We start from the raw sequence: 72,089 nt of genomic DNA on the forward strand, positions 1-72,089 counted from the left end.
GATTTGTTGGAATTTGCTATTTTTATTAGATCATATATAGAATAAATAAGAGTTGGATGAATACAATGAAATAGTCTAAGAAATACAGTTAATTAATTCAAAAGTTCTATATTTTCTCTTAAAAAGAATTCACACAATCTAATTTTACCACTCTAAGATCAAATTTCATTTAATTATTTGTGAAAGTATTATGATTTCAAAGGTATAAAATTGATTAGATTATATGAATTGAAAATTCGATTCTCAATTTATAAATTATTTAGATTTAAATTGTTTCAAGTCAAATAAATTTAAGTATGAAATTGCCATTTCTATAAATTGAGTATGTATTTGGTAGAAGGTAAAAAATATCAGGTGTTAAATGTTACATTTGTAAATGATTAACCTAGTTCCTAAAGTTAACATTTAATTCAAAGAAAATATAAATATTAATAAGGTGAAAATTTAACTTAATTTTTTTAAATACCCATTATTAACGTCATACTTGGAGTGCTAATACAACCAAGTCATAACTCACAAGTGCTTAAGAGTAATTACGACATTCCATTGTCCATATATCAGCAGCTATAATAAATTCACCCATTCTGCCTCATCTAGCTAGCCTCTCGTCAGTGCTCAATTTGAACTAATAATAATAACAAAAGTAAAGGAAGAAAGGAAGAAATATGTGGATGCTAATAAAGTATGATAACTTTAACTTTGATTTGAATTAAAATTATAATAATTTTACTGCATCCGTGAGACAAGTTTTTTTGGCAATACATATACTTTAGCAAAGTAAAATTATGCAACCACACATGAATATTGATAAATTGATAAATAATTATTTAATTACTTAAAAATAGAGATGCATTTGATAGTACTACAAAAAATAATCGTTTTTGTAATTATTGTAATTGATTGAAATTGATTGCTATGAGCAATTAATTTTACAATCGATTTGTATTTTCATTTTTTTAATAAAATAGTTAATTTTAAAAAAATTTAGTGACCGATTCACGAATCGGTTGTTAAATCTATTGTTAGCTAATAGCAACCAATTTATATTTGGTTGCTAAATCGGTTACTAATTGATATTAGAAAAATCTTAAATATACGATTAGTAACTGATTTCTTAATTAGTTGCTATTAGCAACTGATTTTAAAATCGGTTGCTAAAATCTGTTGCTAACAGCAACTGATTTTAAAGTTAGTTGCTAACAGCAACCCATTTAAAGAATCGATTGCTAAATTAAAGAATTATTTTAATTAGCTCTAAGTTAGTAACTGATTTGCAATTGATTGCAAAAATTAGTAACCAATTTGCAATTGATCACTAAAATCGGTTGTTATTTACAACCGATTTCTTGTCGATTGCTAATGGCAATCGATTTTTTGCAATAAATTGTAAATCGGTTATTAAATTTTTTTCTCCAAAAATTTTCGCCTAATTTTTTTTCTTTCTTTGATTTGCAATCGATTCCTCCCCCCTCTAAAAAAAAATTTCCACTCAATTTTTTATTTTCTTTTTTTGATTTGCAACCGATTTACGAATCGGTTATTAATACTAATCAATTTTTGCAACCACTTAAAATCGGTTCCTAATAAAAATCAATTTTGCAACTAATTTTTTCCTCCTAAAATTTTCTGCCAATTTTTTGTTTTCATTTTTTTTTATTTGTAACTGATTTGTGAACTAGTTGCTAATAGCAACCAATTTTTGAAACCGATTCAAATCTGTTACTATTTGTAATCGATTTTGTAATTGATTTTTCCCCCAAAAAATTTTTGCCCTTTTTTTTTATTTTGATTTACAACCGATTTGAAATTAGTTGCTGTTAGTAACTGATTTTACAACTAATTGCGAATTGGTTGCAAAATTTTTCGCTTAAAATTTCTTGCTTAATTTTTAAAAGAAATTAGCAATTTACAATCAATTGCTAAAATCGGTTGCTAGTTTATTTATATAAACTACTATTCATTTTCTTTTCTCACTACTCATTTTCTTTCCCGACTGCTCATTTCTTCTCTCTTTCTTCTTTTTTCTCTTATTTTCTTCATCATCTTTTTTATTTTCATCTATTTTATTCATCATCTTTTTTTTTTCTAATATATTCTTTTATTATTTTTTTCATTCTCATCTAATTTCTACACCATTTTTTCTCATCTACTTTCTTTTTCATCTTTTTCTTCATTATATATTTTCTTCTTCTTCATGTTTTTCTTTCTCATCCATTTTATTTTCATCATCTTTTTCTCTATCATCTATTTTCTTCATCATCTTCTTCTTTCTCATCTATTTTCTTAATAATCTTTTTCTTTCTCATCTATTTTCTTCTTCATCTTCTTTTTCTTTCTCACTTTTTTTATTTAATTTATTTTTCTTTGGCGTAAAATAAAAATTTTTGAGCAAACATATTTTTTTGTTAGTAAATTATTTGTAATATAAATTTTTAGTAATTTTTTTGTGATAATATATATACACATGCATGGTAATTTTTTTAGTAATTTGCCTTCTAAATATGTTTTTATATTTAATTTTTCATAATATTTATATATTAATTTTTTATACTAATTTTCATTAATAATTTATTATTTTAGTAATTTTTGAAAAATTATTTATTTGAATTTTTTATTTCTTATTTCGAAATTTATTTTTTTATAATTTTTTTTAAATTAACAACCAACTTTTCGGTTGTTAAATTAGTTGCAAACAACCGATTTTTGTTGCTAAATTGGTTGCTACTAGCAACTGATAGTTTTTTACCAAAAGTTTTATTTTTTAAGTTTAATTAATTTAGCAACCTATTTGGTTGTCAGTTGCTACTTGCAATCAGACTCATTGCAACTGTTATACTCATTTCATATAGGCATTTTAGGGTAATTTTACATTCATTTTGCCCTTATTATTTAGTGTTGTGCTTTTAGTCTTTATTTTAGCTAAATTATTGATTTTAGTTACGTGATATTTGATTTTTGTAATTTTGATATTTTTAATAGGTTTTTGTAGTACATTGAAGGTCAATAATGCATTAGGAGATGATTTGGAGGAATTTGAAAGCTTGAAGAATGGAAAAAGCTGAAGAAATTAAATTTTAAAAATCCAATCATGCCAAGATTTACTTGAGAAATTGCTTGAGAAGTTGCTTAGGGCATGTCATATTACTCAACCTATGACATAGGACAAATCACAAATTTTAAAAAATTATCAAATTTCACAACTTCACGAGAATTGTAAACAAAAATAAATAAATAAATAAAAAAGAAACCATATGCGAGTTATTTGGACATTGGTAAAAAAGAGAATGCTTCAAACTAAATTGAATTGGTAGTTCAATTTCAAGATTTCTTCGATATTTAATAAAAGATTCTCTTTTTAAGAAGAGAGATGCTTTGTCAGCAGAGAATTTGTCTGAATTGCATTTGCAGGTATGGTTTGCACTTTGCCCGTGGAATAATATATCTGTACAAGTAATTAATTATGAGTTAACTGTAGATTTTCTAGATAGTCTCGCCAATTTCATGGTGAAAGAGCACATTTTATTCACTCTTCTCTATACATTTTCATTAATTTTAATTTTAGGCATTAATTTTACGAGTTAACCATAAATATTTTTTTAAAAAAAATCCTCGCACGATTCACAATAACGTGTAAATTATTTATCTCAAGCAACCATTTTTTGACTAGCTTATGTAAATCCATTATCTATTTATCTATGTTTTGATCCACGTGATTAATGTCTGTTCACCATGCTTTTGTTTCATCTTATTTGGTAGAATATTAACTATTATAGATTACAATATTATACCATTTAGAAAACTTTAAACTTGATTGATTCTTTAATTATTAATTGATTTGTTGGAATTTGCTATTTTTATTAGATCATATATAGAATAAATAAGAGTTGGATGAATACAATGAAATAGTCTAAGAAATACAGTTAATTAATTCAAAAGTTCTATATTTTCTCTTAAAAAATATTCACACAATCTAATTTTACCACTCTAAGATCAAATTTTATTTGATTATTTGTGAAAGTATTATGATTTCATTTAATTACCACTCTAAAATCCAACATGAAGCATCAATTTAGCTATCACTACAAGAATTTGTCAAAATAGCAATAAAAATTAAAAATAAAAATTTATTTTATAATTAGAGCTAATTAAAAATGAATTTTTTTTTACAATAACTTATAGCATTAATGTACTATACCCATTTTTTTTTTTTTTCATTTGCTCAATTTTCATTCTCACTAAATGCATTGAACATTACCGCCAACGTGCAATTTGCATCATCTCATGGTTCTTTTTAAATGCGCATAAATTATAAGTGGACATTTCACAACTATTAAAAAATTATCAAATTTCACAACTTCACGAGAATTGTAAACAAAAATAAAAAAAATAAAAAAGAAAGAGGTACCTGCGTCTAACCCCAACTCTATAAATAGCAGTGCTTTGATGCGCCCAGTGTTATCACCCCAACTATTACTTGCCTTTTCAAAGATGGCCATGCAAGCTAAAAAGGAGGGAGACGTCTTCCGTCCATTGGCAAACTATCCCCCTACCATCTGGGGGTGTAGTTTTGCTAAATTTTCAGTTTTAGATACTGTAAGTCTCTTTAGTATTTTTCTTTACGTATTTATTTCCATTAGGAATTCTTTATGCACTATTTCATTAAAATATATTTGTTAAATTTGTAAATATTGCTTAATATATATTTATAATGGGATTTTATTTTCACCTAACAGGAACTTGAATCATACGCCAAAGAAGTGGAAGTACTCAAACAAGAAGTGAAACATATGTTAATGCAATCCAATCGACGGAAAAATTAATTGACAAGATTGAATTTATTAACCTATTATGTCGTCTTGGTATATCAGATCATTTTGAAACTGAAATTGAAGAACAATTAAATAATATTTTCATTGTCCTTCCTGATCTTCTTACTAAAAATGACTATGACCTCCACGCTATGGCAATTCTATTTCAAGTTCTCAGGCAATACGGATACAAAATGCCTTGTGGTAAGTTGCTAGCCATTTGATTAGAAATTTATAGTCATGTTGTGATTTTATATAATGCATATTACGCAGATATTTTTTTCTTATTTACCATAATTCTTCAATATTTGCTTGTGTGATATGGATCAATTATTATGAATCAGATGTTTTTAAAAAGTTCAAGGACAGCGATTGTTCAAGAAAACCATCAGTGGTGATGTGAAAGGCCTTCTTAGTTTATACGAGGCTACCTTTCTGAGTGTGCATGGAGAAGACATTTTAGATGAAGCCCTTGCTTTTACCAGGCAACACTTGGAAACCTTAGTTGAGCAATCAAGCCCTCGTCTAGCAAGACATATAAGGAATGCTCTTTTGCGACCATTCCACCAAGGCATACAGAGACTAGAGGCTAGAAAATACATTTGCTTCTATGAAGGAGATGAGTCTCGAAATGAAACTCTCCTCAAATTTGCAAAGTTGGATTACAGTCGACTGCAATGCTTGTACAAACAAGAGCTAGCCTTGCTCTCAAGGTAAATTTTAGTTTTTTCTATTTTCTTTTTCATTGTGTTTTAACAAAAATTTGAACCTTTAATTCAAACACTGTCACTGTCCAAAGTTAATCATCAAGAATAAACTATTGAATGTCATTTTATATTTCAGCTGGTGGAAAGACTTAAATCTTGTGGAAAAACTTCCTTATATAAGAGATAGAATTGTGGAAGTATATTTGTGGGCAGTTGCAGCCCATTTTGAGCCTGAATATACTCTTGCTCGACTGATGATCACCAAGTATACAAAAATGATATCGGTGGTAGATGATACATACGATGCTTATGGTACCATTGATGAACTCCAACGTTTTACAGATGCATTTCAAAGGTTTGATACATACCTGTTATTGGCATACTTAAATCACAAAGAAAAATGATAGCTAAGAACGATTAATTATCTAACCATTTTTATTTTCCTTGAAAAAATTCAGATGCGATGCTGATGCTATTGATGAGGTGCCAGAATATATGAAAGTTATTTACAAGAGTCTCTTGAATCTTTTTGATGAAACAGAGAGTTCTGGAAATGAAGAAATGTCCTATAGAACCTCTTATGCAAAGGAAAAGGTAAGATTTGCCAAAAAGGCTTTTCATAGCTTTATTTCCCTGATAACGAAAATAATATATATATATATATATATATATATATATATATATATATATATATATATATATATATATATATATATAATTTTAAATTTGAAAATTTGGTTCTGAAAAGCAGTTATATTTAATTGGTCAAAATTATAATAAAATTATATTTAATTGTTAATTTAAGAAAACAAATAATATAATTATAGCATGAGGAAGATATATTTACAAATAACTTGATTAAGTTTTTATTCAAATAAATGATAAAACATTATTATTGGTATTATTACATAATTAAACTTTAAAAAAAAATTAAACAGCCGAAAAAAGTTGGTGTAAAAGAAATGAAAAAATTAATATTTTTAATCCCTACATTTTAATAAAACTAATTACTTAATCTCTCTATTTTATAAAATACACTATCTAGTTCTCTTTTTCTTTTTTTTTTAGAACTGTTTAGTCTCCGCAATTATTGTAAAATAACTTTTTTGTTAGTCAAATTAAGTAAGAGAAAATAATAGTTATATTATTTAAATTACGAAACTAAATAGTTAGATTGGAAAAAATTTAGTTTAAAATAATTTGAGAGATTAAATAGTATATGAATTAAAAATAGATAAATAAAATAATATATTTTTTAAAATAGAAGAATTAAGTAGTAAGCTTCTTTAAAATGCATGATTAAATACTAATTTTTCTTAAAAAAAAATAATGTCAGCAATAAAACAAAGAAAAAAAAAAGAAATATAGTTGCTTTTTTACTCACCATAGCAATAACTTCTAAATAAAAAAAATATCATTTAATCAATAAAATAGTAGGCATTTATAATTAAAAATATTAATATTAAAATTATAATTTAATGTTATAAAATAAAATGAATTTTTTAAAACATTATATATATATATATATATACACACGTTTTTAGATTATTTTAATATTTTAACATTTTTTTAATAATGCTCTCCACTTTTTACCTGCTATGGCAACAATATTCTTATGTAACTGGTAGGCCAGTTTACAATAGTATTAGTGATAAGGTTTTTTTTTTTTTGTACTTTTTATTATTTTTATTAATCATCATCACCATTATTATTATTATTATTATTATTGATGATTTACTATTTCTGATGTTATTATTAATTAGTTCAAAGAACTTACAAGAGCATACTTGATTGAGGCAAAGTGGTTTAATGAAGGGTATGTGCCATCAATGGAAGAGTATATAGAGAATGGATTAATCACAAGCGCTTACAGTGTAATTCCAGCAGCATCCTTCACTGGAATGGAAAATGTTATGGGAACCAAGGAATATGAGTGGGTGAAAAGTAATCCAAAAACTGTTATCGCTACCAAGTTAATTTCTCGTCTGATGGATGACATAACCACTCGTGAGGTACGATATATTATATATAATAAATTCTTTTACATTTATATTTTCTTTAAAATTTTAAACGTTTAATGGAAGACAGTTTTTAGAGATAAGATATAAATATTTAAAGTAATTTTTTGTTTGGAAGGAAAATTTTTTAAAAGAAGGCAAGTTAAAATTAGTTACTGTAAATGTTTCGATACCTCAACTTATATTACCTTATTTTATTTTAAAAAAACCTTCTTGCACTCTATCAAACCTACTGTTATTTTCTCGTTGTATTTGATAAGGGTTGAAGTGAAATATTTTATAATAAATTTTTAGTTTGAAATAAATTTTAGTGATATAATTCGTTTGAACTGTGTATATAGTTCAAGATAATTAAAAATAAAATGGTTGTATTTACTTAATATTTTCCTGTTTTACCTTATTTATAACGATACAAATTTATAATTTTATGTAGAATTGAATTTTAGTGATTTGAAAAAAAAAAAATTGAATTTATAATTTAATTTGAAAAAAAAAATTGAATTTTAGTGATTTGCTTTCCAAACATAAAAATTGAGAAAATTGAATTAAATTAAATTAATTTTTTATTTTGATTTTTAGATTTCCAAAGAACACATTGACTTTGTTGAATGAGAGATTTGTTAACATTTTAAAATTCTCCCTTCATGTCTATAATATTAACTCTTTTAAACCTCACATATAAAATCAATAAATTAAGAAAGAATTTTTTTTTTTTTCAATTTTGGCATTCCAATTAATTATAATTAAGCATCCTATCAGATAATGACTAAAACATATTATAAATTAATATTTGAAGCATGAGCGAAAGAGAGGAATGAATTCAAGTGTGGAGAGCTACATGAAAGAACATGGTGTCTCAGAAATGAAGGCAATTGTAGAAATCCAGAAAATGTGTGCAAATGCATGGAAGGACATTAACGAAGAATGTATGAAGCCAACGGCTGTCCCAAGGGCACTTCTTAAATATTATGTCGATCTTTCACGAGTAGTAGACTTTGTTTACAGGTACATGGATTCCTACACGTATGCCTCAAGTCTCAAAGAGGACGTCTACTCATTGTTCCTTGGGCCACTGCCCATGTAAACATCGATTGCTTTTCTTCAGCTGGGTCCCTAGTGGGATTAATTAAATAAGCTAAGATTTTATGGAATTCTTGTTTGGTGTTTCAAGTTAGGAGTCATGTTCTTTTTGGTATGTTTCAAAGTTGGTGTTGAATAACTTATTGTCAAGTAACGTTGCAGGTTTTAAAATGGTGGAATAGATTGAACTCGCTTGTTAAATTTTTCCTTATTCTTTACTAGTAATAAATTTAGTTTATATATTAAACTTGCTTGTTTTATGGCCTAATAAATAAATATGTATATCTGAGTTTTATTGAAGTCATCCATCGATATTTCATATCTTAGTTTTTTAGTCTTATCATATCATATTTATATTTTTCATAGCATTCAAACGTTTCTTGTGTAATTTATTTATCTCATTATTTTTTTATTTCTACATTCTCTCTTTTTAATTTTTTATACTTTTTTAATTAAAAGATAAACAAAATTAAGTTAAAATTCTTGAAAAGTATATTTAAATATTATGAAAAATATAAATTTAGCTATATGGAAAGGAAAGAAAAAACCAATAGAAGTTTTTGTGGAATAAATTAGCGATTTGAAGTCTTGAGATATGTTAACAGCCCAATAGTGCATGTTTAAGTACAAAATTATTATATTTTCACTATATTTTAGTCCTTCATATTTTAAATAAGGTTACACTTTATTCTTTAAATTTTAAATATTTAATTGCATTTTAATTTTGAATTAATTATTACAATATATAAAACTCTTCAACCCCACAATATTCTATATTTTTCAAAAATATAGGATTAAAAAAATATTAAATACAGTTCCTATATATATATATATATATTGATATTATCATATAATTAAAAATGGAAAATTTTTCTTTTTTTTTTTCATGTATTTTGAGCAGTGGGAAATTGGGTCCTAAAAAATCTCTATTATTCATCATTTCTAACATTAAAATTATTTTAATTTTAAATTTTAATTAAATAATGATTATTTTTTAAATTAAAAAAAAAAGAGAAAATAAAATTCTTATAATATTATGTTAGCGGTGAGCTCACTTTTGATAATGGGAAGGATCAAAAACTGAAAAGTGATGCATACATTTTGCATAGTCATTTAGGTCTAATTTTATAGCCATTTTATTCTATTATTAGTTATTTTTAGCTAATTTCATTAGTAGATTAGTTAGTTTTTCATAATTGTCGATTTTGGATTAATTTGTAATTTTTACTTTGTTTTGTAGGAAAAATGGTGTTTTTAAAGGACTGAAGAGAATTTTGCCATTGAGGAGTGTCTTCTACAGCCAAAGATGTCAAAAACAAGTTTTCAAGCTGAAATATGCATTGATCAAATTGTGCATAACTTGCCGCATAAGCTATGCAGATCTGCATAAGGAGAAAAATTACTGTTCCAGAACCAGCCGAAGTGTGCATAAGGAGACAGCATAGCTTATGCACATTCCCGCCTCCCTTATGCACCTTCACGGAATTGTGCATAACCTATGCACCAAGTCATGCAGTTTTGCATAAGTGGCCCAGAACTGAAATCGCATAAGGGATCATAACTTATGCGATCCACTTATGCATCCCATAAAGAGTTCATTAATGAGTGCGTAAGATTCCCTTAATGTATTCCTCCTAGAACATACTATTTTAGGGCTCCATGTCAGAAAAATGCTATATATAGTCTCATTTTCCCATTTTAGGGGGGGACAAGGAGCAAAGAAGAAAAGGAGAGGGGCTGAGCAGAATTTGAAGAGCCATCTTCACCTTCCACACCATTTTCAACCAAGATTTGCAGATTTCTTTCTTTCTTTACACTTTTCTACATTTCTAGTGTTTAATTCCTTACTTCTTAGCTTAGATTAAAGCTTTATTTCCATTTAAACTCATCATATCTTGTAAGCATTATGGATAGTGAGTAGTTTACTTTTGATTCTGGAGTAAGGGTTGTAATATTTGAGATATTTTGTGGATTTTGATTGGGTAATCCATATTTTGTGGTCTTAATGAGTTTTATTCATTTCTTGTATGCTTAATGACATGCTTAGTGTAGGATCCCATTAAGTAATGTTCTTAATCCATGGTTGAAGCACCGAAAGGAGAAGGCCTTGTGATAGATAATCAAGAAATTGGACTTAATTAACTTAGACCTAGAAATAGGCTAAGGATTAAGAGGATTCACAGATTAATTAAAGAACTTAATGGGTCTTAATTAATTCTAACTCCACGAAAGTAGGATTAGTTTGATTAAGGCACTCTTTGTCTCACTCGAAAGGGAATTCAAAGGATTTAAGAATTAATCTCCTTAAAACCCATTAGTTTCATAAGATTGGACAACCAATTTAAAATTCCAAAATAGCTCGAATATGAAATCCCGAACTCCGGAATCACCTTTTTACCATTGTTAATTTTCAATTGAATTTAATTGCTTGCCATTTTCAATATTGCCATATTTGAACTTGCTTATTTCAATTTGATGCAATTTTAGTTTAACACAATACATTGTTAAATAGAATATTGATTTTGCACATATAGATTTTACGCTCAATTACTCATCAATTCACTTCTTTAATTTCATAGATACTTCGATTTAGTCAACTTTTATATCAAAAATTCAATCATTAACACGACTCCTCGTGGGATCGATATTTTTCTATACTACTTGTACGACCCGTGCACTTGCGGTTGGGACGCATTAAGTTTTTGGCGCCGTTGCCGGGGAGTTGTTTGTTTAAGATTGAATTCTTGATTATTTTAGTTGATTATAGTTTTATTTTTGTTATCTTTTCATTTTTGTGTTTGTTTGTTCTTTTTCAGGTACTTTTAATCTTTTATGAGAAGAGCTAGAAGCTCAAGTGATACATCCTTATTGTTCAATCCTGAAATAGAGAAATTTTGTAAGGCCAACAAGAAAGAAACCAGAAAAAGGAAGGAAGCTTTGAGAGAAACCGAAATTGAAGCAGATATGGCTGATGAAAGAATTAGAATTGGTGTTGGTAATGCTGGAAATGGTCAAAACAATGAAAATGAAGCCCAAGGAGAAGAAGTTGTTAATGCAAACGTGCCTAGGGGAAGTATGATGGATCATGCTTTTCCTCGTTTTGATGACTTGAGGGAGAGCATAGCAAGACCAAGGATTGATGCAAATAGTTACAAGATGGATTTTGGAGTTCTTCAAATGATTCAAAATTCTCAATTTGGAGGACATCCTTCTGAAAATCCACACACACACCTGAAGAAGTTTGCTATGATTTGTGACATGCAAAAACAACCTGGAGTGTCTGATGATGCAGCAAGATTGAAGCTATTCCCATTCTCTTTGAAAGATAGAGCACTGGATTGGCTTGATTCTTTACCTCACAACTCCATCACAAATTGGGAGCAACTCACTGATGCATTTCTTGCACAATATTTTCCACCTGGAAAAACTCAAGAGCTGAGGAATCAAATGACAGCTTTCAGACCAAGAGAAGATGAAACTCTCTATGAGTCATGGATGAGATGGAAGGAATTAGAGAGATTATGCCCACATCATGCCATTCCAAAATGGATGATAAATCAGAATTTTTACACAAATGTCACTCCTGCAATCAGAGGGATTATTGATGCTCAAACAGGAGGAGAATTTATTATTAAGCATGAAGATGAAGCTTATGAGCTGTTGGAGAAAATTGCAAAGAACACTCATCTTTGGAGTAGTCCAAGAGGACCAGCTCCAACTCAGAAAAGGCAAGCTGCTGGAATGTATGATCTTGATCCATTCAACATGATTAATGCAAAGTTTGATGCACTTACAAATGTCCTTGCTAAGAAGATGGAAGATTTGAGTATGTTGGTTAGTTCATCATCATCAGCTGGAAGTTCACAACAAGTGGCTTATGCAGAGGAAACTACCAGCTGTGGAGTAGATTATGGAGAACAAGCAGCATATGTTGGTAATTATGGAAACAAGCAAATGGGGAATCCTTACTCTCAAACTTACAATCCAAATTGGAGGAATCATCCCAACTTTTCATGGGGAAATCAGCAAAATCAAATTCAAAATCGAATTTTCAACCACAACAACAGAGTCAAGTTCCATATCAGAAAAATAGACAACCACCGCCCAATTTTCAGCAGAAAATATGAACCCTCCACCAAAACAAAGAAGAACGAAATTCCACCACCAAGCTTTATTGCAATGGATACTTGCTAACCAAAATAAGCATGATGAGGAGATGAGAGAGGTGAAAGCAAGGCCGAAATGATGCAAACACACAAATGTATCTTTGGAAAACCAGTTGCACAACAAGCATCCTCCTCAAGTGCTAAGTCTTTTGGAAAGCTTCCAAGTCAACCGTAAAATCCAAGAGAGCAGTTTCAAGCTATTACTTTAAGAAGTGGAAAAGTTATAAATGATGAGAAGAGTGAAAACAGTGAGAAGAGAGAAAATGAAAAAGGAACTGATGGGAGTGAAAAACAAGAGAGTGCAGAAAAATGTAAGGAGAAATTTGAAGAAAAAGAAGAGAAATATATACCTCCTGAACCCTACAAGCCACAGCTTCCCTTTCCACAAAGATTTCACAAAGCCAAGCTTGATAGGCAATTTGGGAAGTTCTTAGAGGTTTTGAAGAAACTTTACATAAATGTGCCTTTTGTTGATGCTCTTTCACAAATGCCCTCTTATGCAAAATTCTTGAAAGAAATTCTCTCAAACAAGAGGAAACTTGAAGATGATGAAACTGTAGCTTTGACAGAAGAATGTAGTGCTATCCTCCAAAGGAAACTTCCTCCAAAGCTTAAGGATCCAGGGAGTTTTTCAATTCCATGCCACATTGGAGAGTCTTGTTCTACAAAAGCTCTATGTGATTTAGGGGCTAGTGTTAGCCTTATGCCCCTTTCCATCTATGAGAAGCTCAACATGGGAGATCTAAAGCCAACCCACATTTCTCTTCAGTTAGCTGACAGAACAATCAAGTATCCAGAAGGGATTTTGGAGAATGTGCCTCTGAAGGTTGAAAAGTTCTATATACCTGTTGACTTTGTCATCTTGGACATGGAGGAAGATTCTAATATTCCAATTATCTTGGGGAGACCCTTTCTAGCTACAGCAGGAGCATTGATTGATGTTAAGGGAGAAAAGCTTACTCTTAGAGTTGGTGAAGAGCAATTGGTTTTCAATATTAATAACACTATGAAAAAGCATCATTCTGAAGCTGATACTTGCTTGAGAGTTGATATTATTGATGAGCTGGTTGAAGAACACTTCAGAAAGAAATATCCAGAAGATCCACTTGAAAATTGTTTGGTTTATGGAGGAGGCATAGACTATGACAACCCTCATGTAGCTGCATATGCTCAACACTTAGAGGGAAGTCCACCATTCATTTCTGCTCCAGTTTTTCAACTCACACAAAAGGGAAATGCTGAATTTAAGCAACCATCATTCAAGGAAGAAGATGCACCTAAGGTAGAACTTAAGCAACTTCCTTCTCAGCTTAGGTATGAATATCTTGGCACTAATAACACTTATCCAGTAATTGTAAATGCAAATTTGAGTACTTTAGAGGCTGATAAGTTGTTAAGAGTGTTGAGACAATTTAGGAAAGTCTTAGGATACACCATAGATGACATTAAGGGAATAAGCCCACACTTTTGCATACATAGAATCAGTTTGGAAGAAAATTGTAAACCATCTATTGAACATCAAAGGAGGTTGAACCCAAATATGAAAGAAGTTGTTAAAAAGGAAATTTTGAAGTTGCTTGATGCAGGGATCATTTACCCTATCTCAGATAGTACTTGGGTGAGCCCAGTACATGTTGTTCCAAAAAAGGGTGGAATGGCAGTTGTCAAAAATGAAAATAATGAATTAATTCCCACTAGAACAGTGACTAGTTGGCGAATGTGCATAGATTACAGAAAATTAAATGTTGCCACTAGAAAAGATCACTTTCCACTTCCCTTCATTGATCAGATGTTGGAAAGACTAGCTAGGCATTCTTACTTTTGCTATTTAGATGGATATTCAGGTTTTTTTCAAATCCCTATCCATCCAAATGATCAAGAGAAAACCACTTTTACTTGTCCATATGGAACCTTCGCTTATAGAAGGATGCCATTTGGGTTATGTAATGCACCAGCCACTTTTCAAAGGTGCATGATGGCAATCTTCTCAGATTTCATTGAAGACATAATGGAGGTTTTTATGGACGATTTTTCTATTTATGGATCTTCATTTGATATATGCTTGGCTAACCTTTCTAAAATTTTGCAAATATGTGCGAATCGACCTTGTGTTAAACTGGGAAAAGTGTCATTTCATGGTTCAGGAAGGGATAGTGCTTGGACATTTGGTGTCTAATAGAGGAATAGAGGTTGATAAAGCCAAAGTTGAAATGATAGAGAAGATGGCTCCTCCTACCAATGTCAAGGGAATTCGAAGTTTCCTAGGACACGCCGGGTTCTACAGACGCTTTATCAAGGATTTTTCTAAAATAGCCAAACCTTTGTCTAATTTGTTAAGTAATGACACACCATTTGTATTTGACCAAGAGTGTTTGGATGCCTTTTGCAGGTTGAAGCAAGCTCTTATCACTGCACCAATCATGCAACCACCTGATTGGAGCCTACCTTTTGAAATTATGTGTGATGCTAGCAACTATGCAATTGGGGCTGTTCTTGGTCAAAGAAAGGACAAAAAGGCTTATGCTATTTATTATGCTAGTAGAACACTGGATGAGGCTCAAACAAATTATGCAACAACTGAAAAGGAATTTTTGGCAATTGTCTTTGCATTGGAAAAGTTCAGACCTTACATTATTGACTCAAAGGTGGTTATATTTTCAGATCATGCAGCCATCAGGTATTTGCTCCGTAAAAAGGAGGCTAAGCCTAGGCTCATTAGGTGGATTCTGATGCTACAAGAGTTTGATTTGGAGATTAGAGATAAGAAGGGAGCTGAAAATGTAGTTGCTGATAATCTTAGTAGGTTGAAATTGGATGGTGAAGAATTGGATGAAATCCCTATTGATGAGTTTTTCTTGGATGAACAACTTTTCTCTCTTGTTGCTAAACTACCTTGGTATGCAGACTTTGTGAATTATCTATCTTGTGGAGTTTTACCTCTAGGTATGACATGGCAACAAAAGAAAAAGTTTTTGCATGAGGTGAAGTTTTATAGATGGGATGATCCTTTACTCTTTAGGAGATGTTGTGATGGTCTAATTAGAAGATGTATTCCTGAAGAGGAGGTACAGAGTATTTTGCATCATTGCCATGCTTCTGATTATGGAGGTCATTTTGGCATCTCTAAGACAGCTAGTAAAATTTTGCAAGCTGGTTTCTTTTGGCCAAATCTTTTTAAGGATGTGAGGAAATTTGCATTGAATTGTGATAAATGTCAAAGGAGTGGAAATTTGTCAAAAAGAGATCAAATGCCCCTAAATAATATTCTTGAAGTGGAATTATTTGATGTTTGTGGAATAGATTTTATGGGGCCATTCCCTCCTTCATATGGTAATAGATACATCTTAGTTGGGGTTGACTATGTGTCAAAGTGGGTGGAAGCTATTGCAACTCCAACTAATGATGCTAGAGTGGTAGTGAAATTTTTGAAGAAATTTGTCTTGAGCAGATTTGGAGCTCCTAGGGCTATAATTAGTGATGGGGGTTCCCATTTTTGTAATAAGCAATTTGAGAGCTTAATGAGGAAGTATGGTGTAGTGCACAAGATAGCTACCCCATACCATCCTCAAACTTCAAGACAAGTTGAAATTTCTAACAGAGAGCTCAAGAATATTTTGGAGAAAACAGTGAACAATTCTCGGAAAGATTGGTCTATCAAACTAGATGATGCTTTATGGGCATATAGGACTGCCTACAAAACCCCTATAGGAACTACTCCCTTTAGGCTGGTATATGGTAAGTCTTGTCATTTACCTGTGGAGCTAGAACATAGAGCATATTGGGCCATTGAGACCTTGAATTTTGATCTTAAGCAAGCTGGTGAAAAAAGGTTGTTACAACTTAATGAGCTTGAGGAATTGAGGATGGATGCTTATGAAAATGCCCGTATTTACAAAGAAAGAACTAAAGTTTGGCATGATAAGCATCTGAGGAAAAAGGAATTCAAAGAAGGTGATTCAGTTTTGTTGTTCAACTCAAGATTGAAATTGTTCCCTGGAAAACTCAAGTCAAGGTGGACTGGTCCATATAGAATTTCTAAGGTTTTCCCTTATGGAGCAATTGAAATTTGGAGTGAAAAATCTGGGAATTTTAAGTTCAACGGGCATAGATTGAAGCATTACATAACTGGAGACCCAATAAAAGGAGCAAACTGTTACAAGCTCTCCAATCCCTCACCTCTTTTCAGTGAAATTCATGAAGAGTCCAGCTAAGGACTATAAAATAGCCCTCTTGGGAGGCATCCCAAGTCCTTTTATTTTGCTTTTGTTGATTTACTTTCATTTTCATTAATTTTGTTTTATTCTTAAATCTCCCCAAATTAAATTTTTGACATTGTTAAATCTTGTCCCTTGTAGATGTAATTCAATGAAGAAAGGCTGGTAAACTGATGGGGAAGTGATTCTTAACTTAAAAATTTTGTCCTTCAAATTTTCCCAAAAACTGATTGGTTTTTGCTGCATAACCTGTGCAGGAGCTGCAATCTGGTTTATGCAGAGGAAAAGTACATTCTGCAAAAAAAAAAGAGTGTCTGCAGCTAATGACTTGTGCTTTTGGTGAGGTTGGGTGTGTAACTTTTTAATATTTGTGCTTATAATGTTAATATGGTGGTAAGTGAGTTATTTTTGCAGTTTTGAGCTTATTTGGGTTGTAGAATTCAAAGTAGAAATGCTGCATTTTCTTGGCAAATCTTGGAGATTTCATTTCTCATTTGTGGTTAGATGCAACTTCATGCCGATTTTATGGAGTTTTATGTGCTGAATGTTGATTTGCAGAATTTGAGTCAAAATGGCATAGCTCTCAAAGGTCTTTTATGTAGGATCAATGTCTACATGCCTGTGTGATGCCTTTTTGATACACTTTGTATATATTGATGTGTTTTTAGTGAAACTTTCTCATGGTTTATGCTTCATGGAATTATATTTCTTCATTTTAGAGTATTTTTCACACTTGTAAATCATGTTCCATTGCAAACTTAATTTTGTTAAATTGTGCATAAGCAACTGCATAGCTTATGCAATCCTGCATAACCACAATTCTTGCCATTTTTCACCTTTATTGCAAGTGCATAAGGAGGGTGCATAGCTTATGCAACTCTGCATAACCTCATTTTGTCTAATTTCATATCTGTCAAAACTTGCATAAGGTGAGTGCATAACTTATGCACTTCTACATAACCAAAAATTCTGCATTTTCTCTCTCTGCCGAAGTCTGCATAAGCAGAGTGCATAGCCTATGCACTTCTGCATGACCAGAAACTCCAAAAATTCAAACCTGCCGAGGGGTGCATAAGGAAGGTGCATAAGTTATGCACTTCTGCATAACCAAAACTCTGAATTTCCAAACTTTGCCGAGGGGTGCATAAGCAGAGTGCATAGCCTATGCACTTCTGCATGACCAGAAACCCAAAAAAATCAAACTTGCCGAGGGGTGCATAAGGAAGATGCATAAGTTATGCACTTCTGCATAACCAAGAACTCCAAAAATACAACTTTGCCGAGGGGTGCATAAGCAGAGTGCATAACCTATGCACTTCTGCATAACCAGAAATCAGAAAATTCCAAAAGTTGCCGAGACCTGCATAAGCAATGTGCATAGCCTATGCACTTCTGCATAACCAAAGATTCTGAATTTCAAAACCTACCGCAGAGTGCATAAGCAGAGTGCATAGCTTATGCACATCTGCATGACCACCAACCAAAATTCCAAAAATTGCCGAACAGTGCATGAGCAGAGTGCATAACCTATGCACTTCTGCATGACCCGCTTTTCTGAAAAGCCACTTCTGCCGAGAGATGCATAAGGGGAGTGCATAACTTATGCACTCCCACATGACTTCGCTCCTCAACATTTCAAGGGTCACCGAAACATGCATAAGGACAGTGCATGACCTATGCACTTGTGCATAAGCCATTTCTCTGAAGTTTAAATCATTCTGAAACATGTACAAAAGAGTGCACAGGTTATGCATAAATCATTTTCCCCTTATGCAGTCTCTTACAAACCCGATTCAAATTCATTTTCGGCAAACAAAACTTCCCACCTCCACTTCCCGACTCTTCACCCCACGACCGCCCTTCAACCTCCATTCCTTCCGGCATTCTCTCCGTCTCTCTCCCATCTTCTCCATTAGCACTCTCATCACAAAAACCCTAAATTCCCCCCTACATTTTCATTTCCCCCTATCTCTTCTCCATCGGCAATGGATTCCCCTCCACATTCCCGCCCCGCCTCTCCTCTCGAAGTCTCTCCATTGTCATCGATACACCCCACTTCCAATCCTCCACCACAAACGACACCCCCACCACCTCCCCCAACCACATACAAATGCAAAATCCGGTCCAAATCTGTGCGACCAATGTCCTCTGCTCCCCCTCTGTCCAAATGCAAAGACCCACCCACCCCATTGTCGGAACCGCCTCTCAAAAAGCCAAAAGCTCCAGCCTCTACACCCTCTTCCAGCAAAAAGACAATTTCGGCAACCTCATTTGTATCAAAGCTACCCTGGCCTCTCCCTGATACGATTCAAAAAGCAGCTTTTAAGCGCCTTAAGGATAGGAAGGTACAACCCACTAGGTATATATCTGCTGATGCTTTACAATCTCTTGGCTTATTTGACAATGTAGTTACATTTCTTGATGGTATGGGTTGGACAGAATTTGTGCATAAGCAAGAGGTAGTTTATCCAATTCTAGTTTTGGAGTTTATTTCTTCATTCTCTGCTACCCTCAATTTGCATGATGTAGACCATAAGCCAATTATGACATTTAGATGCTTGGGGCAAAATAGAGAGCTGTCATTGGACCAATTTCATAGCATTTTTGGTTTTGCAATTGATGGGTTCTTTAGAGTACCACATACTGGAGTAGAGGTAGCCAACAAGGGCATTTGGAATCCTGCCCAATTTTGGAGAATCATAACAAACCAACCTCAAACTTTCTCTGCTGGAAGATCAAAAACATCCCAAATCCTTGACCCTGCACTTAGGTTTATTCATAGGCTGATGGCTAGCACCATATTGGGCGTAGGGACTAGTTCAGTCTTTGTGGGAAAATCTGAACTTTTTATGTTATGGTGTGCATTTCACAAAGTTAAAGTTTCTCCTGGTTATTTCTTTTGTGAGCATGTGCTGCATATTGCCACCAAATCCATAGGTGACATTGTTTTGGGTGGGCTCATCACTGTCATAACCAAGCATTTTGGTTTTAATCCTGCAGAGCACTCAATACCAGCACTTGAGGACACTTCATATTTTGATACTGCACACTTAACCAAAACAGGGTTCAATTTGTCATGTTTTGATCCTGTCCACCCTGCAGCAGAAACTGAGCCTATTACACAACCAGAAACCCAACCTTTCACACCAGTCCCACAGCACCCTACTACACCTACCCCACCCCCTCAGCCTACACAGGACATCCCAGCAGCCTCTGATCAGCCCATACCTCCTACAGCTGAACCTACCTCATCCACAGCCCCTCCTGCATTCAACACTAAAGCCTTATTCACCTACCTTGACAGGCTTAGTGATGATATCTACTTTGTGGATAGGAAGCTTGACAGTGGTCTTGATACACTCAAGGATCGTCATGATCACCTATTTGACCTTGTCATGGAAACCAGGGACAAACAGAAAGAACTGAAGGAGATGGTGAAGCAACTCATGATCTTTTTGGGTATGCCACCCCCACCTCCATCACCTCCTCCAGCACCATCATTTCGACAGCCGGCAGCAGCCACCAGCCCCTTAGCAACATCCTTGGACAAAGGCAAAACAATAGACATAGATTAGTGTTTGTTTTACTTTTGTTCACTCTTGTAGGACCTTTTCTTTGTAAATATGTTCAAACATTTATAGTTTGTTTTGGATTATGTTTGTTTGTTCTGAATTAGTTTCTTTTAAATTCTGTTTTTCTTGAAGTTTTATTGGATAGCTATTACATTAGTCTTCTTTGATTTTTATTGCACTTATTGCCTTTTTGTACATATTTGCCCATACTCTGTATATATTTCAATACTTATACTGCTGGTTGTACATTTCCCTTGCCAATTCCCATGCAGCAGCTTTTGTATACACTGCACAGGTTGTATCTCCCTTATACAACTGTTTTGCATAGCCTGTGCAACCCTTTCTGCTACTTATGCAGCACTGCACAGGTTGTATTTCCCTTATGCAACTGTCCTGCATAGCCTATGCAACATATATTGCCTCTTATGCAGCACCGCATGGCTTATGCACCTTACCTATGCACATACTCTGGACAGCTCTTAACTCTGCATGACCTATGCAGTTTCTTATGCATCCATTTATCTTGAATTCTCATCTGCTACATACCAGGTAACTCTTTCTTTTTGCTCTTAATCTTTACAATTCCTGGTAATTACTATTTGCTTTGACTTTTGATCATACATTGCTTGAGACATTGAGGACAATGTCCAATTTTGAGTTTGGGGGTGCACATTCTGATTTTTGCTTAATTTTTGCTTCATTTTTCACATTTTGAGTATAAGAGCATCTCATCCCATTTCATTTACATATATTGTAAATATTTTACATATACATCCATACATACATATTCATTACACATTTACATACACATTATACATCACATTGCACACAAACATACAAATAGACTTCCTCCATTTAGTTCATGCATTACTCATTTTAGGAATCATGCATCATGCATTAAAATCTTTTGCCAAATCCCTTGAGTTTTGAAAATTTGCCTATGAGAGTGATTTGACTCACCCTTTAGTTGGGTTTGTGGATTGAAAGTTTCCTAAAAGGTGCAAGGTTTTGAAGTGTCTATCCCTTGTCTATATCTTCTTAGCCAAAAAGCCACCCAACTAGTCATTTGGAGATGGAAGTGTTTAGAGGGAGTTATTGGATATAAGATAGTCAAATGATGTCTCACCAATCCTAGAACAAATTTTCTAAACCTTTCAAGGCGAAATACCAGCTTGTACTTGAAGAGAGAGATGATTAGGCATTCTTTGATTTAAAACCTTCTCATTTTAAACCTTTGGCCCTTTTTCCCAATTAAAATTTACCCTTGCAAACCCCTTTGAACCTTTTTATCCCTAATTTTTCTTGAAATCCTTATTACTACCTAGCCAATGAACCAAACACTCCAACCCTTTTCATGAGAATAATTATTCATAATATTAGGTACATAAAAAAATAAAAAATAAAAAAATATAAAAAAATAATAAAAAAATATATAAAAAATAAAAAAAAGAAAAAAATACAATAAAAGGGAGAAGAAGTGCTTGTCATCTTGTAAAAGTGCTAGTATATGTGCTTTTCACTATTGCCATTCAAAATGAAAGAAATCCACCCAAAGTATTAAAAGAAATGAGTTTGGGGGTGGCATTTTTAGGGACAAGCATCAAAAGAAAATACAAAATACAAGTCTAAAGTATCAAAATGTCCCTCCATTTTATGTGTCTTGTAAGATATGCTAGCACTTGGCAATCCTCATTGTGTATTTCTTTCTCCTATGTAAAAAAAAAGAGAGAAAAAGATATAATAAAGTGTACCTTATGTTTCAAAGTTGAAAATATTCTCATGCTTTGAAGCCTTTTTACCCCTTTTTCTTCTTAGCCTCATTTTGAACCCCATGACCCCATTACATCCCTAAAAAGACCTTTGATCTCTTGAAAGTACTTGCTACATTAGTGGAGATAGGAGTAGGGAATTTGCCTATGGGATTGGAAAATTATCCATTCATTCATTTAATTCCATCATTCTATATAGAGACACTTTGACTATTGATTGTTCTAGAATTCCTTTTGAGCATGACTCTCTCTTTTGATTGGTTGGTTTGGGGATTTTGAACGATAATTGACTTGATGGCTAAGCGGTGAAAGCTTGGATAAGCATTAGATTCTTTGCATTTTGAAGGATGGGTATATGGATTGTTGGTATGGCTAAAGGTGTGTTAAGTTACCTTAATGGGTGATTTTCATAACTCTTTGGATAAGGCACCCCTAAAAACTTTGCACCACATTTTAAAGTTTGCTTGAGGATAAGCAAAAGCTTGAGTTTGGGGGTATTTGATGCATACATTTTGCATAGTCATTTAGGTCTAATTTTATAGCCATTTTATTCTATTATTAGTTATTTTTAGCTAATTTCATTAGTAGATTAGTTAGTTTTTCATAATTGTCGATTTTGGATTAATTTGTAATTTTTACTTTGTTTTGTAGGAAAAATGGTGTTTTTAAAGGACTGAAGAGAATTTTGCCATTGAGGAGTGTCTTCTACAGCCAAAGATGTCAAAAACAAGTTTTCAAGCTGAAATATGCATTGATCAAATTGTGCATAACTTGCCACATAAGCTATGCAGATCTGCATAAGGAGAAAAATCACTGTTCCAGAACCAGCCGAAGTGTGCATAAGGAGACAGCATAGCTTATGCACATTCCCGCCTCCCTTATGCACCTTCACGGAATTGTGCATAACCTATGCACCAAGTCATGCAGTTTTGCATAAGTGGCCCAGAACCAGCGCATAAGGGACTGCATAACTTATGCAGTCCACTTATGCAGTCCCATAAAGAGTTCATTAATGAGCTGGCAGAAGATTCCCTTAATGTATTCCTCCTAGAACATACTATTTTAGGGCTCCATGTCAGAAAAATGCTATATATAGTCTCATTTTCCCATTTTAGGGGGGGACAAGGAGCAAAGAAGAAAAGGAGAGGGGCTGAGCAGAATTTGAAGAGCCATCTTCACCTTCCACACCATTTTCAACCAAGATTTGCAGATTTCTTTCTTTCTTTACACTTTTCTACATTTCTAGTGTTTAATTCCTTACTTCTTAGCTTAGATTAAAGCTTTATTTCCATTTAAACTCATCATATCTTGTAAGCATTATGGATAGTGAGTAGTTTACTTTTGATTCTGGAGTAAGGGTTGTAATATTTGAGATATTTTGTGGATTTTGATTGGGTAATCCATATTTTGTGGTCTTAATGAGTTTTATTCATTTCTTGTATGCTTAATGACATGCTTAGTGTAGGATCCCATTAAGTGATGTTCTTAATCCATGGTTGAAGCACCGAAAGGAGAAGGCCTTGTGATAGATAATCAAGAAATTGGACTTAATTAACTTAGACCTAGAAATAGGCTAAGGATTAAGAGGATTCACAGATTAATTAAAGAACTTAATGGGTCTTAATTAATTCTAACTCCACGAAAGTAGGATTAGTTTGATTAAGGCACTCTTTGTCTCACTCGAAAGGGAATTCAAAGGATTTAAGAATTAATCTCCTTAAAACCCATTAGTTTCATAAGATTGGACAACCAATTTAAAATCCCAAAATAGCTCAAATATAAAATCCCGAACTCCGGAATCACCTTTTTACCATTGTTAATTTTCAATTGAATTTAATTGCTTGCCATTTTCAATATTGCCATATTTGAACTTGCTTATTTCAATTTGATGCAATTTTAGTTTAACACAATACATTGTTAAATAGAATATTGATTTTGCACATATAGATTTTACGCTCCATTACTCATCAATTCACTTCTTTAATTTCATAGATACTTCGATTTAGTCAACTTTTATATCAAAAATTCAATCATTAACACGACTCCTCGTGGGATCGATATTTTTCTATACTACTTGTACGACCCGTGCACTTGCGGTTGGGACGCATCAACAAGATCACTCAGTCACTCACATATGTTTTATGTATAAAAAAAAAAAATAAAAAATAAAAAATAAAAATGAACTTGGCTTTCATGCATTTGCCCTCGGCCGTCACTTTGGATCTGAGCCACCTTGTATTTTATTTTAATCATGGCGGGCTACATTTAATTTATCATACATGCATCTCAAGTGGCTTCAATTTTTTATTATTATTTTTTCATCAATTATTTTTTATTACTATACTTTAAACAATTTAATTTTATTATAATTTTAAATAATATTTAATAATATATTATCCTATAAACATAAATAAAATTAATTTTTTACAATATTATAAATTATAATAATTAACAAATTTTTAAACAAAAATAAGTTAATTTAGTGAGTTTTCGTTCATGAACTTGTTTAATAAATTTATAAATAAATTTATCGAATAAATTGACTTATAAATTTATTTAACAAATCTATTTATAATTAATGAAGTTGATACATTTGATAAAAAAAAAATTATATCCCTTAAATAATATTGAGTTTTTGGTGCTTGGAGATGCGATTTACGCTTGGAATAATACATGCAAATCAAAGAATTTATAATAATCAATTTTGAGCACATGTTATTTACTCTCGCCTTTGCACTTTTATTAATTTTAATAATTAATTAATAAAACATATTATATTATATTATATGTTAGGGTTCAATTTTTTTTTTCGTTTAAACAACTTTGCAAGATTTGCAACATATTCTTCATGGTAGTATTACTTAGTACAATTTTTGTCTGTTCATCATCTTTTGTTTTGTCGTATTTGGTAGAATATTACAGTCGGTGATTCTAATAATAAAATTTCTGAATTGTACTACCTTTTAATTATTTGAATATTTATTATTAAAAAATTACTTAACTTAAAAATTAAAATTTTTAAATAAAAATGTCGGTGACAATTCACTTTTTTTTTTTTAAAATTAAACAATCTTTTATATATATATTTGATAAGGAAAAATCTACTTAGTATGAGTGTCACTGACTAAATCAGACTAATAGATCACCCGATTACACTCAATTTAAGCGATAACATGTTAAGTAAAAAAATTTGAAAAGAGAATAAAATGTAGTAAAATGCAGAATATAAACTCGAAAAAAATTTCAAAATATAAAAGTCCAAATTACAAAATGCTATAATATATATATATATATATATATATATATATATATATATATATATATATATATATGATAAAAGTTAAGATTAAATAAATATATAATATTATTTTATTGCAACCATGTGAAACAAGTGTTTTTGGCAATGAACTTTGTCAAAATTATACAACCACATAGTTATTAATTTATTAATGACAGTTTAATTACTTACATATAAAAATGTATTTGATAGTATTAATAATAATTTAATTTTTAATAATTTTAAAGATATTAAATATTTAATTACAGATATTAATATAATATTTTTTTATTTTTTTAATAAAATTTATTAGTTAATTTTTATATGACTCATAAAAAATTTTCATATGAAAAAATATTAAAAAAAGAAAATTTTTTATATTAATTTCATGCCATTTATAAGTCTAATTTCTATTTGTATTTGTGAAACTACACGCAAATTAAACTAAAAAAATAATTTACATCTTCCCATCAAAACAAAAATATATTAAAAATGCCAAAACAGTATAACACACTATTTTCTTTACATCTCATGTTGTTTGTTGATATTTATTAATTTTAGTTATCCAATATTTATAATGAATAAAAGTAAAAGATTTATGCTTCCAAAATATTCCACTCTTGATTTCACATCATCACAACTTGGTTGAAAACATGGGAAAGCCCTTAATGTTATATAACTAAAGAATAGAGGACAATTTGCATAATCTCATCAGGGCTCTTTCGTCCATACTTGTCCTACCACTGCCAAATGAAATTATTAAAAACCTAATTATAAATTATATATTTTAAGTGCCCATTTCACAACTATTAAAAACATGTTCAAATTTTACAACTTCGCCAAATTTATAAAAAATAAAGAGGTTGCAGCAGCAATAAATAGCAGTGGTTTGATTCGCTCAGTGCAGGCATATTCATAAATTATGAGCCAGCTAACTTGCTATTTTAAAGATGGCCACTGTAGCTAAAAAGGAGGAAGAAGTTTTCCGTCCATTAGCAAACTTCCCCCCTACTATCTCGGGGTATAGCTTTGCTAAATTTTCTTTTTTAGATCCTGTAAGTCTCTTCAGTCATTTTTTCCCCTTTTAAGTTTGTATTTATTTTCACTGGGAATTCTTTGTGCACTATTTCATTAAAATATACTTGTTAAGTGTACAAATACTGCTCCATATATATGCATAATGGGATTTTATTTTTACTTAACAGGAATTTGAATCATACACTAAAGAAGTGGAAGTACTCAAACAAGAGGTGATATATGTGTTAATGCAATTGACTGGAAAGTTAGCTGACAAGATAGAATTTATCAACTTATTATGTGTATCATATCATTTTGAAAATGAAATTGAAGAACAATTAAGTGATATTTTCATTGTCCTTCCTGATCTTCTTTCTAAAAATGATTATGACCTCTACACTTTGGCAATTCTATTTCAAGTTCTCAGACAATATGGATACAAAATGCCTTGTGGTAAGTACCTAACCATAAGCTTAGAAATTTATTGTCATGTTGTGATTGTATAATCCATACTACACTGATACTTTTTCTTATTAATCATAGTTCTTTAATATTTTCTTGTGTGATATCGATCAATTATTATGGATCAGATGTATTTAACAAATTCAAGGACAGCGATGGAATGTTCAAGAAAACCATCAGTAGTGATGTGAAAGGCCTCCTTACTTTATACGAAGCTACCTTTCTTAGTGTTCGTGGAGAAGATATTTTAGATGAAGCCCTTGCTTTTACAAGGTAACACTTGGAAACCTTAGCTGCTCAATCAAGCCCTCGTCTAGCAAAACGTACAAGGAATGCTCTTCTGCGACCATTCCACCAAGGCATAGAGAGACTAGAGGCTAGGAAATACATTTGCTTCTATGAAGGAGATGAGTCTCGAAATGAAACTCTCCTCAAATTTGCAAAGTTGGATTACAGTCGACTGCAATGCTTGTACAAACAAGAGCTAGCCTTGCTCTCAAGGTAAATTTTAGTTTTTTCTATTTTCTTTTTCATTGTGTTTTAACAAAAATTTGAACCTTTAATTCAAACACTGTCACTGTCCAAAGTTAATCATCAAGAATAAACTATTGAATGTCATTTTATATTTCAGCTGGTGGAAAGACTTAAATCTTGTGGAAAAACTTCCTTATATAAGAGATAGAATTGTGGAAGTATATTTGTGGGCAGTTGCAGCCCATTTTGAGCCTGAATATACTCTTGCTCGACTGATGATCACCAAGTATACAAAAATGATATCGGTGGTAGATGATACATACGATGCTTATGGTACCATTGATGAACTCCAACGTTTTACAGATGCATTTCAAAGGTTTGATACATACCTGTTATTGGCATACTTAAATCACAAAGAAAAATGATAGCTAAGAACGATTAATTATCTAACCATTTTTATTTTCCTTGAAAAAATTCAGATGCGATGCTGATGCTATTGATGAGGTGCCAGAATATATGAAAGTTATTTACAAGAGTCTCTTGAATCTTTTTGATGAAACAGAGAGTTCTGGAAATGAAGAAATGTCCTATAGAACCTCTTATGCAAAGGAAAAGGTAAGATTTGCCAAAAAGGCTTTTCATAGTTTTATTTCCCTGATAACGAAAATAATATATATATATATATATATATATATATATATATATATATAATTTTAAATTTGAAAATTTGGTTCTGAAAAGCAGTTATATTTAATTGGTCAAAATTATAATAAAATTATATTTAATTGTTAATTTAAGAAAACAAATAATTTAATTATAGCATGAGGAAGATATATTTACAAATAACTTGATTAAGTTTTTATTCAAATAAATGATAAAACATTATTATTGGTATTATTACATAATTAAACTTTAAAAAAAAAAATAAAACAGCCGAAAAAAGTTGGTGTAAAAAAAATGAAAAAATTAATATTTTTAATCCCTACATTTTAATAAAACTAATTACTTAATCTCTCTATTTTATAAAATAGACTATCTAGTTCTCTTTTTCTTTTTTTTAGAACTGTTTAGTATTCGCAGTTATTGTAAAATAACTTTTTTGTTAGTCAAATTAAGTAAGAGAAAATAATAGTTATATTATTTAAATTACGAAACTAAATAGTTAGATTGGAAAAAATTTACTTTAAAATAATTTGAGAGATTAAACAGTATACGAATTAAAAATAGATAAATAAAATAATATATTTTTTAAAATAGAAGAATTAAGTAGTAAGCTTCTTTAAAATGCATGATTAAATACTAATTTTTCTTAAAAAAAAATAATGTCAGCAATAAAACAAAGAAAAAAAAAAGAAATATAGTTGCTTTTTTACTCACCATAGCAATAACTTCTAAATAAAAAAAAAATATCATTTAATGAATAAAATAGTAGGCATTTATAATTAAAAATATTAATATTAAAATTATAATTTAATGTTATAAAATAAAATGAATTTTTTAAAACATTATATATATATATATATATATATACGTATTTAAATTATTTTAATATTTTTTTTAATAATGCTCTCCACTTTTTACCTGCTATGGCGACAATATTCTTATACAACTGGTAGGCCAGTTTACAATAGTATTAGTGATAAAGTATTTTTTTTTTACTTTTTATTATTTTTATTAATCATCATCACCATTATTATTATTATTATTATTATTATTATTATTATTATTATTGATGATTTACTATTTCTGATGTTATTATTAATTAGTTCAAAGAACTTACAAGAGCATACTTGATTGAGGCAAAGTGGTTTAATGAAGGGTATGTGCCATCAATGGAAGAGTATATAGAGAATGGATTAATCACAAGCACTTACAGTGTAATTCCAGCAGCATCCTTCACTGGAATGGAAAATGTCATGGGAACCAAGGAATATGAGTGGGTGGAAAGTAATCCAAAAACTGTTATCGCTACCAAGTTAATTTCTCGTTTGATGGATGACATAACCACTCGTGAGGTACGATATATTATATATAATAAATTCTTTTACATTTATATTTTCTTTAAAATTTTAAACGTTTAATGGAAGACAGTTTTTAGAGATAAGATATAAATATTTAAAGTAATTTTTTGTTTGGAAGGAAAATTTTTTAAAAGAAGGCAAGTTAAAATTAGTTACTGTAAATGTTTCGATACCTCAACTTATATTACCTTATTTTATTTTAAAAAAACCTTCTTGCACTCTATCAAACCTACTGTTATTTACTCATTGTATTTGATAAAGAGTTGAAGTGAAATATTTTATAATAAAGTTTTAGTTTGAAATAAATTTTAGTGATATAATTCGTTTGAACTGTGTATATAGTTCAAGATAATTAAAAATAAAATGGTTGTATTTACTTAATATTTTCCTATTTTACCTTATTTATAACTATACAAATTTATAATTTTATGTAGAATTGAATTTTAGTGATTTGAAAAAAAAATTGAATTTATAATTTAATTTGAAAAAAAAATTGAATTTTAGTGATTTGCTTTCCAAACATAAAAATTGAGAAAATTGAATTAAATTAAATTAATTTTTTTATTTTGATATTTAGATTTCCAAAGAACACATTGACTTTGTCGAAGGAGAGATTTGTTAACATTTTAAAATTCTCCCTTCATGTCTATAATATTAACTCTTTTAAACCTCACATATAAAATCAATAAATTAAGAAAGAATTTTTTTTTTTGAATTTTGGCATTCCAATTAATTATAATTAAGCATCCTATCAGATAATGGCTAAAACATATTATAAATTAATATTTGAAGCATGAGCGAAAGAGAGGAATGAATTCAAGTGTGGAGAGCTACATGAAAGAACATGGTGTCTCAGAAATGAAGGCAATTGTAGAAATCCAGAAAATGTGTGCAAATGCATGGAAGGACATTAACGAAGAATGTATGAAGCCAACGGCTGTCCCAAGGGCGCTTCTCAAATATTATGTCGATCTTTCACGAGTAGTAGACTTTGTTTACAGGTACATGGATTCCTACACGTATGCCTCAAGTCTCAAAGAGGACGTCTACTCATTGTTCCTTGGGCCACTGCCCATGTAAACATCGACTGCTTTTCTCCAGCTGGGTCCCTAGTGGGATTAATTAAATAAGCTAAGATTTTATGGAATTCTTGTTTAGTGTTTCAAGTTAGGAGTCATGTTCTTTTTGGTATGTTTCAAAGTTGGTGTTGAATAACTTATTGTCAAGTAACGTTGCAAGTTTTAAAATGGTGGAATAGATTGAACTCGCTTGTTAAATTTTTCCTTATTCTTTACTAATAATAAATTTAGTTTATATATTAAACTTGCTTGTTTAATGGCCTAATAAATAAATATGTATATCTGAATTTTATTGAAGTCATCCATCGATATTTTATATCTTATTTTTTAAGTCTCATCATATCATATTTATATTTTTCATAGCATTCAAACGTTTCTTGTGTAATTTATTTATCTAATTATTTTTTATTTCTACATTCTCTCTTTTTAATTTTTTATACTTTTTTAATTAAAAGATAAACAAAATTAAGTTAAAATTCTTGAAAAGTATATTTAAATATTATGAAAAATATAAATTTAGCTATATTGAAAGGAAAGAAAAAACCAATAGAAGTTTTTGTGGAATAAATTAGCGATTTGAAGTCTTGAGATATGTTAACAGCCCAATAGTGCATGTTTAAGTATAAAATTATTATATTTTCACAATATTTTAGTCCTTCATATTTTAAATAAGATTACACTTTATTTTTTAAATTTTAAATATTTAATTGCATTTTAATTTTGAATTAATTATTACAATATATAAAACTCTTCAACCCCACAATATTATAAAATATAGGATAAAAAAAATACTAAATACAGTTCCTATAAATATATATTAATTAATATTAGCATATAATTAAAAATGGAAAATTTTTAATTTTTTTTTCATGTATTTTGAGCAGTGGGTAATTGGGTCCTAAAAAATCTCTTTTATTCATCATTTCTAACATTAAAATTATTTTAATTTTAAATTTTAATTAAATAATGATTATTTTTAAATTAAAAAAAAAAAGGGAAAATAAAATTCTTATAATATTATGTTAGCGGTGAGCTCACTTTTGATAATGGGAAGGATCAAAAACCAAAAAGCAAGATTACTCAGTCACTCACATATGTTATATGAATAAAAAAAATAAAAAATAAAAATGAACTTGGCTTTCATGCATTTGCCCTCGGCCGTCACTTTGGATCTGAGCCACCTTGTATTTTATTTTAATCATGGCGGGCTACATTTAATTTATCATACATGCATCTCAAGTGGCTTCAATTTTTTATTATTATTTTTTCATCAATTATTTTTTATTACTATACTTTAAATAATTTAATTTTATTATAATTTTAAATAATATTTAATAATATATTATCCTATAAACATAAATAAAATTAATTTTTTACAATATTATAAATTATAATAATTAACAAATTTTTAAACAAAAATAAGTTAATTTAGTGAGTTTTCGTTCATGAACTTGTTTAATAAATTTATAAATAAATTTATCGAATAAATTGACTTATAAATTTATTTAACAAATCTATTTATAATTAATGAAGTTGATACATTTGATAAAAAAAAAAAATTATATCCCTTAAATAATATTGAGTTTTTGGTGCTTGGAGATGCGATTTACGCTTGGAATAATACATGCAAATCAAAGAATTTATAATAATCAATTTTGAGCACATGTTATTTACTCTCGCCTTTGCACTTTTATTAATTTTAATAATTAATTAATAAAACATATTATATTATATTATATGTTAGGGTTCAATTTTTTTTTTTCGTTTAAACAACTTTGCAAGATTTGCAACATATTCTTCATGGTAGTATTACTTAGTACAATTTTTGTCTGTTCATCATCTTTTGTTTTGTCGTATTTGGTAGAATATTACAGTCGGTGATTCTAATAATAAAATTTCTGAATTGTACCACCTTTTAATTATTTGAATATTTATTATTAAAAAATTACTTAATTTAAAAATTAAAATTTTTAAATAAAAATGTCGGTGACAATTCACTTTTTTTTTTTTAAAATTAAACAATCTTTTATATATATATATTTGATAAGGAAAAACCTACTTAGTATGAGTGTCACCGACTAAATCAGGCTAATAGGTCATTCCATTACACTCAATTTAAGCGATAATATGTTAAGTAAAAAAATTTGAAAAGAGAATAAAATGTAGTAAAATGCAGAATATAAACTAGAAAAGAATTCCAAAATATAAAAGTCCAAATTACAAAATGCTATAATATATATATATATATATATATATATATATATATATATATATATATGATAAAAGTTAAGATTAAATAAATATATAATATTATTTTATTACAACCATGTGAAAGAAGTGTTTTTGGCAATGAACTTTGTCAAAATTATACAACCACGTAGTTATTAATTTATTAATGACAGTTTAATTACTTACATGTAAAAATGTATTTGATAGTATTAATAATAATTTAATTTTTAATAGTTTTAAAGATATTAAATATTTAATGACAGATATTAATATAATATTTTTTTATTTTTTTAATAAAATTTATTATTTAATTTTTATATGACTCATAAAAAATTTTCATATGAAAAAATATTAAAAAAAGAAAATTTTTTATATTAATTTCATGCCATTTATAAGTCTAATTTCTATTTGTATTTGTGAAACTACACGCAAATTAAACTAAAAAAATAATTTACATCTTCCCATCAAAACAAAAATATATTAAAAATGCCAAAACAGTATAACACACTATTTTCTTTACATCTCATGTTGTTTGTTGATATTTATTAATTTTAGTTATCCAATATTTATAATGAATAAAAGTAAAAGATTTATGCTTCCAAAATATTCCACTCTTGATTTCACATCATCACAACTTGGTTGAAAACATGGGAAAGCCCTTAATGTTATATAACTAAAGAATAGAGGACAATTTGCATAATCTCATCAGGGCTCTTTCGTCCATACTTGTCCTACCACTGCCAAATGAAATTATTAAAACCTAATTATAAATTATATATTTTAAGTGCCCATTTCACAACTATTAAAAACATGTTCAAATTTTACAACTTCGCCAAATTTATAAAAAATAAAGAGGTTGCAGCAGCAATAAATAGCAGTGGTTTGATTCGCTCAGTGCAGGCATATTCATAAATTATGAGCCAGCTAACTTGCTATTTTAAAGATGGCCACTGTAGCTAAAAAGGAGGAAGAAGTTTTCCGTCCATTAGCAAACTTCCCCCCTACTATCTCGGGGTATAGCTTTGCTAAATTTTCTTTTTTAGATCCTGTAAGTCTCTTCAGTCATTTTTTCCCCTTTTAAGTTTGTATTTATTTTCACTGGGAATTCTTTGTGCACTATTTCATTAAAATATACTTGTTAAGTGTACAAATACTGCTCCATATATATGCATAATGGGATTTTATTTTTACTTAACAGGAATTTGAATCATACACTAAAGAAGTGGAAGTACTCAATCAAGAGGTGATATATGTGTTAATGCAATTGACTGGAAAGTTAGCTGACAAGATAGAATTTATCAACTTATTATGTGTATCATATCATTTTGAAAATGAAATTGAAGAACAATTAAGTGATATTTTCATTGTCCTTCCTGATCTTCTTTCTAAAAATGATTATGACCTCTACACTTTGGCAATTCTATTTCAAGTTCTCAGACAATATGGATACAAAATGCCTTGTGGTAAGTACCTAACCATAAGCTTAGAAATTTATTGTCATGTTGTGATTGTATAATCCATATTACACTGATACTTTTTCTTATTAATCATAGTTCCTTAATATTTTCTTGTGTGATATCGATCAATTATTATGGATCAGATGTATTTAACAAATTCAAGGACAGCGATGGAATGTTCAAGAAAACCATCAGTAGTGATGTGAAAGGCCTCCTTAGTTTATACGAAGCTACCTTTCTTAGTGTTCGTGGAGAAGATATTTTAGATGAAGCCCTTGCTTTTACAAGGTAACATTTGGAAACCTTAGCTGCTCAATCAAGCCCTCGTCTAGCAAAACGTACAAGGAATGCTCTTCTGCGACCATTCCACCAAGGCATAGAGAGACTAGAGGCTATGTTGTGAAAGGAACGTAAGATGGCTCATTAGAACTCACAAATGCTGCAAAATAAAGTAATCACAGCAAGCAATAAAGTGAGGACAGCAAAGAGATAACTAGTTCTCAAAGAGAAATTTAATCAAACATATGGTGGGCACAAATCTGCAGAAAGCTTTGACATACAAAGACATTATTATTCATGAACCAAAGTGGCCTTTAAATAGGCTTAACACAATAACTGAAAACAATAAACTAGCAGAATTAATTGGCACTAAATCAAAAATGCTCCCACTACTAACAAACAAACAGAATTTTAGGAAGAAAAACAAAACGTGCCTAAGACAAAGTCAGAAAATAAAACAACTGTCACTTTGAATCAATCTCTAATACTCCCCCTTGATTCAAAGTTGCAAACTCCAAGCTGATTTCTGAAGTAGACATGCTTGTCCCGTGGAAGTGATTTTGTGAAGATATCAGCAACTTGTTCATTTGTGCTACAATACTGTAATTTGATTTCTCCATCTGCCACAAGATCTCTAATAAAATGAACACGAATGTCCACATGCTTTGTTCTTCCATGGTATACTGGATTTTTTGTCATGGCAATTGCTGCTTGATTGTCACAAAAAATTTCAGTTGCTCCAGATTGTTCTTGACAGAGATCAGCAAGAATTCTCCTTAGCCATACTCCTTGACATGCTGACGATGTTGCCGCTGCGTATTCCGCTTCTGATGAAGACAAGGCTGTCGTGCTCTGTTTCTTTGAACTCCAAGAAATAGCACCAGACCCAAGATTAAAAATATATCCTGAAGTCCTCCTTCTATCTTCCAAGCATCCAGCCCAATCGCTGTCAGTGAACCCTCTTAACTTGAAAAATGATACTTTTTCATACCACAGCCCATAATCAATGGTTCCAGCTACATAACGCAGAATTCTTTTTGCTGCTCCAAGATGATGCTTTGAAGGATTATGCATGAACCTGGAAATTACACCAACTGAAAATGCAATGTCTGGCCGTGAGTGTGTTAAGTAAATCAAGCCACCAACCAAGCTTCTAAAGTGACTTGCATTGGCTTGTTCAGTCCCATCATCAACCTGTAACTTATCATTTAAGTTCATAGGAGTGGCTGCAACTTTGCAGTTTAACATGCTGAATCTTTTAAGTAAATCAGTTGCATATTTCCTTTGTGACACAAAAATACCATCTTCAACTTGCTTAACCTCTAACCCAAGAAAATAATGCAACACACCCAAATCTGACATCTCAAACTTCTTTTTCATGCAGACTTTGAATTCATCAATAAGAGAAGGAGAAGAGCCCATATAAATCATATCATCAACATAAAGGCAAATAATTAGAAGATCATTTTTACCTTGCCTTTTTGTATAGAGAGTGGGCTCATTCTTACTTCTCTCAAAGCCATTCTAATGGAAATAAGAGTCGATTTTGCTGTACCATGCCCGTGGAGCCTGCTTCAATCCGTAAAGTGCCTTTCGCAGCTTGTAGACTTGGTCTTCTTTTCCACGAACAACAAAACCTTCAGGCTGAGAAACATACACCTCTTCTTCTAACTCCCCATTTGGGAATGCCGATTTAACATCAAATTGGTAGATGGGCCAATTTAATTGAGCAACCAAGGCTATTACAATTCTCACCGTTTCAAACCGTGCAACCGGAGAGAAGGTGTCGTCATAATCTACACCTTGTTGTTGTGAATAGCCTTTCACTACGAGTCGTGCCTTGTATTTTTGAATGCTGCCATCTGCATGAAACTTTGTTCTAAAGACCCATTTAACTCCAATGGCTTTCTTATCTTGAGGAAGATCTACCAATTCCCATGTTTCATTCTTCTGGATTGCTTCAAGCTCATCTAACATTGCATTGCGCCATTCTTCTTTTTCTGCTGCTTCTTCAAATGTTGTTGGATCAGCTACAAACAAGGCTTGTGTGCCTTCATAAATTTCAGCCAATGATCTGAATTTTCTTGGAGGAGTTTCACCTTCAGATGCACTACTGTTGCTGGAACTTGAAGAAGTAGTGCTTGGTGAGGTTGATGAGAATGGACTAGGAGTGTTTGGAGGGGTTGCTTGCTGTCTAATGGTTGGTGATCCTTCATTTTTTGCTGGAATCTTGAACCAATGTCATCCGATTTCTCCGCCAACACCAGCTTGCCTCTTCATCAAACACAACATTCTCGCTAACAATCACCTTGCCACTCACAGGATTGTAAAGCCTATATGCTTTGGATTGAGTACAATAACCAACAAAAACACATTTCACAGATTTTTCATCAAGTTTGCTGCGATTATGTGAATCTACCAATGAATAGGCAATACAACCAAATATTTTTAAGTGGCTTACCCAAGGCCTTCTTCCACTCCATGCTTCATACGGTGTTTGGTTTTGGATAGCCTTTGTTGGTGACAAATTCAACAAATATACAGCAACTGCAACACCTTCAGCCCAAAAATGATCAGGCATTCCCTTAGCCTTTAACAAACTTCTTGCCATTTCAACAACAGTGCGATTTTTGCGCTCAGCCACTCCATTTTGCTCCGGTGTATATGGTGCTGTTAGTTCTCTGTGCAGGCCTTATTCATCACAAAATTGATTGAATTCTTGAGACACGAACTCTCCTCCTCTATCGGTGCGAAGGACCTTCATGCTTTTTCCACTTTGCTTCTCAACAAGTGCCTTGAACTTCTTGAAAGTGTCAAAAGTTTCTGATTTGAATTGCAAGAAGTAAACCCAGCTCATGCGACTATAGTCATCTGTGAACAACAGAAAATAACGACTCCCACCCAACGATTGTGTTTTCATGGGGCCACATAAATCAGCATGTACAAGCTCAAGACATTCAGATGCTCTTCTAGACTTTCCTATAGGAAATGGTTTTTTACATTGTTTCCCATATACACACCCTTCACACAAATCTAATGACTCAATTCTAGGTAACCCAAAAACCATTTCCTATTTCAGACCCTTTACATTCAAATGCCCATACCGTAAATGCCATAATCTAGACTCTCTATTTTCATTGACAATAAGAGCATGTTTTTCAACACTGGAAATTTCAAGTGGAAAAAGCTTGTTTGGTGCCATGTGAACATCTACAATAATCTGTTCTGATTTTTTTATCTCTAATCACACATGAGCCATCATCAAACATAATTGAATACCCACTAGACACAAGTTGTCCGACACTTAACAAATTTTGTGATAGACAAGGAATAAAATAAACATTGTAAAGGAGCTTCACATTACCGTGGCCTTTGCTTATTGCCACCGTGCCTTTGCCTTCAACTTGCACTTGTTTGTCATCACCAAGTCTCACTTTTAGTTTGTATGACTCGTCAAGCTCCTTAAACAAAGATTTTATTCCAGTCATATGATTGGAACACCTGCTGTCCAGAAACCAGATGTCACTTGAGGCTTTGTTGTCATCTTGAGAGGCCATAAATAGCTTGAGCTCTTCCTCATCTTCTGCAAAATTTGCTTGCTTTTCTTTCCTCCAGCATTCTACCTTCACATGCCCATACTGCTTGCAATTATAGCACTGGATATTGCTCTTGTAATTTTTCTGCCTCTCTGTTGTTGACCCTTGCTCATCTTGTCCACCAATTTTGCCTCTACCTCTACCACCTCTGCCACCACCTCTGCCGCGATATCCTCCTCTACCACGTCCTCTGGTTAATGCCTTCCTTGAGTCATCTTGTTGTTTAAATGACTCCCCCATCACTTGAAAAGCCTTTTCATCATTCTTTTCATTTGCCTTGTTCAACCTTGCCTCATGGGATTGTAAAGATCCCATTAGTTCATCAAACGAGTAAGTAGCCAAGTCTTTCGACTCCTCAATAGCTGCCACTACATGATCAAACTTTGGAGTTAAACTGCGCAACACTTTTGCAACAACAGTCACATCAGTAACTACTTCTCCATAAGACCTTATTTGATTAACTATTACAGATACTCTAGACAGAAAATCCTGCACTGATTCTCCGCTTTTCATTTGCAAGGTTTCAAAATCACGGCGAAGTGATTGGAGTTTTATTGTGATTACCTTTAAGGAACCTTGGAACGTCGTCTGCAAGGTCATCCATACTTCTTTGGCTGTATTTGCTGCCGCTATTTTTGAAAAAATTGACTCATCCACTGCTTGCTGGATGAAGAACAGTGCTTTGGAGTCCCTTTTCTTGTTTTCTTTAAGTCTAGCCTCTTCATCTCGTTCAAGATACCCGTTCTCAACCAAGTCCCACAAATCTTGAGACTTGAACAATGTCTTCATTTTGATGCTCCAGAATTCATAGCATTTACCTTTGAAGATTGGAATTGATGGTTGAGAAATATTCATTGCATTGCCGTTAGATGCCATGAGTCGTACGCCCGATTACAATCGAACGAGGCTCTGATACCACTTCTGTTGTGAAAGGAAAGTAAGATGGCTCATTAGAACTCACAAATGCTGCAAAATAAAGTTATCACAGCAAGCAATAAAGTGAGGATAGCAAAGAGATAACTAGTTCTCAAAGAGAAATTTAATCAAACATATGGTGGGCACAAATTTGCAGAAAGCTTTTACATACAAAGATATTATTATTCATGAACCAAAGTGGCCTTTAAATAGGCTTAACACAATAACTGAAAACAATAAAATAGCAGAATTAATTGGCACTAAATCAAAAATGCTCCCACTACTAACAAACAACCAGAATTTTAGGAAGAAAAACAAAACGTGCCTAAGACAAAGTCAGAAAATAAAACAACTGTCACTTTGAATCAATCTCTAATAGGCTAGACAATGCATTTACTTCTATGAAGGAGATGAGTCTCGAAATGAAACCTTCCTCAAATTTGCAAAGTTGGATTACAATAGACTGCAATTCTTGTACAAACAAAAGCTAGCCTTGCTCTCAAGGTAAGCAAATTCGAACCTGTAATTTCAATGTTCTGGAAACAATTTCTAGTACTATCGCTGTCCAAAGTTGATCATCAAGAGTAAACTAATTAATTGAATGTCATTTTATATTTCGGCTGGTGGAAAGACTTAAATCTTGCGGAAAAACTTCCTTATATAAGAGACAGAATTGTGGAAGTTTATCTGTGGGCAGTTGCAGCCCATTTTAAGCCTGAATATACTCTTGCTCGACTGATGATCACCAAGTATACGAAAATGTTATCGGTGGTAGATGATACATATGATGCTTATGGTACCATTGATGAACTCCGACGTTTTACGGATGCATTTCAGAGGTTTGATGTACATACCTAAATAACAAAGAAAATGATAGCTAAACACATTTAATTAATTAATTAGTATAACTTTTCTAACCATTTTTATTTTCCATCAAAAAATTCAGATGCAATGCTGATGCTATTGATGAGGTGCCAGAATATATGAAAGTTATTTACAAGGGTCTCTTGAATCTTTTTGACGAAACAGAAAGTGCTGGCAATGAAGAAATGTCCTCTAGAACCTCTTATGCAAAAGAGAAAGTAAGATTTTCCAAAAAGGCTTTTCATCTATGAGTTACTCAATTCATTTTCAGCTCCTTGCAGTAATAATAATAATAATAATAATAATAATAATAATAATAATAATAATAATAATAATAATAATAATAATAATAATAATAATAATAATATTATTATTATTATTATTATTATTATTATTATTATTATTATTATTATTATTATTATTATTATATAATTGATGTTTTACTTTTGGATGTTATTTTTAGTTCAAAGAAATTACAAGAGGATACTTTGTTGAGGCAAAGTGGTTTAATGAAGGGTATGTGCCATCAGTGGAAGAGTACATAGAGAATGGATTAATCACAAGCACTTACAGTGTAATTCCAGTAGCATCCTTCATTGGAATGGAAAATGTTATGGGAACCAAGGAATATGAGTGGGTCGAACATAATCCAAAAACTGTTATAGCTTGCAAGTTAATTTGTCGTTTGATGGATGATATAACCACCCATGAGGTATGATTTATAATTTTATGCAGGAGTAATTTGGACTTTTAGATTCTGATATGGGCCATGAAGGCTAAATTAATTATAATTTTATGATTTACAATTTTATTATCCTAATTAATTATAATTAAGCATCCTATCAAAGGCTAAATTAATATTTGAAGGATGAGCGAAAGAGAGGACATTGTGCATCAAGTGTGGAGTGCTACATGAAAGAACATGGTGTCTCAGAAATGGAGGCAATTGCAGAAATTCAGAAAATGTGTGCAAATGCATGGAAGGACATGAACGAAGAATGCATTAAGCCAACTGCTGTCCCAAGGGTTCTTCTCAAATATTATGTCAACCTTGCAAAAGTAATAGACTTTGTTTACAAGTACATGGATTCCTACACATACTGCTCAAGTCTCAAAGAGGACGTCTACTCATTGTTCCTTGGGCCACTGCCCATGTAAACACCAACTATTTCTTTTCAGCTGTTGGGTCCTAGTGGGAGTAATTAAATAATCTAAGATTTTATGGAATTGTTGGGTCCTCGAGTCTCAAAGGGACGTCTACTCATTGTTCCTTTGATTTGTTGAATAACTTATGTAAGGTATCTTGTCAACATTAAAAGTTTTAAAATTGAGTGTTTTTCAAATTTTATTGAAATAGTCCGTTGATATTCTATATCCAATCACATATCTGTAACTTATTTATTAGTCTCATTATATATCAGTATTTAAAATATTCATATATAGCATTCAAATATTTATTATGCAATTTATTTATCTCATTATTTTTTTTTATTTTTTTTTATAATTTGAATCAAATGAATTAAAAAAGTATATATATATATATTAGCGGATAAAAAAGAAATTTTTTTGGAGCAATATATAAAAAAAATAAATAATAAAATACTATCAAAATATGTTAAAAATATAATATTAATAACTTTTTTTTCAATATATTAATAACTTACAATTTTTTTGTTGGATTTTGTTATTTTTAATAATTAATTCATATACAAAATAAGTAAGAGTTGCATAAATACAATAAAATAGTCTAAAAAATATAATGTAAAAAATTCTATAATTTAATTCACATAATCTAATTTTACTTTCTACAAGGAAATTTCATTTAATTACTTGTCAAAGTATTATTATTTTTTAGATATTAAATGGATTACATTAATGAAATGTGGATTTGATTCTTAATTTTATACATTATTTAAATTTAAATTATTTCATTAAATAAAAAAATCTTAGCCGTTTTCTTCTTTAAATTTTTTTTATTCTTTTTTTTTTCCTTCTGAGTTTTTTGAGATGGCCCCGTAAGTATTTTCATTGGTGGTTATATATCTTTCTCTTTTCTTTTTTGTTTTCTTATTAATAATTTTTTGATATATATTCTATATTTATCTTTGATCTATTCTTATTGATTAATCTGAGTTTTGTTGCCTCTTTTAAGAGGATTTGGTCTCCTCTTCTACGAGGTTTGGTATTTCATCCTTTACAAAGATATTTACTATTTTCTTTATTGCGAGTATTTATTTTTTTATTAGATATTTTATTTTGTTATTTGGGTAAGAGTACTAAACTCAACTTAACTCAACTCAACTAAGCCTTTATCCCAAAAATTTGGAGTTGGCTATATGGATTATTTTTCTCTACTCTAAACGATTTTGAGTTAAATCCTTAGAAATGTGTAATGTTTCTAGGTCATGTTGTACTACTCTCCTCTAAATCAGTTTAGGTCTACCCCTTCTTTTCTTTCTATTATCTAACCTAATGTGCTCTACTTTATGAGAATATTACAGTTTGATGGTTTTCAAATCAGGCTTGTAGAAAAATCATAAAGTCAAACGGTGATAAATTAACATTAAGCGGAGCATGCTTGTCATTGAATGACTAAATCAAATATTCTGACAATACGATTAAGTTCTCCAAATCAAATAATTGCTATTATATTTTGTATAACTGGTTTATTTTAAATTTTCTTTTGTAAATGTATAGTAGTATGAAATTTCATATTATAGATTTATATTATGTCTACATTTAATTGAATTATTTCAAGTTGTATAAATTTAAACAAATTATAATATATATGAATTAATGGCTGTTTCATTACTTGTATATAGAGATGCATTATTTAATTTTTAATAGTTCTAAAAATATTTGATGTCGTGGAGTCCAATATTGATAACATAGTAATATTATATTTTGACTTTTAATAATGTTTAATTTTTTTTTATATGACCCATACAAAAATTTTCATATATGAACAAATATTTCAATAAATAAATTATTTTTATATTAATTTAATTTAAACTATTTAAAAGTGTTATTATTTTCTATTTATCCTTATGAAATTACATGCGAATTAAACTAATAAAATAATTTATATTTTTATTTTTGTAATAGACAATTGAAAGAGTAACCTTCAAACTTGAGTCTATCAAATAATTTATATGCTATTGTATGCTATCAAGAATAAAATTAAAAGATATTAAAAATGCCAAAACAGTAACCCTATTTTCTTTACATCTCGCATTGTTTGTTGATACCGTTAACTTCTACGTTTATTACTTTATCATTTTTTTTTTCTCTCATTTGCTCACTTTTCATTCTCAGTAAGTGCATTGAACGTTACCTCTAAAAAGAATAGACCGTAGTGCAATTTGCATCGTCTCATGGCTCTTTTGTCCATACTGCTCTTACCACTGCCAAATAAAATTATTAAAAAGTTAGGAAAGATAATGAAGTTATTGAAAAGGTCGATTCTATTCGCATAAATTAATTTTATGTGGCCATTTCACAACTATTAAAACATGATCAAATTTCACAACTTCACTAAAATTGGAAAAAAAAATAAAATAAAAAAGAAAGCAGAAAAATGAAAATTAAAACATGATCAAATTTCATAAGTTGTCTTGTCCCAGGGGCCCTCCAAGTGCTTAATAATTAGTTGTGGTGAGAGTGAGAGAGAATGGTATGATTATATTTGTTTTGAATGGATATTAGTGACTGAATCTCTTGTGACATTTTAATATTAAATATTATATTTAATTAAGTAATTAATTAAAAAAACTTAAGTTTATTAATGAATAACTTTAAGTTATGTATTTTCTATATAAATAGGTGAGCTTTTTATTAGCTTTCTATTTTCCTTACACAACAGTAAGAAACAAAATAGAAAGTGCTTGAGAGAATTTAAAGTCAAGGAAAAGGTGCTACGTAGTGGAGCTTTGGACTCAACCGTTATAGAGTTGGTTAGCATCACATGACGAAATTGTCAGGCTGTTATATTCCGGAGGGAACAAATCAACATAGAAAGTATATTACATCGGTTTATGGGCATTGTCTAGCAGAAAAGGCTTAAATCTCCTTAAAGAGAGCGAGATGTTTGTGCCTAAGCCTAATCAATCTTATTAATTTTCTTCCTTTTTTAATTATTTTCTTAATTTATCATATTTTTACCAACAATTTTAAGGAGACTTAAATATAGAACCAATCTTTAAGAAACCAACATATCTTAATAAGCCCTTCTGCTTCAAGGGAGCTCATTTCAAGAGATGGAAAGGCAAGGTATTGTTCTATCTCAACCTTCCCAAGGTTGCTTATGTCCTTATAGAGAATGTAACACCCCTCTCCCGTTTACAGTGTAGCCGAATAAGGCGTGCTACATTTGGTGCCGGAGCATCCTATCATGTCTTATCGTGTACAATATTAATTTAATGTCCATCTAATTTTATTATCTCACTTGTAGAAATTTTTTTTTTTATCCCATTTCATTTTAATGGAGACCCAGCCAAAATCTCCTCTGTTCTATTAGTGCATGGTAGATTTCATTATTTACCTGTTAAATTCAAATTATATTCCGTTCATCTATTCATTAATCATATCATTTCTCATGCTTATATTAATTTCAAGAAAATAAATTACATTTTATTCATATAAAGTTTACATATACAATAATTTACAATTTATATACAATCCAAAATTATTTACATCATTTAATTACATATAATACCAAAATACAAAATTTAATATGTACATGAGCCCTACCAAAATAACTGATGAAGTGACAATCCACACTCTAGCAGATCTGATCCAAGTCCGATCTAGGCACTACTGTTGCTGCTGCTCTCCAGTACCTACGCGTGGTAAGAACCAACGCGCTAAGCATATTACTTAGTGGTGCATAAAAGAAAGGAAAAATAACTAAACAATTTAAAATAATTATTTCACGTATAACCTTATAAATAAATATCAATTTTCATGTATTTAAAATCTTTTACATGTTTTCTAGAACTTTGGAAGTAAATAAGCTAATAAGGATCTTTTCTGTGCATATACCTTATATTCAGTCTTATAAAATTCATATTAATGATTTTCTCATATACTTATTTATATTTATGGCTTATTGCTTTTATCTGTGTCCAGTAACCTATGACAGACTATAAAGACTGGATACACGGGAGTATACTAGTTAGACATCCGTATGTCTACCCAGTATACAACGGTAATATCAAGCACAAGTCCAGCGGGCAGGCATAAGCCAGTAATAATGAAAATTAGCACTATGGCCATCGGGCAGGCATAAAGCCAGTAGAACAATCATCTTAGACATATGTTGTTTGTCAATGATTATCCCTGTAGGCAGTACTGCAATATATAGTCCCTAATTGGTATACCAATCGATCCAAGCTATATAAATGAGTTTAGGTGTACTTTGGGCTTAATAATGTTATTTCATACCTATAGTTTCATTAATTCATGTCATTTTTATGCTTAACAAAGTATTCTATTTTATTTCATATCATATGCTAAGTTATTTAATGAACCTTTCTCAAGGTCTAGAATTTGGCAATTTCTAGAGTCTGTCTTTGTCTAATTAATTGGTCATGTTATAGTCATTTTTAGGCCTAAGGTTCTTCATAGAAGTTGTTACCCTATGTCTTATAGTCACTCAGAAATTTTTATTATAATTTTTCAAGTTTTGTAGAATTAATTATGGCCAAATCACTGGCCTAGACTCATGTACCCTATTCTACCAGGATTCATGCTCAGGTCAAAAACTTTGACTCCCATTTTAGGGTTCTTATGTTCATAATTTGAGGACCAAGTCTAGAACAAAGTTGGAGCCCTATTTCTTAGGGTTCCAAATCAGTATGGCGCATTCTAATTAGAGCTTCCTAGTGGGAGATATGGCTAAATGAGTGTTCTGGGGTCAAATGATCACTTAGGTAATTTCCAGAATTCATATACTAACTTAACCTAATAAATTGGCCTAGTTCTCTTAGTGTCTGGATTTTGGTCAAAAGACCAATTTTGTAAATAGAAGTTTTGCCACTGGTTTCATTGAATTTTTTTTTTTTGTAGACCAAGTTATGGCCATCTTGCCAAAACTTATCGGGTGAGCTTTAATCTAGGAAATTCTAGGCAGAATGGTGCAGGTCAGTTTGGTATCCTAAATTGAGTCAACAATTTAATTTGGTTAGAGGCATTTCTGGACTTGGTGTTCTCAATGAAAGTTGTAGTCCTATGTCTAATCTTTCCAATGGTATAAAATTCAGGTCATTTGGACATGTCTAGAGGGAGTTATGGCCAAATGAATATGTACTATTCATTTATTCATTTTTCTGGGTTTAGTGTTTGAATACCCGGATTGGGATAGTAAATTGACTAAGATTTTGACAGAATTTGGGCAGGATTTCTTCAGAAAAAATGGGGTATTTTGAGTCTAGTTTCACCTTCAATTGGCCTCATACCAATTGGAGTCACACAATTACAGTTATGACTCAAAGAGTACACTAGACTCATAGGTCCGAATTCCTGCATAAGAGAAGTACTCCCAATATTCATTCCTCTTTACTCCCAACTACAATTTATCATTCATAACACTTCAAATGATTAACAAACAGTCTCAATAAGATCAATCTCAAGCCATAACACCAAGGTACCAAAATTAATTCAAACCCTAACTCAAAATTTCTCAAATCATGCAAACCTTATACCAATCATCATATATATCTTGTCTTTCATCTATTCTAAGTTAGAAATTGGATTTTTATTACAATTAATTCCATTATCCATCACTACCCTAGGTTGGCCGAAATGTGGCCATGTAATATACTCAACAATCTTTTTTAATTTCTTTCAATTTTTACTTCCTTATGCATGCTTGACATAGTTTAAGAAGAAAGAAAGAGTTACATAGCACTAACCTTTTATATCTCAATTTAAGCTCTCCAAAACTTCAATCTTTTTTCTTTTTGTTGTTACCAATAGCTTTTCCAAGACTAGAAATCAAGTTTTTGTGAAAGAAGTATGAAGATTTATGGAGGAAATGGAGGGAAAATAAAGCTTGAAAGAAGAAGCTATGGAGGTTTCTTTGGGGAAGGTGGTTCGGCCACCATGAAATGAGGAAGAAGAAGATATGTTTTAATTTTATTTTTAAGTCCTTTAAATGCCTTCTTATCTCCTCTTGTGTGTTTGTTAAATTCCCATTGGTTACAATTTTTAATGATGTCATTATGACATCATAAATATATGTTAACTATTTTTATTTCTTTTCTTTTCTTTTCTTGTCCTATTTTCCATTTCTATTATATTTTTCATAATTAAATTTTATTTTTGGTATTTTTAATCTCTTTTATTTTAATTGACATTTAGGTCAAAATTCAACCCTGGGGTTGAAATGACCAAAATACCCTTCATTAGGCTCACCGGATTATTTTTTATCTGTACCGATTAACTAATTTTCTTTGACCCTTTTAATGTTATTTAATCTTCATAAATTCTCTAATTTAGTCCCAAAAATTATTTCCTAGGGTTCCTTGCAGGTCTGAGGTCGGCAACTAACTTTGCAGTCGCTTCCCAGTACGGTCACCCATCACTATGATTCCGGCTCGTTTAATCGAGTTTCACCTTGTTTGTTTTATTTTTTCCTTAATTTTTCTTAGTCTTTATTCAGTCAATTTATGCCTCCTCACTCTAATTTGAGTATAGTTCTAGACATTCTGACCATCCAAACGAACGTTAGTCACCAGAACAGTAGAATGTATGGATAACCTAAAGTGAGAGCGTTACAATTCTCCCCCTCTAATAAAAATTTCATCCTCGAAATTTACTGGATGTAAATAGTCGAAGAACTGCACCTATCCTCTTTCATCTCGTATACAGAGTCTGTCATTATATATACTAAAATATTGTAATGAAAAATATACCTCTGATAGCATCTGCTGGCTCTAGCTCCTCCTGTGCCCTCATAGCATATACACGAGGTGCTACTCGGGCCTCGGGTCGCTCAATGGTCTCTGAAGCTGGTCTCTGTGATGTACCTGTCACCTCTGGCCTCGCAGGTCATCTACCCCTCTGAGCTACGGAGGTAGATCTCTCAGTCAGTGGTGGGGCAGTGGGAACACTCCTGTGGGGACAATCTCATAGGAAATGATCAGTAGATCTACATCGGAAGCATCCCATGGTCAACAACCAGCACTCTCCTTGGTGCCTCCTCTCGCAGTAGGTGCATAACGGTATGGAGGTTAATCCCTCTACTGCGATGCCTGGAGAACTTCCCACTAATGCTCTGGACTATCCTCCTCCCTGTGTAAACTGAGACCTCTGTCTCTGGCCCTGGCCTGGTGAACCCTTAGGCCTCTTACCCTCAGAAACCGGTGTACTAGACTGACCTTGTCCATAACTCCTCTTTCGTTATTTATCCTTTTTAAACTGCTCCTCATTTCGTACTCTCTCAATATTAAGTGATGTAGCTACTAACCGGGAGAAATTCGTATACCCATGTGCCGTGACTATAATTCTGATATTATCGTTCAGTCTATCCTCAAACCTACGGCACCTCTCTACCTCTGTAGGCATTACCTCCTGTGCATATCTACCCAGCCTCACAAACTCCCTCTCATACTCAGAGACCATGAACTGCCTCTGCCTTAGAGTTAAGAACTCTCTCTTTCTGGCCTCTAAATATATATAACTAATATACTTCTTCTTGACTCAGTCAAGAAGAAATCCCAAGTAAGCTCCATCGGCTGTACCGCTTTAGAAACTGTATCCCACCACTGATAGGCTTCCTCCTATAGTAACGACAAAGCACACTCTAGCTGCTGCTCTGGCATGCAATGTAACTGGTTCAACACTCTCTTAGTCTGCTCTAGCCAATGCTCAGTAGCGGCTGGGTCATCCTCCTTCTTACCCATAAAGTCGACAGCCCCATATTTTCTCAGCTTCTCTAGTGGGGACCACTGTACTGGTTGTGGTTGTGGCTGTGGCTATGGAATAGCCCCGGTAAACTGGAGGAGCATCTGGGTCATCTGCTCCAAGAATGCCTACTGTGTTCTACCTGCAGCACCATGTGATGACTCCTCTCTCCTGCCTCACTCCTGACTAGGAGTAGGTATATGACTACCAACCTCCTCCTCCTCTGGTCTGTAAGACCCTTGCTCTAAAGGATCAAACTCCATCAATCCTATAAAACAGACAAAGAACAGATCTGCATTAGTGTCACCTCGACTCCTAAATAAGGGCTCATGCATGTTAAGCACACTATATCTTTCTGTCTACCTATACCTAGGAATCCCTAAACCTTTGCTCTGATACCAATAAATGTAACACCCCTCTCCCATCTACAGTGTAGCCGAGTAAGGCGTGCCACATTCTATCACACCCTACCCCTCTGTAAGGCATAACATGATCCCGTAGTATACCTAATGAATTACCGAACTTCACCTACCGATAACCCATTAAATACACTACAAGGGAATTTAAAATAACTTTCTTACTTTTTAAAGGTGGTGAGCATTTCTAGCAGGTATTAAAAACGTTTAATTGAAGTTTAAAAGTTAGGTAAAATTTTTGTCCATTTTTATTTTTTCACAAATTTTGTAAAAATTTCAACAGGGTGTCGCTTGTAATTGAGAAAACCAAAAATTTTGACCTGTAGAAAACACTTCCAAATATTTCACTTCATCAAAATCAACCACCAATACAACTCAATTCAGGACAAATTTACTCCATCTCCACAATTCAATGCAAATTTTCACAATTCATAATTCTCAACTCAAATATTTTCAAAAATAATATTGAATAATTTCATTTACATTTCATTAAAGAAAAACTGATTTACATTCATCAGTCTAAATTTACATCAGAAAATCCAAAATAATATTATTACAAATTCTGTACAACTACTCAAGACCAATTTACAAAGTGTACATACAGTCACATACATCAAAATAAATACGTATAATAAGGGTATAATATAATACCCGACAAAAGATCCAAAGGTAGTACAATGATCCTCAGCAGCTCATTCGGCTACTTTACTAGTCTCTCTACCTGCGACAGCAATAAAAAGCCATCGCTGAGTACAATGACTCAGTGGTGCACAACATACTAAAAATATTAATTTATGCATAAATTAAATCACACTTATCTAAATATGGTACTGAAAATGGTACACCGACACAAAACACAATTTAAAATTTTAGTCAAATAATTTTTCACTTTAGAAGTCACAAAACAAATTTTTATAAAAACACACAGCCATATCATGCCATTAATATATTGTTCATCTCAATGGCCAGAGGCTTATGAGGAATACTAAGGCTAGCTAGCTCAATCCATGGGTACCCATTCAAAATTCTTCCTCTACTGGCACACACCTCAACACTTCTGCCAGAGAGGGAATACAAAACTAATTCCTCCCACTAGTCAAGCTAGTGAGGCACTCAGATATGTGGTCATGACACTGTGGTTTCAAAACTATCTTAAAAATTTTGTAAACATTACTTTGTAATTCAAACACATACAATTTATTTTTCCAACAGTTTAGATCAAAAGCATATTGTTCCTTTCAATAATAATTTCAATACAAATAAGTCAATTTAATATCACAATTCATTCAAAACAATTTCCAGAAGAAAATTTACAGAAATTTTCTATGTTTTGCACAAACCTCGTGCGAGTCACCTCTAGACCTTGACTCGATATTTTCTTTCCTTTCTGCATATTCTTCTTAACTGAAATACACAATTTCCAGTGTTTCAGTATCACAACTTATAATAAATCTAATAAATAAATTCATGTCTACTTAATTCTAATCTTAATATGCTTAAAATCATGTTCTTAAAAATTTGCATTTTGGGATTACTATTTATGACACTATTTAAGTCAAAATGTTGACTTTCTCATTCTTAATAGGTATGTGAATTCCAATTACACCCACATACCACATTTTGGGTGCCTAATTTATTGGTTTTGATTGCCCCTTCAATTTTTTAGGTCTCCTAATGACAATTTCAAATTTTTAGTTTTTGTGCTCTGTATTGCACTGTTCCATTGGTCTAGTTACTGTGAGAATTTGGCTAAGTGTCCTTCATAAAAGTTGTTCGTTATTGTCTTATCTTTAATTCTCTCTTTGAATCACTCCATTTGGAGTTTTTTAGGCCAAGATATGGCCATTTGAATAAGGCTGACCAGATTAGTATTACCCAGAATTTTTGGGTACCTAATTGGTTTTGGCAGTTTTGGACCACTAATTTTGGGTGACAATTTCACTGGGTTATGGGCAGAATTTGGGTTAGTGTTCTTCATAAAAGTTTTAGTGCTATGTCATACCTTTCCAATTCCATAAAAATCAGGTCATTTGGACCTATCTAGCCCAAGTTATGGCCAAATGAACAAATACTGTTCATTTGGACATTTTAGTACAGTGGCAGTGCACAATATCCGGGTTTGACCTAATTGTTCACTATCTAAATGTCATTTCTGGGCATAGTTTCTAAATGAAAAATGTGTCATTAGGTGTCTACTTTCATTCCCAATTGGCCGCATACCAATTGGATGGGTAAAATTTCAGGTTTGGTCCCTCAAAAGGACCTAGGTCAAACTGCTAGATTGGGACCCCTAAGCAATCTGAATTGCTTTTCAATTCTACCAATTCCAACACATCGCAAATGGTCCCAATTGTCCATTTCTAGCCTCAATTAAGGTCATTTGCATCAATTGACCATTTCCTCCAATTTTTCCCCCAAACTTCAAAGTTCAAGAACCCTAATTTATTAATTTCATTCACTTAATGAAATCAAAGTGTATATCCTTAATCTACATACTTAATTACACTTCTACATTATTTAAACTTCATCAAACTCAAACAATTTTAGTCCCCCTATAAGCTGACAGAATTCCACATGTAACCCACACACTTGACTTGTTTCATGTCTTTCATTAATTCTAAGTTTATTTCACATACATAAACATAAAGTTAAAGAGGAATTGAAGAGTTAAAACAGTAACCTTGACTTTGAATTTCAATCTTCCAATTCTCTCCACTTTCTTTCAAATTTTCTTTATCAATCTTCTTTACAAGTAGAAATAGCAAGGTTTATGGGGGATTTTTGGGGAATTTAAGGTTAACTTGTGGAATTAAAAGCTTGGATCAAGCTCTAATGGAGGATGGAAATGAAGGTGGGGGTGGAGTAGTGGTTCGGCCGAATGGTTTAGGGAAGAAAGGTGTTTCTTTCATTTTTTCAATTTTCTTTATTTTTATGCCTTTTTATGTCTTCTTTGACTTAGTCAAATTTTGTTTAATTAAAATGGCTTTTATTGCATCATGCATGAGGTAATGTGATGATGCAATAATTCACTTTTTTCTTTTCTTTTTCTATTTCCTCCATTTTTCCATTCTTCTTTAATTTAATTCTCTATTCTAAAATTTTCATTTCTCCAATTTTATTGGACAGTTAGGCCAGGAGTCACCTTCAGGTGTGAATTGACTAAATTGCCCCTCGGCAGTTTGACCTGATTTGCAAGTAATTTAATATTTCTTCCAAATTCCTGACCTAATTATTTGACCTACTTATCAACTCTTTTCTGTGATTTTCTCTTTTTCACTAGGTTTGCAATAGTCCTTAGGACCACGGCGTCACAATTTCTGGTTCAAAATTAGGGTTAGGACTGACCTCGCAGTCACTTTCCGATAAGGTCATCCATCGCTGTGACCCCCGACTCATTTAATTTTTTATGCTCTGTTTTTCTTTTTTATACTTAACTATCTGGCAATCACCATTTATTTTCATTTAGGGTTTTTGTAAGTGTCTTAAATGTGGTTCTAATCTTCTTAATTGTCCGGACCAACACTGATCACTGGAACAGTGAAATATACCAGGCTATGCATATAGGGGTGTTACACGTTCAGTGCTGAAGCACCCTATCCTATCTTATCGTGTATAATATTAATTTAATATCCATCTAATTTTATTATCTCACTTGTACAAATTTTTTTTTTATCCCATTTCATTTTTATGGAGATCCAGACAATGTCTCCTCTGTTCTATTAGTGCATGGTAGATTTCATTATTTACCTGTTAAATTTAAATTATATTCCTTTCATCTATTCATTCATCATATCATTTCTCATGCTCATATCAATTTCAAGAAAATAAATTACATTTCATTCATATAAAGTTTACATATACAATAATTTACAATTTATATACAATCCAAAATTATTTACATCATTTAATTATATAAAATGCTAAAATGCAAAATCTAATATATACATGAGCCCTACCAAAATAACTGATGAAGTGACAACCCACACTCTAGCAGATCTGGTCCAAGTCCGATCTAGGCACTACTACTGCTGCTACTCTCCAGTACCTATGCGTGGTAAGAACCAACGTGCTAAGCATATTGCTTAGTGGTGCATAAAAGAAATGAAAAATAACTAAACAATTTAAAATAATTATTTCACGTATAACCTTATAAATAAATATCAATTTTCATGTATTTAAAATCTTTTACATGTTTCCTTGAACTTTGGAAGTAAATAAGCTAATAAGGATCTTTTCTGTGCATATACCTTATATTCAGTCTTATAAAATTCATATTAATGATTTTCTCATGTACTTATTTATATTTATGGCTTAGTGCTTTTATCTGTGCCCAAGTAACCTATGACAGACTAAAAAGACTAGATACACGGGAGTATACTATTTAGACATCCGTATGTCTACCCAGTATACAACAGTCATATCAGGCACAAGGCCAGCGGGTAGGCATAAGCCAGTAATAATGAAAATTGGCACTATGGCCATCGAGCAGGCATAAAGCCAGTAGAACAATCATCTTAGACATATATTGTCTGTCAGTGATTATCCCTATGGGCAGTACTGCAATATGTAGTCCCTAATTGGTATACCAATCGATCCAAGCTATATAAATGAGTCTAGGTGTACTTTGGGCAAAATAATGTTATTTCATACCTATAGTTTCATTAGTTCATGTCATTTTTATGCTTAACAAAGTATTCTATTTTATTTCATATCATATGCTAAGTTATTTTACGAACTTTCTCAACGTCCAGAATTTGGCAATTTCTAGAGTCTGTCTTTGTCTAATTAATTGGTCATGTTATAGTCATTTTTAGGCCTAAGGTTATTCATAGAAGTTTTTACCCTATTCTTATAGTCACTCAAAAATTTTTATTATAATTTTCCAAGTTTTTTAGAATTAATTATGGCTAAATCACTAGCCTGGACTCATGTACCCTGTTCTACCAGGATTCATGTTCAGGTCAGAAACTTTGACTCCCATTTTAGGGTTCTTATGTTCAAAAATTGAGGACCAAGTCTAAAACAAAGTTGGAGCCCTGTTTCTTAGGGTTCCAGATCAGTATGGCTTATCCTAATTAGAGCTTCCTAGTGGGAGATATGGCTAAATGAGTGTTCTGGGGTCAAATGATCACTTAGGTAATTTCCAAAATTCATATACTAACTTAACCTAATAAATTGGCTTAGTTCCCTTAGTGTCTGGATTTTGGTCAAAAGACCAATTTTGTAAATCTATGTCTTATAAAAATGTTGCCACTAGTTTCATTGAATTTGGGTTTTTGTAGACTAAGTTATGACCATCTTTCCAAAACTGGTCGAGTGAGCTTTAGTTCAGGAAATTCTGGGTTGAATGGTGCAAGTCAGTTTGGTATCCTAACTTGAGTCAACAATTTCATTTGGTTAGAGGCATTTCTGGGCTTGGTGTTCTCAATGAAAGTTGTAGTCCTATGTCTAATCTTTCTAACGGTATAAAATTCAGGTCATTTGGACCTGGCTAGAGGGAGTTATGGCCAAATGAACATGTACTGTTCATTTTTCTGAGTTCAGTGTTTGAATACCCAGATTGGAACAGTAAATTGACCAAGCTTTTGATAGAATTTGGGCAGAGTTTCTTCATGAAAAATGGGGTATTTTAAGTCTAGTTTTACCTCCAATACCAATTGGAGTCACATAATTATAGTTATGACTCATAGAGTACACTGGACTCAGAGGTTCAAATTCCTGCATAAGAGGAGCACTCCCAATATTCATTCCTCTTTACTCCCAACTACAATTTATCATTCATAATAGTTCAAATGATCAACAAAAAGTATCAATAAGATCAATCTCAAGCCATAACACTAAGGTACCAAAATTAATTCAAACCCTAACGCAAAATTTTTCAAATCATGCAAACCTTATACCAATCATCATATATATCTTGTCTTCCATCTCTTCTAAGTTAGAAATTGGATTTTTATTACAATTAATTCTTTTATCCATCACTACCCTAGGCTGGCCAAAATTTGGCTATGTAATATACTCAACAATCTTTTTTAATTTCTTTCAATTTTTACTTCCTTATACATGCTTAACATAGTTTAAGAAGAAAGAAAGAGTTACATAGCATTAACCTTTTGTATCTCAATTTAAGCTCCCCAAAACTTCAATCTTTTTGCTTTGTGTTGTTACCAATAGCTTTTCCAAGCTAGAAATCAAGTTTTTATGAAGGAAGTATGAAGATTTATGGAGGAAATAGAGGGAAAATAAAGCTTGAAAGAATAAGCTATGGAGGTTTCTTTGGGGAAGGTGGTTCGGCCACCATGAAATGAAGAAGAAGAAGAAGATATGTTTTAATTTTATTTTTAATTCCTTTAAATGCCTTTTTATCTCCTCTTGTGTGTTTGTTAAATTCCCATTGGTTACAATTTTTAATGATGTCATTATGACATCATAAATATATGTTAACTATTTTTATTTCTTTTCTTTTCTTTTCTTGTCCTATTTTCCATTTCTATTATATTTTTCACAATTAAATTTTATTTTTGGTATTTTTAATCTCTTTTATTTTAATTGACATTTAGGTCAAAATTCAACCCTGGGGTTGAAATGACCAAAATGTCCTTCATTAGGCTCACCGAGTTATTTTTTATCTGTAAAGATTAACTAATTTTCTTTGACCTTTTTAATGTCATTTAATCTTCATAAATTCTCTAATTTAGTCCCAAAAATTATTTCCTAGGGTTCCTCGCAGGTCTGGGGTCAGCAACTGACTTTGCAGTCGCTCTCCAGTACGGTCACCCATCGCTATGATTTTGGCTCGTTTAACCGAGTTGCACTTTGCTTGTTTTATTTTTTTCCTTGATTTTTCTTGGTCTTTATTCAGTCAATTTACACCTCCTCACTCTAGTTTGAGTATAGTTTCAGACATCCTAACTGTCCGGACAGACGTTAGTCACCAGAACAGTAGAATGTACGGACTATCTAAAGTGAGGGCGTTATAGAGAAGAATCCAAATAAAATTAACATAGAAGGCATGACTGATCATGAGATCATTGAACATCATGACAAAATTAAACAGTATGAAAAGTATAGTATAATTGTCGTTATTATCTTCTCAATTGTCATTGTTATCAATTTTATGATTATTCTAAAAATACTTATCCTACTATGAGGAAAATATGGAAAGTCTTACAATTGAAGTATGATACAAAACAAGCCAGTGCAAGCTAGTTGCTTTTTTCGATACCAAATGGTGGACAGTAGGTCCATTGTAGAACAAACTCAAGATTTCCAAATGATTGCACAAAAAGTTTGATTAGAAAGAGTCAAGTTTGGAGATAATTTGATCATGTTAGGAATCATTAATAAACTCCATCATGGAGTGAATTTCAAAAGACATAACAACATAAACAATAGAAATGCCTCTTGAAACATTAATTTGGTTCATCCATGTAAAGAAGGAGGCAATAGACAAGATATTCTTGTGATGCAAGAGAAAAATGGTGATACTACTAAAGTAAACTTAATCTCTTCAGATAGTTTTAGAAAAATAAATACCATAAAATTTTCTTTTTTAAAGCCTCGAAAAAAATTTGGCAAAAATAAAGGTAGACATCATAGAGGAAACATCAATGAAAAGAATAAGAACTAAGAGTCACCATCAAATAATCAAAATGCATGTTTTATCTATGACAAGAGTGGGCATTTTGCTCAAATTTTCAGATACCAAAAACATGATGGTAATCTATAAGCTAATGTTATTAAGAGCCATTTGTGGCAATGTTTATGGATATTAACACAGTAGAAAGTACAGAAGGATGTGGGTAGACTCTGGTGCCAATGGGCATGTTTATCATGACAAAAATTGGTTGAAGGTTTATACTCCTTATGAAAAACCAAAGACCATAAGGCTTGGTGATTCTCATACAACTCAAGTATTAGGAAGTGGAAAGGCAGAGTTTAAATTCACCTCCGAAAGGGTGTTGACTTTGAAAGATGTTCTTCATACTCCTTCAATGAGGAAAATCTAATGTCAAGTTTTCTTCTAAATGAGGCTGGATTCAAATAAATTATGGAATTTGATTCGTACATAATCACCAAAAAACGAATAATTGTGGATAAGGGCTATGCTTATGATGGTATGTTCAAATTAAATTTTGAAAATAATAAAGCATATGTTGATTTTGTTTACTTGCTCTCTTTTATGAATTTTTGACACGGTCATTAATAGGACATATGTTAGCATAACAAGTAATTTGGGATATTAATTCCAAGGTTAAAAATGAATTTGAAAAATGTGAAGTATGCAGTAAAGCAAAGATCACTAAAAGACCTCATAAAAGTGTTGATAGAAGTACTAAATTACTTGATTTAATTCACACTAATATTTGTGAATTTCAAGGGCTATTAACTTTTGGAGGAAATAGATATATTATCACTTTCATAAATGATTATTCTAAATACACTTATGTATATTTAATGAAAAATAAAATTGATGCACTTGATATGTTCAAAAATTATCTCCAAGAGGGAGAAAAACAAAAAGAATTAAAAGTGATAGATGTTGTGAGTATGAATCTGCTAGATTTAACGCATTTGTTCAACTTAGGAATTATTCATGAAACCACTGCTTCATATTCACCTGCCTCTAATGGTGTAACTGAAAGGAAAAAATAAAACATTTATTGAATTGACTAATGCCATTTTGGTTCATGTTGGAGCTCTCTCAAATCTTTGGGGTGAAGCTATACTAACTGTGTCAGGTATTGAATCGTGTACCACACAAAAAGACTAAATTAATTCCATTTGAGTTATGGAGAGGGTATAAGCCAAATTTGGGATATTTAAGGGTATGGGGTTGTGTGGCTTATGTTAGATTGCTATATCCCAAAAAACCCAATTAGAGCTGTCACTTGTCTTTTTCTTGGATATGCTTCAAATAATAATTCCTTCATATTTCTAGATATTAGAAATAATGTAATCTTTAAGTCGAGAGATGTTATTTTTCGTGAAGAAAAGTTTCTTTTTTCTTGAAAAAAAAGTGGGGTTCAAAATATTGCAAAAAATACTTTAGTCAATCAATTTTCTTTTACTTCTCATTTTCAAAATCAAGAAAATTCTAATGTTGAGCAAAGAAGGAGTAAAAGAGATAGAATTGAAAAAGATTTTAGTTCAGATTATTCTATATAAAATGTTAACAACCCTATTCATTACAAGAAGCTTTATCTTCAAATGTTTTTTTTTTTTTTTTTTTTTCAGAAAGAAGCTACAAATGATGAGTTTGATTCATTAATTTCTAATAAAACTTGGAAATTGGTTGATTTGCCACCAGGTTTTAAAACCATAGGTTGTAAATGGGTTCTTAGAAAAAAAAATTGAAACCAAAAGGATCTGTAGACAAGTATACGGCTAGACTTGTTGCAAAAGGTTTCAAGCAAAAAAGAAGATCTTGATTTTTTGATACATTTTCTCCCGTTACTAGAATAACATCCATTAGATTACTGGTTGCAATAGCTGCAATTTATGGTTTACATATTCATCAAATGGATGTAAAAGTTGCTTTTCTAAATGGAGATCTAAATGAAGAAATTTATATGGATCAACCAAAGGGGTTTATAGAGCTTGGACAAGAAAACAAATTAAAGTTTGCAAGTTAACTAAATCCTTTTATGGCTTAAGGCAGACACCAAAATAGTCACATGAAAAGTTTGATTCTTGCATGATTGCAAATGACTTTAGGTTAAATGAGTATGATAAGTACATCTATTTTATATCATTTGATAATAGATATGTTATTATGAGCCTTTATGTTAATGATATGCTAATTTTTTACTCTAACATGCATTCTATTAGATACCAAAAATATACTTTATTACCATTTTGATATGAAGGATCTTGATGAGGCTAATTTCAAACTTGGCATGAAAATCATTAACAAGTGATGGGAATTTTCTTGATCAATTGAATTATATTGAAAAGTTGTTGAATAAATTTAATTCTATTAACTGCAAGCATGTCGCAACTCCTTTTGATTCAAGAATTCACTTATTTCCTGTTAAAAGTGAAGGTGAAATTACTAATCAAAAGGAATATGCTAGCATTATTGGAAGCTTGCATCATGCAACTGAATGTACGAAACCTGATATTGCTTATGCTCTAGGAGTACTAAGCAGGTTTACAGGAAAGCTAAGTAAAGATCATCAGTATGCAATAGATCAAAAGATGAAATATTTAGTTGGTACTAAAAACTATGGATTGTTGTATAAAAAATATCTTGCAATACTTGAAGGATATTGTGATACTTATTGGCATACATTATCAGGTGATTCTCTCTCTACCACAGCTTACATTTTTAACTTTGGGAAGTGGTACTGTATCTTGAAAATCCAAGAAACAAATAATTATTGCCAATTCTAATATGGAAGTTGAACTCATTGCGTTTGCTTTAGTAAGTGAAGAGGCAAATCGGTTAAGGAACTTACTATTTGAAATTCCATTATGGGAAAACTTATTCCTCCAATATTAATACATTGTGATAGTACCGCGACAGTTGATAGACTGAGAAACTATTATTATATTAGTAAATCCAGATCTATAAGAAGAAAACACAATACTATGAGATCATATTATGTGATGGTGTTGTAAATGTGGATTATATTAAATCTTCTAATAATCTTGTAGATCTACTAATTATGGCTTTAGTAAAAGAGAGGATCTGTGATGTGGTATTCGCAAGCAGACAGGCCATATTAAATAATAAAGTGATAAGCAAAGTATCGTTCACATGAGGATTTGCATTTGAATACCAAACTATGAATGAAGAGATTATTTGGGCTAATGATAATGAAAGTAAAGTGCAAATGTGAATAAAATTGGTAAAATTAATAAATCTAAGTATGCAAATAGCAAAGTAAGTAAACTCCTAAACTAGATGAAATTAAGCTAAAATAACAATGGGTAGTTAAAATCAAGGACTAATTAATGGTAAAAATGATTTCAGAGTTGGGTTAATGCATAAATTAATTGGGATTTATCTTGGTTCATCCAATTTTTAAAAGAAAATTGGGTTTGAATGTTATTGATTCTGAAATACTTTGATATTTTTTTCAAGCAAACCAAAAAGTATTTTAAAAAAACTAAACCTATTTTCATACGATATTTAATTGGCTTAAAACCCATTAAGTTTTGTAATCAATCAATGAATCCTTTTAAATCCCTAGTTTATTTCTAAATCTAAGTGTTTTAAGTTCAAATCCTTGATTATCTATAAATGATTTGCACCTTTCTATCCTTTAAACAAAAACTAAAAACTAGACCCAATGGGATCTAACATTAGGTAAGTCATAAAGCACATAAAAAAAAGAATCAAAACTCATATTTATATAAAATCTGAATAAACCAATCCAAATCCATAAATTAATCTAAAACATAATTTCCAACTCTAAAATCTAAAGTTTCTACTCACTCATGGTAATATTTACAAAATAAAATAATGAAGAAAAAGAAAGAAACATGAAAATAAGCTAAAAATAGAAAAACCCAAGTCGAAGAATCCAAAATCTCTGAACTCTGCAACTTTTAGATGTCTCCAGTAGCCACTGATGCCCAGAAAATTAATGGCATCCTCTCTTCCTTTTTTTTTTTTTTGTATTTTTCTCTTTCTTACTTCTTAAGGAAAAGACTAGAAAAAGATGTTTTAATATGGTCTCAAAATTGCCCTAAATAGGTTAAAAAGAGATAATGACAACCAAGTGCACAAAAGATGAGGTGCAAAAATTTCTAGGTCAGCACGACATTTCACGCATCTGAAGTAGCCTCTGACTGATTTGCTTACCCTAAGCAAAATCTAAATGTGCTTGACTTATGACTTACCCTATGTCACATCTTAAGCACCGCGACATGCCATAAGTAGGATTCAGTGTACCTTAAGCAAATTTCGATAAGTTTGGATTTTAAAACTTGATTTCTTCAACTTTTTCCATTCTTCAAGCTTCCAAACCTCTTCAAATCATCTCCTAATGCATCATTGACCTTCAATTCACCACAAAACCTAATAAAAATATCAAAATTCTAAAAATCAAATATAAATTAACTAAAATGAATAATTTAACTAAAATAAAGCTAAAAACATAAAAAGTACTCAATTATAAAGGCAAAATGAATACAAAACTACCCTAAAATACCTATATGAAATTAGTGTAACAATCTAGAATACATTAAAGGGGATGGAATTAAACATAATATAATCAATAACCACGCATAAGGATACCCAATCCAAGGACTAGAGATCCTCAGAAATAGATTCAACGGGAAAAATGAATTATATGGTAGTCATAAGAAATGTATTATATATTTTTCAACCTATCTCTATGATGTGAGTGCATTTATCCTATAATGAGAAGAAATTGAGTTGAAATAAACTCTTAATGAATTTATGTAGCTCTTATTAGTGGAGTGTTAGAATTACAAGAGCACTCTTTATATATTCATCAATATGAGTGTGGAGGTGGGTTGCTTCATATAAGAATCGGATTTATTCTTAAATACACTCATGAAAACTAGGATAGTACAAGACCATAATGTGTTTGTTGTTGCACCTATATCTTTATCTGTGAGCAATTATTCTTTATTTCCTCTAAGCAGTTAAAGTTTAAGTCTAAGATAACTCTAACTCTTCTTCTAGCGGAGGGATATATCTAGCTTTAAAAGTGGTATACCCAATCTCAGAAGGTAAGATTTCAAGTGTGGCTCCCATCCATGCGCACCATTGAGCAAACCATCTGGGGAAGTGAAAAGTAGAGACAGTGTTGAAGAAGAAGAGCCAGGTATGAGTTAAATTGGAGTTTTGGATTAAAAAGGCATTTATCCAGGCTTGGTGGTAATCCCAGTAAGTGAAAGTTTGGTTAGTAGAAAGGCTTTTCCCATATCTGGCTTGGAATTTTTTGGGAAGTGAAAGGTTTTGTCCCTAATCCATTGGGTGGATAACTTTAACAATGGTGCAAGTTGAGTAATTTGGAGAGGGAGAGTTTTCTAGAAAGCGTTTTATTTTGACTGAGCCAGTTTCAATTAAAATGCTTTGATAATAAGCTGGGGGGAGAAGGATTACTGCTCATTATCTTTGTGATTTTCTCTATTTGATTCTCACATTCCTGAGCCCTTTTGAGGACTTGAGTTGATTGGTTGTAAGTCTTAGTGGTCTGGCAGTAAATCCAGGAAAACTCATCCTACTGTAGGGAATGTGTTAATTAAACTGTTTAAATCATGGATATATTTTGCAGGAATTAGTCTGTTTCTAGCTCTTCTACCCCTAAAACAGGGGAGAAGATAATAAACAGTGAAGAATTAATTATTGAAGATTTTGAAAAGTCAATAGATAATTGGGAACTTCCTAAAGTCCAGAAAGATCAGATCTATAAGCAAAGCAAGTTTAACTTCCTTAGCAAAACTGATTATAGCATCAAAACTGAAGAAAAGGATATCCATATCACAAAACCTTTTGAAATTATAAAGCTTTTAACTTCTTCTTCCTTGAGCAAACATAAAGCCAAAGGATACAACTACATCCACGTAGGATTCGTCCAGGTAGGAATAAAGTCCCTGACCAAAGAAGGTCTTAACACCTCCATCTTAGCTGTCCTTCTAGATGCACAATTCTATGACTTTCAAGATTCTTTGCTTAGCTCCATTGAGTCTAGTCTTTGTACTAATCTTATATCTTTTAAGTGTTATCCGAATTTAACTGTCTTTGAATGATAAAAATTTGCTTGATAGTCTTGTTTTGCAAATAAAGAATCACAACTACAAAATGCTTCCTAATCTATTCCAATTACTTTGATTTTTAAAGTCCATTATAAAGCCATGATGACTGCTTTTGCTTTCAAGGCTCTTATTCATAGTCAGAAAGGAGAAACCCTCCTCCTATAAATTGACCTCACCAAAGCCAACACTGTTGTCCCTAGATCCATCAAATGGAGTGAAGTCTCCCTTCCAGATGATTGGATCTTAGAAGGAGCCTTGAAACCTAAACCTTTATCTCTTCCAAGTCCAAACACAAAGCTTAGAGAAATTGCCCAATTCCCTAATGGAAAAGTAAATTATCTTTCACTAGAAAATTTATCAGCTCAATACCATCTCATGATACTGCTTCTTCATCTGAAACCATAGATTTAGGAATGATTTCAGCCTTACCTTCTGTAATAAACTTGCCTATTACAAGGACTCCCTCTGTTATTAACTTTCCAATTATCCAAGATCATTTTACCCAAATTCTTGATCTACCATGACATTCAACTTCTGACATTCCTAGACCGACTACCATGCAAACTGCTAATTTTTCTACTACTATACCTAGACCTGTCTATTCCACTCTTGAAGAACAACCACGACCCATATCTCCAACTTTTTACTCTATGACTAAGAATGTATATGCTAAATTAAATGCTCTTCAAAAAGAATTGATAAAGCATATGTTCAAAAGGACTTTTATGCTCCTCATAATCATGAGCAAAAACTTTAGTTTTTTAAGCACTTCTTGAATCAAAGGCATGAAATCTAAGAAAAGTTTTACGCATTTATTTATAAGCATCAAGCATATATTTTCTTCTTTGATTAGTTTGAAATTTATGCTTCTGAAAATAATATGGAATATCCTTTTGCCCAAGAGACCCTAAATCCACTTTCTGAAACCTCTTCTTGTCAAACTTCAAAGAATGAATGGATATAATCTGTTCATCCACCACTTCGTGAACTCTAGCTTAAACACCTCAAGACAACCCTTATAGCCTCACCATTCAAACTCAAAAGTGAAAAAGGAGCTGAGAAAGATCTCGAAAATATCATTCAACAGAACAACTGAACCAATAACCATCTCCGTACTATTAGCAACCAGTTGATTGAAATCCAAAAGCAGATCCAGCATCCCACGATGGTTACTAAACTTGAAGACTCAAAATTAAAAGCCCCAGCTTTTAAGCCCTTTAAAGTGTCAAAACCTTCTCTGTCCCAATTCCAGCGGAAAAATAGAAAAGAATTTCTTCAAGCTATCCAAGATCAACTGAATCAACTGGGTCCTTCAACTTCAACAAAGTCTAAAGTTGTGATACCAGACACTCCTGAAGCCTTTGTCAATGTCATGGAATAATCCTTTGATGAAGAAAATGCTTTCCAAGATGATTCTTCTCTAAAGATCAACAAAGTCCATTGGCAGAATTCTCAACAACTATATTATCCAAGAGCTACTGCTCTGGATATTAACATTAAAGACAAGCCCAGTGCTTTTTCACAAAGTCATTACAATGCTTCCTCAGTCTATGAATGGAACATAGATGGGATGTCTGAGTATAACATCCTCAACATCTTCCAGCTAATGACTAAGGCAGCCAATGCCTATCGGACGCAGACAGGCACCTTTGACCAGGCCATTGCTGAACTTCTTATTGCAAGATTCTCATGCCAGCTTAAAGGATGGTGGGATTACTGTCCCACTCCACAACAAAAGCTTAAAATTCTAAAGTCGGTCGAACTTGATCAAAACTAAGAACCAATTCTTGATGAACAGGGAAGGCCTATCCAAAATGTTGTTGCTACACTTATCCTTGCACTTACCCTTCACTTTGTTGGCGATCCATCACATCTCAAAGATAAAAATGCTGAGCTTCTTTCCAACCTCAAATGCAAAAAGCCTAGTGATTTCAAATGGTATAAAGACACCTTTCTTACAAGGGTGATGCTTCAAGAAGACTCCAACCAACCCTTCTAGAAAGAAAAGTTTTTGGCCGGCCTCCCTCCGCTCCTTGGAGAAAAGGTCAGAAATAAAATTAAGGAGCATTTCAATGACCAGATTCCTTATGGTCAATTAACTTATGGTGAACTTATCAGTTATACTCAAAAAGAAGGATTAAAGATCTGTCAAGATCTCAGACTTCAAAACCAGCTGAAATGGGAGATGCACAAGATAAAGAAAGAACTTGGCTCTTTTTGCCAACAATTTGATATTGCTTATCAAAACCCTTCTTCCTCAAACACCAAACCCTGCCTAGACTGCCAGATCAAAAAATACCAAAGGCATAAGAAATAGTACTCTAAAGACAAACCTTCTGAAAAGCCTTGCAGAAGAAAAATTCATACTAGAAAGCACCGAAGATCTTATCCACAGCCACAAGAACCCACTCCTAAAAAAGATGTTACTTGTTATAAGTGCGGGAAAAGGGGGCACATTGCAAGATGTTGTAAGCTTAGCAAAAGACTGCATGAGCTCCAAATTGAAGAAGGAACTTTAGAAAAAATTGAAGCCCTTTTGGTTGAATCCTCAGATTCTGATGATACAGCCTCTATTTCTTTTAAAGATGATTAAGCCTTTTAACTTGATGAAGTCCTTTCTGATTCCTCCTCTAAGGGAATACTTGAAAAACAACTGAATATGCTTACTAAAGACAAGAAGTTCTTTCTTGAGGTTCTCAACCACATTCAAGGTCCCCAAGTCCAAAAGGACTATCTTCTGAAACTCCAAGAGTCTTTTGAGCCCTCGCCTTCTAACCCTTCTTCAAAAGCCAATAACACCTATAACCTCACGACCATTCTTCAAAAAACCAAAACAAATAAAGTTAAAGCCCCTACTTCAATCATCCAAGAGCTCCAAGCTAAGATTAAAACCATCAAAACCGAACTTAAACAACTCCAAGCCAAGCAAATAAAAGACTCAACTATCATCCAACTTCTTCTTAAGAAATTTTTTTTGAAGAAGAAGATGAACCTGAGCCTGAAACTGAAACACTTCAACTTTCCAATCTTTAAAATATTCCAAAAATTTTTCTCTCTGTTTTAAAACAAGTCACTTCTCAAAAGTATTTGATCAAAATCACTTTGAAAATTTTTGATGATTTTAAATTGGATACTATTGCTCTCTTTGATACAGGTGCTGACCTCAATTGTTTCAAGGAAGGAATAATTCCGAAAAAATTTCAAGAAGCCACCAAAGAGAGGCTCAAAGCTGCAAATAACTCTTATCTAAAAATTGATTCAAAAACTGATGCATACATTTCTAACAATGATTTGCATATCAAAACTTCATTTTTCCTTGTACCTAACATACATCATACTATTATACTTGGCACTCCATTTATTAATCTCATTACTCCATATTTTGTGAATTATGATCATATTTCTGCAAAGCTTAAAGGAAAATGAATTGTTTTCCCTTTTGTTGAAAAGCCTCAAACTCACAATTTAAATATTATTAAAGCCTATTATGTTTATGAAAACCAATTGAACTGCTTGATTTTATGAACACCAGCTCCAAAGCCCTAATCTCCAGAAAAAGATTTCTCCTTTCCAAAACCAACTTGAAAATTATGTTTGTTCTGATCTTCCAAATGCTTTTTGGGAAAGAAAACAACATGTTGTTGACCTCCTGTATAAAAATGATTTTCATGAATCCCAAATTCCAACAAAAGCTTGCCCTATTCAAATGAATAAAGATCTTGAACTTCACTGTCGAAAAGAAATTGTTGATTTGCTTTCAAAAGGTTTAATCTCTCTTTCCAGGTTCCCCTGGAGTTGTGCTGCTTTTTATGTTAATAAATCTTCTGAAATTGAAAGAGGTGTTCCCAGACTGGTTATTATTTACAAGCCTCTTAATCAAGCTTTAAAATGGATTAGGTACCCTATTCCAAATGAAAAAGATATTCTTCAAAAACTTTTTGCTGCAAATATCTTTTCAAAATTGATATGAAATCTGGTTTTTGGTAAATTCAAATAGCTCCGAAAGATCGTTACAAAATTGTTTTAACTATTCCTTTTGGCCAATTTGAATGGAACGTTATGCCATCTGGTTTGAAAAATGCTCTATCTGAATTCTAAAAAATTATGAACGATATCTTTAATCCATATTCTGCTTTCTGCATTATTTTTCATCCTCTGTTGAATAGTATTTCAAGCATCTGAACACTTTTTTACTTGTTCCCAAAAGAAATGGTCTAGTTGTCTCTAAATCTAAGATAAGTCTTTTTCAGACCAGAATTAGGCTTTTAGGACACTATATTTTGAATGGCACCATATCTCCTATACAAAGGTCTCTTGCTTTTATTGACAAATTTCCTGATAAAATTCTTGAGAAAACCCATCTTCAGAGATTTCTAGGATGTCTAAATTATGTGCTAGATTTCTACCCAAATCTTAATAGAATCCTCCAACCTCTTCATGATAGACTCAAAAAAAAATCTAAAGCCTTGGATGCAAGAACGTACCCTTGTTGTTGAGAAAATCAAAGCCCAAATTAGAGAAATTCCTTGCTTACACTTAGCCGACCCCAATGCTTTCAAAATTGTCGAAACTGATGTTTCTGAAATCAGATATGGAGGAATATTAAAACAAAAGAAAAAGAAAAAGAAGTTATAGTTTAGTATACTTCTGAACATTGGGATAGTACCCAAAAAAATTATTCCACTATTAAAAAGGAAGTTTTATCTATAGTTATATGTATTCAAAAATTTCAAAGCGATTTACTCAATCAAAAATTCCTTTGGAGAATAAATTGCAAATCTGCAAAAGAAATTTTTAAAAAAGATATTCAAAATATTACTTCAAAATAATTTTTTACTAGATGGCAAACTATTTTGAGTATTTTTTATTTTGATATTGAATATATTAAATGAGATATGAATTCTGTCCCTGACTTCTTGACTCGTGAATTCTTGCAAACCCCTCACCATGATTCCTAGAAAACTACCGAGAGATTCACCAAAGAAGAAAAAAGAATTAAAAGCAAAATCAACTTACTTATCTAAACAAAAGCCTTCAAGCTAATCCCAAGCTCTTGCTTTAACTCAATCAAAAGCCACTCCTCAAAACCCTATCATTTCTTGGAATTCCTTATTCCAGAAAGAGGTAGATCAACTGCGAGATCCTTCCACTTCATAAACTTCTAAAGCTCCAGAAAAACTTCAAAAATCACAAGAAAGCCAGCTGCAGGAATGGTTAGCAAATCTTATTAACCATTCTGAGCTTTGTCAGGTTCTAAGGGAGTCCCTTCCTGAAGGACCACAAAAAGATGCTATCACTGATGTTTGCTTAAAAAATATAGAGAAAGAGATTGTTTTACATAAACCAAAGCCTCTTTCTCAAACTGTTTCTCAAAATGCTTTAACTCAACAAACTATTTCTCAAACTAATTTAACTCCAAAGCTTGTTTCTCCAATGAATTTAACTTTAAAGCCTGACGAACCAATTGTTTCTCAAAATTTTTCACAAAATTCTGGTCCCTCTCCACAATGGTTTTCTAAAGAATCTTTCCAAAACATTTTAACTGTTGAAGATGGTTTCTATGATTCTAACCCAAGTTTGTGTACAGCAAAGTTCTTCGGCTATTGGCATTATAAATCCTGGGAACAATCTAAAAACCTAGCTTATTATCAAAGCATTTTAATTGAAACTGGCTCAGTCAAAATAAAACACTTCCCAATATACTCTCTCTCTCCAAATTACTCAACTTTGTTAAAGTTATCCACTCAATGGATTAGGGACAAAACCTTTTACTTCCTAAACAATTCCAAGCCAGATATGGGAAAAGCCTTACTGCTAACCAAACTTTCACTTACTGGGATTACCACCAAGCCTGGATAAATGCCTTTTTAATCCAAAACTCCAATTTAACTCATACCTGGCTCTTCTTCTTCAACATTGTCTCTACTTTTCACTTTCCCAGATGGTTTGCTCAATAGTGGGCATGGATGGGAGCCACACCTAAAATCTTACCTTCTGAGATTTATCAAGGATATACCACTTTTAAAGCCAGATATGTCCCTCCGCCAAAAGAAGACTTGTTCCATCCATTAACTCTTTTTGATTCAAAGTTCTTTATTCCTTGGGTTCTCGCCTGGGAATATAACTTTAAACTTGAACAACTTATTCAAAGCCCTATTCTGATCCGAAGATTTAAGGTCAAATGGTGGTCTAAGTTCCAGAAAATTGAAAAGGTCTCCTTAGCAACTGTGAAAAAATGGCTTCTAAAGCAGTCTGAGGACTGTCAAAAGCAACTTCCCTCTACTTCAACTCCAACTTTCCTTGCACAGAAATCTTATACAAGCGCTTTTCTTGCCCAAGCTAAAATGGAATATAACTTTAAACCTGGACAACTTATTCAAAGCCCTATTCTGATCCGAAGATTTAAGGTCAAATGGTGGTCTAAGTTCCAGAAGACTGAAAAGGTCTCCTTAACAACTATGAAAAAATGGCTTCTAAAGCAGTCTGAGGACTGTCAAAAGCAACTTCCCTCTACTTCAACTCCAACTTTCCTTGCACAGAAATCTTATACAAGCGCTTTTCTTGCCCAAGCTAAAATGGAGGAAGAATATTTCACTATAATGAAGCAACTATTATCAAGTAAGACAGATTCTTCTGCAACTTCCAGCAATGCCAGCACCTCATCAGAAGCAGTCAGTCTTGGAAACGATAATGAAGATGATTGTTTCGACATTTTCTCCACTTTAAAGTGCTCCTGAATCATCACATGAACACAAGAGTTTTTACTTTTGGCAGACTTCACTTATTTTCACTTTGACAAGGCCGCAGAAAAGACATTTTTCAGCAGACTTTATTTAACTTCTCCACTTCACATGGCTATAGAAAACTCCACTTTCGGCCAGCTTTTTCACTTCACATAGCTACAGGAAACTCCACTTTCGACTAATTCTACCAACTTTTCACATGTGTAATAGTAACTTCCAATTATTGTACAAGACCCTTCTTCATTTATAAAGGAGAGGTTCTACCCAAGACCTAGACAAAATTTTTTCGTAAGAGTTTTTCTTTACCAAGTTTTAGTTTTCTCCTCTCTCATCCGACATCCTTTTCCCTGTATTCTTTCCCTTTTAACTTTAAATTCTATCTCCATATGTAAGTAACTTTCAAGCTTTAATCAAAGTCTATTTTTAGAAAATTTTGTCCTTACTATTAATTATTTATCTATCAGTGGCTGGTTCCCATATTTTTTGTTTTAATTGATTTATATTCTGTGCTTTAATTTATCTGTTTTGTTACATATTATCTATGTTTTAATCGTTATTTTGCTTCATCATTATGTTATCTGCTGATCTGACATTCCTAGACCAACTACCATGCAAACTGCTGATTTTTCTACCACTATACCTAGACTTGTCTATTCCACTCCTGAAGAACAACCTTGACCCACATCTCCAACTTTCTCCTTTGTGACTGAGAATGTAGATGCTGAATTGAATTTTCTTCAAAAAGAATTTCAAATTGATAAAGCATATCTTCAAAAGGATTTTTATGCTCCTCATAATCATGAGCAAAAACTTTAGTTTTTTAAGCACTTCTTGAATCAAAGGCATGAAATCTAAGAAAAGTTTTATGCATTCATTTATAAGCATCAAGCACATATTTTCTTCTTTCATTGCTTTGAAATTTATGCTTTTGAAAATAATCTAAAATATCCTTTTGCCCAAAAAACCCTAATAAGCTGAGTCAAAGCATTTTGATTCAATGCTGAGTCACATTTTCATTAGGCATAAAGATGTCTTTGGTTGGTAAACCCCTTTTCTAATATGAAAATGAGTGGGAAATGTTGTTACATTTTAATATTAAATATTATAATTAATCAAATAGTCAATTAAAATAACTTCAGTTTTTTTTTTTATAAGCAAAGAGTTTTATTGAAGCCAAAGAACTCACAAAAAAAGAACATAAACCATAGATAGAACTACTAAAGAACACAAGCCACAAAAGAGGGACAAAAGCCCAAAAAATAAAACCGCAGAGATGCTAACAAAGAGCTACAAGAGGCAAACACATCAAGAGGTACAAGAGACCAAAACTCTACCAAACAAAACCTGAGGAGAGAAGAACTAAGGAAAGAAAGATAGCTCCTGGGTTAACTAAAAAAGGAGAGAAAACTGCCGAGTGCAATTGAAAACGATTGAGAAAACAAGCTATAAAGAACAATCCAGAATGAAAACTCTATTGGTTGATGGCTTAAAATAGGTTCATGTCATCCTTAATTTGTTTTACAAAGTATTGTGGGCTTAGAGAAGACTAAGCCTAGCTTCCTGCCAATAGAGACTATTTGCCAAGCTTCTTGCTCTGGGTCAAAGCAAAACTCCGAAGAATTTTTCAGGCATAGCAATTTTTAATGTAACATATTCATCTTGTTTTGTCACTAGCAATTGGCTTCAAAATTTTTCCCCCTTTTTTTCCCTTCTTTCCCTTTCTTCTTGATCTTCCCACCTCGAGAAAGCTTTGGGGAGCAATAAAAAATATCCAAAATTAGTCTACTTTAACACCTATGCTTAAGGAGATGAGAAAGCTTCAATCTGCTGCAACGAAGGGTTGAAGAGGGCTGGGCCTGATTAAAAGGAGTAAAAGGGATGAGACCTAGTTGATTGTGGGCTAAAAGTGAGGATGGGCTGCTCAAAGATGGTTTTAGGCAAGCTTGAGAATCTGGGTCGAAATTTGGTTTAGGCCCAGGATTACTGAACAAGACACAGGCCCCATGTATAGTTTTGAGCGACTCTAGATTCAATAAAGGGCAGAGATAGGAACTATTGTTTTCCAAAGAAAGATTACTAAGCTCCTTAACTAAAGGATCCTTGAGTAGAGAGCCACTGAGCGGTAGATTACAGATTAAAGAAAGCAGCTACATGCATTAAAACTGATATGGAATGGCAAGCTTTAAATTGGGAGATGCATCGCCCATCACTAGGGACAAAGCAAGTAGAGGCATGATTATTGATCTATCAAGAGAAGGGGACACATAGACATCATGTTAGCGCCC

The 72,089-nt window shown here is 32.0% G+C and overlaps 1 non-coding gene and 3 pseudogenes across 1 annotated transcript; 3 read left to right on the forward strand and 1 right to left on the reverse strand.

Annotated features, from left to right (window-relative positions):
- The first annotated feature begins 4,488 nt into the window (after window positions 1-4,488).
- LOC131171086 (probable terpene synthase 6) lies at window positions 4,489-8,617 on the forward strand (annotated as a pseudogene).
- Window positions 8,618-12,045: 3,428 nt separating this feature from the next.
- Window positions 12,046-12,152, reverse strand: LOC131171561 (small nucleolar RNA R71). The gene has a single exon (XR_009142221.1). It is a non-coding gene; the product is annotated as a small nucleolar RNA R71 (small nucleolar RNA).
- A 14,409-nt stretch (window positions 12,153-26,561) lies between these two features.
- On the forward strand, window positions 26,562-30,665 carry LOC131171087 (probable terpene synthase 6; annotated as a pseudogene).
- A 3,171-nt stretch (window positions 30,666-33,836) lies between these two features.
- Window positions 33,837-41,162, forward strand: LOC131171381 (probable terpene synthase 6; annotated as a pseudogene).
- The last annotated feature ends 30,927 nt before the right edge of the window (window positions 41,163-72,089 follow it).

The sequence above is a fragment of the Hevea brasiliensis genome, chromosome 12, assembly GCF_030052815.1.
Source record: "Hevea brasiliensis isolate MT/VB/25A 57/8 chromosome 12, ASM3005281v1, whole genome shotgun sequence".
In the NCBI taxonomy this organism is placed as follows: Eukaryota; Viridiplantae; Streptophyta; class Magnoliopsida; order Malpighiales; family Euphorbiaceae; genus Hevea; species Hevea brasiliensis.